The 60948-nt window shown below is 45.7% G+C and overlaps 2 protein-coding genes and 1 long non-coding RNA gene across 6 annotated transcripts in view; 1 reads left to right on the top strand and 2 right to left on the bottom strand.

Moving 5' to 3' along the window:
• Positions 1–6715: 6715 nt before the first annotated feature.
• MPV17 (mitochondrial inner membrane protein MPV17) lies at positions 6716–24616 on the bottom strand (the record flags this gene model as incomplete). Of its 4 annotated transcripts, XM_082249974.1 has the most annotated exons (9): positions 6716–7107; positions 9017–9108; positions 9285–9680; positions 10258–10310; positions 12165–12197; positions 20781–20876; positions 20959–21051; positions 22298–22413; positions 24544–24616. In XM_082249974.1, 7 exons carry the CDS (start codon positions 24614–24616, stop codon positions 9611–9613), a joined length of 534 nt encoding a protein of 177 aa, XP_082106100.1. In that variant the 3' UTR covers positions 6716–7107; positions 9017–9108; positions 9285–9610. The 4 variants fall into 4 exon arrangements, with proteins under 4 accessions (XP_082106100.1, XP_082106097.1, XP_082106098.1 ...); XM_082249971.1 differs by having other exon boundaries at positions 9017–9680; XM_082249972.1 differs by lacking the exon at positions 6716–7107 and adding an exon at positions 8179–8678 and having other exon boundaries at positions 9092–9680.
• Positions 7162–8259, top strand: LOC309549595. The gene is made up of 3 exons (XR_014225025.1): positions 7162–7320; positions 7856–8098; positions 8148–8259. It is a non-coding gene; the product is annotated as an uncharacterized lncRNA (long non-coding RNA).
• Positions 24617–59479: 34863 nt separating the features above from the next.
• Positions 59480–60948, bottom strand: part of CAD (carbamoyl-phosphate synthetase 2, aspartate transcarbamylase, and dihydroorotase) — a 68918-nt gene continuing 67449 nt past the window's right edge. The window contains exon 44 of the mRNA XM_082249389.1: positions 59480–59885. Within this exon, the coding sequence (XP_082105515.1) occupies positions 59783–59885 (103 nt within the window). The 3' untranslated portion in view covers positions 59480–59782. The remainder of the gene's footprint in view (positions 59886–60948) is intronic.

Raw genomic sequence — 60948 nt, 5'->3', positions numbered from 1 at the left:
GTCACACAAAAAGATTCCCTATCTCTCTGTCTGTATTATCCATCAATGCAGATCACCCAAAAATTCCAATCTTTCTCTTTAAACGCTCATGTGAAATAAGCACATATGCAGCTCAGTGTACAATTCTGGCAAAAGCACATGTAACATCATCCCGCACCCGCCAATAAAAAGACAACGAAGACCCCCGAAGCTGGAAGAAGATATTGGTGCCTGCAAAGAAACTCAGGTCTCAGAGCTGGAGCATTGGTGAGTGATGGCAAACTTTAGTTCTGCTTTAAAACCCATGTCAGCTTACATTTTGCTGTGTGCGTTGTATTAGGGGGACTTCCCTTCACTTTCTGTCCCAGAGATAAATAGGAAATTTCTACAAACTGAGGGGAAGTCACCAAAACTCAAAAATGTGGATAATTTATCACTTTCAGTCCTAATGATGATGGATATCATGACCAATGGAAAGGATGAATTTCCACTGGGGGGACTCCTTCGGTTACCCCTTAAACTGATCACTATCCTTTCCCAATCCCAGACATTATCCTAATCCTTGACACTCTCCCCCCGTGTCCCCGAAACTCTCCCTCCCCTGTCTCTGTTCCCGACACCTCCCCTTCCCCTGTCCCTGACACCCCTCTTCCCCTGTCCCTGACACTCTCCCTTCCCCGATGCTCCCCCTTCCCCTGTCCCCGACACTCTCCCTCCCCGGTCTCTGTCCCCGCCACTCCTCCATCCCCTGACACCCCCCCCCCCCCGCTGCCCCTGTCCTCGACACTCGCCCTCCCCCTGTCTCTGTCCTGGACACTCCCCCTTCCCCTGTCTACAACATGTCCCTCCCTTGTCCCTGACACACTCCCTCCCCTGTCTCAGTCCCCGACACTCCCCCTTCCCCTGTCCCCAACACTCTCCCTCCCCCGTCTCTGTCTGCAACACTCCCCTTCCCTCTACCCCCGCTGTCCCTGTCTTCGACATTCCTCCTGTCTCTGGCCCGGACCCTCTCCCCCGGTCCTCGACACTCCCCCTTCCCCTTTTGCTGTCCCTGACACTCCCCTTCCCCTGTCTACAATATCTCCCTCCCTTGTCCCTGACACACTCCCTCCCCTGTCTCTGACACTCCTCTTCCCCTGTCCCCAACAATCCCTTCCCCTGTCCCCATCAAAAACCTTCCTCTATTCCTGACAGTCTCCTTTCTCTGTCCTCATCAATCCCTCCCCCACCCCCTCCCGTACTCGTCCCTGATGCTCTTCATCCCCTGTCTCCGACACTCCCCTTCTCCTGTCCCCAATGCTCTTTGTCTCCTGTCTCTGACACTCCCCTTCTTCTGTCCCCGACGCTCTCCCTCCCGAGACAATAAATCTGGGTCAGGGTTACTAGAGGCCAGGGCTGAATAACTTATCCTGGAAGCTCTCTGATGCTTCCTCCTGTTTCTGGGATATTGGAGAATGTTCTAGAACTAGTGGGTGGAGGCTAGGAGGGGGCTGTCATGAATATTTATGGGCCCTCCGCAGGAGTAGGCTTGGCAATGGACTGGGAAACCCATAAATAGATATGGGCCATGCCAACAAAGAAAGTTGGGTGGAAGATGGAGATGCAGTGCTGAGGGAGGCTGTCCGTGGCCCTTGATGGACCCCTTAACTGGGCGGTTACCTCAGGCTGGAGCTCGGGAGGCTGGCCTGGAAGGATCCCACTACAAGACACAGTTGGAGGGATTCAAGTCAGAGAGTCCACAGAGAGAGAGAGAGACAGTGAATGATCAGCATGGTGCAGGGACAGTAAGGGGAGAGACTGCCAGCTGTAGCAGATTTCTCTTGAAAAACTTTTTTGCTATTGTCAATTGATATTAGGGATGGAGACGCACGGCAAATCCCACCGTGCGCCTCATTTAAAGTCCCGCCCTTCCCCCTCCTCTCTTACCGAATCAGGGATGGAGAGACATAACATTGACAGACAGGGTTATATAACATTGTGTCACTGTGCACTGACCGTATAGAGTGGCTTATATCCCTTAGCCCAATACGCTGTGTCAGTACAGATTCCCTCCGGACCAGTTGGGGGTTTCTTTGCACTCCTAACACATATATGAACCTGATACATTTTTCATACTCCATGTATATGCCACTTCTGTACATACATTGTAACAATTGGCGATTGGTTCACCAGCCTTTACTTTTTGCTTTGCTGCACAGCGTCTCTGGCGGTGCCTGCTGGTGGGCGGGGACGTTTCCTACTGTCCTCCTCGGGAGCTGCGATGTGCGGCGGCCTCCCCCCCGCTCTCCCTACGCCCGTTCGGGCGCGGGGGGGCGGGTGGGCGGTACCGCCGCACATCGGCGCCACGCCCTGCGCCGACGTGTGGCGTCACTTTGGCGCCAACACGCCGACGGCTGTTTTTCCACCTCAGTGCATTTAGAGGCAGTCCGGTGTATGGCTTGGCAATCTGCCTGCCGTTCCCGCGGGTCCTCATGTATGCACTGACGTGACGCTGGGAGCCCTAGTGTCGGTGGCCAACGGCGAAGTCAGAGCACACTCTCTGCTCTTTATGGTATCTCTTCATTCGGTAATTCACATTTTCACCTCTCTATTTATTTCTCACAGGCTCACGGCTTTTTACTTTATCCAACATTTCACAGTATCAGCACAATCACCACTCGGTTTCAATTCATTCAACCTGGTCACTGGTTTATTTCACCTTCTCACTGGTATACTATATCACCATCTCTTTACTTACTTGACTGTGTTTTTTTACCCACGCTTTCTTAGTCTGTACCCCTACTCAATAATTTCTATACAATAATATGCAAGTTAATATGAAGTCTTTATATACCCTACTCAACAATTTTTATATAATAATATGCAAGCTAGTATGAAGTCTTTCTATATAATCTATATAATATATACTCTCATATACTCTCCTTTACTCATTCCATATAGATACTTCTATACCATCATTTATTATATACTCAGTAATCACTTCCTTTTACTCATTCCATATAGATACGGTATTTACGTGATTACAAGCATCAATCTCATCACTTTCATCTATATTTCCCTTGTGTGCGGCGTCCTTCGCCCTGTCCATGGACCTTATGCTCCCTCAGCTCCCGTGGGAGGCGTTTGGGTCTCTGCCTCCGCCTCCAGTTTTGCTTCACCGCCAGTCTCACTGTGTAAGTTTGTGGGAATGTGGGGATCATTTCCCCTTTCCCCCCCCCCCCCTCCCAGTCTTTTTACCATCATATAACACAATGTTTCCTATACACATTTTTTATAGATATCGATCATATACCTACTCTTGAAGAAGTGGAAAATTCAGTCCACGAAACGCGTCAGTCATTAATGGTTATGATGTACTTTTATACTCTGTTACTCTTTTACATTGCCATGCTGGTTTAATTAAATCTGATTTGGGGGTGTTCAACCTTGCCATTGAATTTTATACTATGTATTTATGATGTTTGTATCTACATATCATGCTGTCACATGTAATATTGTGCACATCAATAAATGTAATTATTTTGTTCCATCAGTCTGGTCAAATTATGTCTCTCATCTAAAGTCCCAACTTTTTTGCTATTGTCAATTGATATTAGGGATGGAGACGCACGGCAAATCCCACCGTGCGCCTCATTTAAAGTCCCGCCCTTCCCCCTCCTCTCTTACAGATTTCTCTTGAAGACAGTGGTGTGCCAAGTCTTAATGCAACCTCGCCCTGGGGAATCTCCATGTGTGTGTGCCAATTAGGCAGGACTAGGGAAGAAAGTCAGTCAGTAGGACTAGGAAGAAGAGCAGCTAGGTGTGGCTGGTGGCAGCCAGATGGGTTAGCATTCAGCAAGCAAGTGGAGCTGGGATCAGTGGCAACAGGGAGGCAGAAGGAGATATGTCATGCTGTATCACTCCAATTGTGCTACTTTGGCAAAGGGACTGAAAGTTCCTGCCTGTAATGGGTCTAGGCAGAACTAGAAACGGTTAGTTCCCTCAAGAGCGAATCAGCAGGAGCTGTATATAGAGAAACCAAATGTGTGCAGTTGGAAGGAAGAAGAGGATCTTTGTAAATAGGGAGGAAGTTGTCCCTTGTTCTCATACCTGCCAACTGTCCCGTTTTTCCCAGGACAATCCCGGCAAATAGGAGCCTGTCCCGGGTATTTTACATTTTAATCAGGGACATTGTAAATAATTTTTTTTTAATTTTGTGCCACACAGTGTCGCTCTCACCCCAGCTAGGAGTTGTAGTTCTGGCAGCAGGTTGTCTCTCTCTCTCTGTGCCCACTCACTCTTCCCGCCTGTCGCAAATTTAACGTGTCACCGAAGGCAGGGTGTCAGCATGGTGCACTTTCCAAAATCCACCAGCAGGGGGAGGCAGAGCACCTTCCGACAAGCTGGAGGCCTCACACTCCATTAATTACTACTATCAATAATGTTTTTTTTATAGATATAATTTATACACCTGTTAATTGAGATATATATATATATATATATATATATAGTTTTCTAGCTCTAGATAAATGTGTGTACATATCCGTGTATGTGTGTGTATATATATATATATATATATATATTGCTAAAAAAAAATTAAACAGACCTCAATCCTCAATGGGAAAAATCTCATGCTGGATATCTATACTGGTATGGACTTGGTATGTGTTAGGATGGTATGAACTGAGTAATGTGTTAGGATCTATACTGGTATGGACTGGGTAATGTGTTAGGATCTATACTGGTATGGACTGGGTAATGTGTTAGAATCTATACTGGTAGGGACTGGGTAATGTGTTAGGATCTATACTGGTATGGACTGGGTAATGTGTTAGGATCTATACTGGTATGGACTGGGTAATGTGTTAGGATCTATACTGGTATGGACTGGGTAATGTGTTAGGATCTATACTGGTATGGACTGGGTAATGTGTTAGGATCTATACTGGTATGGACTGGGTAATGTGTTAGGATCTATACTGGTATGGACTGGGTAATGTGTTAGGAAGGAAAGGATGCCACATTGTTTTATGTAAATGAAAATTATCACCCTACAGAGGGCTGAATTCAAAGACAGGTGAATAAAGTATGAAAGGTGCTCAGGTCTGACCATATAAAAATGGAATATGTAAATCTAAATAAAGTGCAAGGTGTAAATAAGTACAATAAAACCTAATTATACCAGATAGTATAATCATACTTATTTACACCTTGCACTTTATTTATATTTCCATATTCCATTTTTTGTATGGTCATACCTGAGCACATTTCACACTTTAGAATTGCAGGGAATTGTGATGAGAATTTTAAACTTTAGGCAGAAGTAGTGCAGCTGAATGGGAGAATTATTCCAACTCTGCTACTTTGGCCTCAAGTTTTCAATTCCCTTTTCAATTTCCTGTAATTCTCTCTTTATGAAGTAGACCCTATAATCTGATAAGTAGGCGGAGATTAATTATGCAGAGTGGGCGGAGCTTCGGGGAAGTGGGTGTGGTAAGTAATTGATAGCTGTGCTGCAAAGTGTCCCTGGAAATTTTTTTCAAATGTTGGCAACTATGCTTCTGTGTTCTGGACATTGTCAAGTTGGGCATCCCATAATTCCCTACCACATCCAAGTTATCATCCCCTAATAAAACAAGAAAAACAAGCCAAGGAATTTTCTCTGTGTTGGAGAAAATAAAGAAATGCTTTGTGACTGACTCTGCAGCAATGGGGAACCCTAACTTCAGCAACTCCTGCGGGGGTAGTGCTACACCCTGTTTCTGATCCTCCCTAACACTGTCCTTGACACCCTCCATCTCCTTTCCCCCGACATTCCCTTGTCCCCGACATTCCCTTGTCCCTGACACTCTCCCTCCCCGGTGTCCGACACTCTCCTTTTCCTGTCCCCAACACTCCCCTTCCCCTGCCCCGACACTCTCCGTTCCCCTGTCCCTCGACACTTTCCTTACCCTCTCCCTCGACACTCTTCTTACACCCTCCTTTTTCAATTGCCATTAAATGCCCATCCTAAAAATAAGGTAGACAGACTGCTGTAAAATACCATAAGAAACTGGCTAAATCTATAGAAAGTACAGTAACAATGACGCCACCTGCTGGGGAATTTCTTCCCCAGCCTTCCTGGACAGAGAAATAAAACAGCATGAAAAGACAAGTTATCTTTGTCCAACAGAGACCCGTTTTATGGTTATTGCAGGTCTTACCCAGTTCTATCCTGTAGCAGGGGCGTAACTACAGGGGTTGCAGGGGTTGCAATTGCAACCGGGCCCCATGCTCCAGGGGGCCCACTGCAGAACTTAGATGGCAGGATGGGGGCCCACTGCAGAACTTGTGAAAGGGCCCCGCAACGAGAGTAAAGGGCCCCAGGATCAGTGGGAAGAGCCCCAGGCTTGAAGGGAAGGGCCCCGGCCAGGGGTCCGGGGGGCCCTTCATGGTTTCTTGCACCGGGGCCCTGAAGTATCTGTAGATACTGAGTCAGGCCAACCCAATGCACTTATGCTAGCTGTTTCTGTCCAGGCTACAATCACATTTTCAGGCCCCCAGACCTGCTCTTGCCAGGCAGAGCCCTTTGCAAGTTTCTTAGGTGAAACTCCTGGTGCATGACATAAAACATTACTTCCTGCAACAGGCTTGCTGTAATTTGATGTCAAGCTCTGTGCATTCTTCTGACAGAGCAGGGAAGCCAGGTACAGAAGCAGGGAGATCAGGATTCTGAGAAGTCTTGTCTTCATCAGTATTAAAATGATCATAGTAGCTGCAGACTCAAATGAACAATTTTAATAAAGTGAAACTATAAAACATCTTGTGCAGCAATTACATTGTGTCAGTTTGTAACAATATTGTAGCCTCAGTCAGCAGAGGTGGAAAGAAGATTCACAGTGCATGGAATATCCTGGATAATACTGATGGTGGACAGTCCTCACAGGTGTCCCCGTTCCTCCTTATTGCTAAATTGTGAAGACGGAGTTACTAATTGACCAAAATTATAGGGACACTCCCCCCCATAACTAATAATTTCATGTGCAATGGGTGCTGGAGAGTTGACCCACCATAATATATATTTGTACTAAATTCCCAGTCTGTTAATCTGCATACTTACCAACTTTTCAGTCCCAGTCTCCAAGACAGTTAACCCCAACCGCAGTCCACCTTAAGTGACTGGGTGGTGCCACCCAAACCCCACCCACTTGTTAAAGTGTCTAACCAAACCCCACCTCTAATTGTACAGGGACTACCCACTTGAAACCCCCAATCACGCCAATTAATACACTAAAAAAGTTACTGTGCATGCGCAGTAATTCAAATAAGGGTGACACTGTGGTCCTAGGACATTTCCCGGGACACAGCATCATCAGGACTATGGTCCAAGATCAAAGAAAAGGGCACACCAGCCTAGTGCATTATCCTCAGTGGGCTTTTACTGAAAAAGTTAAAAATAAACTACTCACAAACATGTGATAAAATCCAGCATATCAATTCCATAGAGGAACGTCCTTATTATAAGTCCAATGTCTCGTAAAGACAAAGGGCTATCGCGTTTTGAGGCCGTGCCTCTTCCTCAGAGCCTAGAAACGCGTTAGCCCTTCGTCTTTAGGAGACGTTGGACTTATAATAAGGACGTTGCTCTATGGAATTGATATGCTGGATTTTATCGCATGCTTGTGAGTAGTTTATTTTAAACTTTTTCAATAAAAGCCCACTGAGGATAATGCGCTAGGCTGGTGCGCCCTTTTCTTTGTTCTTATTTGCAGTGTTTTGTCGACCACCACGGTCGTAGAGGGCAGCAAAGCTTAGCCATAGTGGATGCCAAGTGTGAGTTTCGGGATAGAGGCAGCCTGAGAACCTGGTTCCGAGCGCAGGAGCAGGGTGCTCAGCATCGCAATTTTCTTTATCTAAGGTCCAAGATGCAGGACAGTCCTGGCAAATCTGGGACAGTTGGCACCTATGTATCTGCTGTGCCTGGCCCCACCATGCCATATGGAGGAGTGGGGACACCTAGAGATTGGACAGAGACAAGAACAGCAGCAAGGCACTCAGACACCACCTATGGCCACAATTTCATTTTTGGGTGGTCTGACTCTTCAGAAAATGGACAAAAAGGAGGTCATAAGTTGTATCCTTCATTCCAGAATTGACGGTAGTGAGATGAGAATTAGTGGAAGACCCAGAATATGCTACAGACCTATGAGAAGAGAGTAAGGACAAGAACGATGGCAAGGCACTCAGACTCCTTCTTTGGCCAGAACATCATTTATAGGTGGTCTGACTCTTCAGAAAATGAACCAAACCCACCCAATTGTTAAAGTAGTCTACCCAAACCCTACCTCTAATTGTACAGGGACTACTAACTTAAAGCCCCCAATCATGCCAATACATACCTTATACAACTTACTGTGCATGCTCAGTAATTCAAAACAGGGTGACACTGTGATCCCAGGAAACTGCCCAGGACACAGCATCATCAGGACTAAGGTCCAAGATGCAGGACAGTCCTGGCAAATCTAGGACAGTTGGCCCCTATGCATCTGCTGTGCCTGGCCCCACCATGCCATTTGGAGAAAATAAGAGGAGTGGGGACATCCCGAGATTGGACAGAGACAAGAACGATGGCAAGGCACTCAGACTCCTTCTTTGGCCAGAACATAATTTATAGGTGGTCTGAGTCTTCAGAAAATGAACCAAACCCACCCACTTGTTGGAGTAGTCTACCCAAACCCTACCTCTAATTGTACAGGGAGTACCCACTTGAAGCCCCCCAATCACGCCAATAAATACCCTACAAAAGTTACTGTGTATGCGCCGTAATTCAAAACAGGGTGACACTTTGATCCCAGGACATTGCCTAAGACAAAGCATCATCAGCACTAAGGTCCAAGATGCAGGACAGTCCTGGTAAATCTGGGACAGTTGGCACCTATGCATCTACTGTGCCTGGCCCCATCATGCCATATGGAGAACCCACCATAATATATCTTTGTACTAAATTTGCAGTCTGTTAATCTGCATACTTGCCAACTTTTCAGCCCCAGTAACCAAGTTAACCCCATCCATAGTCTACCTTAAGCCCGCCCAGTGACTGGGTGGTGCCACCCAAACCCCACCCACTTGTTGAAGTGGTCTACCCAAACCCTACCTCTAATTGTACAGGGACTACCCACTTGAAACCCCCAATCACGCCAATAAATACTCTATAAAAGTTACTGTGCATGTGCAGTAATTCAAATAAGGGTGACACTGTGATCCCAGGACATTTCCCGGGACACAGCATCATCAGGACTAAGGTCCAAGATGCGGGACAGTCCTAGCAAATCTGGGACAGTTGACACCTATGCCTCTGCTGTGCCTAGCCCCACCATGCCATATGGAGAAAATAAGAGGAGTGGGGACACCCCAAGATTGGACAGAAACAAGAACAACGGCAAGGCACTCAGACACCACCTATGGCCGCAATATCATTTTTGGGTGGACTGACTCTTCAGAAAATAGACAAAAAGGAGGTCACAAGTTGTATCCTTCATTCCAGAATTTACGATAGTGAGACGAGAATTTGTGGAAGACCCAGGCAAGTGGCAGGACGGATCATCGTGAATATGCCGCAGACCCCTGAGAAGAGAATCGGGCCCCAGACATGTCCAGAGCCAGACGGAAGCGATCAGGCCTTGTTGGCTTTCCAGGAGAGGTAGGAGTTCCAAACGATGGCAACGCATTGTACCACGGCCAGCCTGGGGAAGGAAAAAGGACAGGAATGGTACAATAAATAGAGATGTGTATAGAGCACCCCTCCATTGATCTATGGGCGCCTGGGAAAGGTTTAGAACTCTACACCTCTCATTCTCACATTTAAAAAAAAAAAGCATAGACATCATTGTCATAGTTCCCATTTATCAAATTGCACCTGGAAAGGCTCTGAGAAAACAGAAGTGATGGGGAGCTGTGATACATACAAGCAAATCACGTTGGACTTGCAGGGGATCCAGTCTGAAGTTCTCCTCAACCAGTTCTCAACCACTATATATTATTATTCCTCAACACAGTACCCCATGCTGAGCGGGTGTTACTCTACCTTCTATTGTAGAACCAGGAGCGCGCGGATGTGCGCAATCCTGATCCCAAGACTTAGCGGTCACTGATAGCCATTGGTTTACTCAAGCTCACACAGTGCCTCGTACAGCGCCTTATAACGCTCCTCACGCGGCTCACACAGTCCACATACACCTCATAATATGGTATTACAGAGGAATATGCACTTGTGTCACATAACCTCACCTCCCATTCAGGACTATGACACATTATACGTACCTGTGATATAGAGGGATGAAGTAGAAATTGGCGATTTGTACTGCAGGCCAAATCTGAGGGGGAACAGAAAAAAGGCAAAAATGAACTACCCAAATAATGGTAATATACATGGAGGACTGCGCCATAACAGGGACAAGAGGGAAGATTGGACTGTACCATACCAGGGACACACAGGTGGACTGGAATGTTACCATGCCAATAACACAGGGGGGAGGGGGGATTCAGAAACCAGGGTGAAGACTGGACTGGAGAATTTTAGGAGAGAAATGAGCTGAGAGACACCAGTAAAATTCAGGACTGTACCATATTAAGGAAGGACACACAAGTAAATTCACAGACATGGGGTAAAACTGGACTGTACCAAACTAGGGACCACTTTACAAACTCACAGACAAAGAATATATTAAAAAGTGGTACGGGGCGGACACACACAAAAGAAAACAGGCTGGACTGTACCATCTCGGAGACAAGGGAAAGGAGATGGCACTGTTCCATACAGGAAACAGTGTGAGCCAGGAATCAGACTGTGCTGTTCCATAGAAGGGATAGAGAAGAAATCAGAGGCAGGAGAGCAGGCTGGACTTCACCAAATAGGAAAGGACAGAAGTGGGGTCCCGTATAGGAAACGCAGGGGTGGGGTTAGAGGCAGACAAGGAGATCAGACCGTTCTGTATGGGAAATGCAGGGGTGGGGTAAGAGGCAGAAGGGGGGGGGATCAGGCTGTTCTATATGGGAAATGCAGGGATGGGGTTAGAGACAGAAGTGGGGAACAGACTGTTCTGTATGGGAAGTGAGGGGTAGGGTTAGGAGCAGAAGAGGGGATCAGACTGTTCTATATGGGAAATGCAGGGGTGGGGTTAGAGGCAGAAGAGGGGATTAGACTGTTCTGTACAGGAAACGCAAGCGTGGGGTTAGAGGCAGAAGAGGGGATCAGGCTGTTCTGCATGGGAAATGCAGGGATGGGGTTAGGAGCAGAAGAGGGGATCAAACTGTTCTATTTGGGAAATGCAGGGGTGGGGTAAGAGGCAGAAGGGGGCGGGGGGATCAGGCTGTTCTGTATGGGAAATGCAGATGTGGAGTAAAATTCAGAAGAGGGGATCAGACTGTTCTATATGGGAAATGCAGGGGTGGGGTAAGAGGCAGAAGGAGGCGGGAGGGGGGGGGGATCAGGCTCTTCTGCATGGGAAATGCAGGGGTAGGGTTAGGAGCAGAAGAGGGGATCAGACTGTTCTATATGGGAAATGCAGGGATGGGGTTAGAGGAAGAAGGGGGGGATCAGACTGTTCTGTATGGGACGGGAAACGCAGGGGTTTGGTTAGAGGCAGAACAGGGGATTAAACTGCTCTGTATGGTAAATGTTGGGGTGGGGTTAGTGGCATAAGAGGGAATTAGACTGTTCTGTATGGGAAATGCAGGGGCAGGGTAAGAGGCAGAAGAGGAGATCAGACTGTACCATATAAAAAACAGGTAGGGGGATTAGATGCAGAGGAGGGGATCAGATCATACTATTTAAGAGATGTAGACTTGGGGGCAGAAACAAAGTAGGGGATCAAACTGTTCTATATAGGAAATGCAGGGGTGGGGTTAGAGACAGAAGAGGGTATTGGACTGTAGTATATAGGAGATGTAGGGGTGGGGTTAGAGACAGAGAGGGGATTGGACTGTAGTATATAGGAGATGTAGGGGTGGGGTTAGAGACAGAAGAGGAGATTGGACTGTAGTATATAGGAGAAGTAGGGGTGGGGTTAGAACAGAAGAGGGGATTGGACTGTAGTATATAGGAGATGTAGGGGTGGGGTTAGAGACAGAAGAGGGGATTGGACTGTAGTATATAGGAGATGTAGGGGTGGGGTTAGAGAGACAGAGAATGGGGTGTGGTGGGTCACTCCTCCTATATATACACTTACATAGTAATTTGTGATAAGGGCGTCCTTATAATCCTGTAAGAACACAAAAAACAGAGAAAGAATAAACAACGAGGCATCAATCCGACATTGACCACCAAAGAGGTCATGCATTAAGATGAGAATAATCTTCACCCCCCATAACTATGGCGGAGGAAGATGTAAACCCAGGTGACCACGGTCTCCCATTTGTCTCCTGTGTTGTCACACATGCCCCTGGTGGAGGCTACAAGCTGCTCTACCGCCATTGTACAAGCATGTGACTGCAATGAGGCTGGAGGAGATCAGCAGCAACAACATACAAAAAAGGTTGAAAAAGAAGTACAAATAGTACAGTAATGGGGGAGGGGGGGTTGAATAGAGATTGTTTTTGATACACAATGCTTATGCAAAATACATGCGATCATATGTAACCCAACATTTCATATTCCTGATAAATGAAATCCATGGTGTTCCTACCAGTCCCTCTACTTTCCTATTAAAAATTTACTACACTAGGCGTGAGAGCATACTGTGGTCAGTTTTTAGGCTGTGCTGGGAACTCCGCCTGCTCTCCTCCAATGACCATTGTCCTCACACGCTGGGAAGATCAGTGTGCTGATGTTTCTCCTCCCCAGCTCTTATGCAGAGGAGAACACTGGTTATGTGATCACTTATTTAAAAAGGGTAAAAAAAAGGTATTTATAATGTTTTTAATATCTATACACAAATGCTTTGCCTTTCAGATCTATTTAACTGAAGAGGTTGTTTTAAAAGGTGAGGGTTTACATACATTTTAAGGTTTATATCTGATTTAATTTAGCCAGTTTATTTATTGGCAAGAATGTTGGGAAACCACCAGAGGAGGGGAGCTGGGGGCCCAGAGCACAAGGGCCTCACTCCACCAGAATACGCTTTACATGAACCGAGCACCTCCCCCTCTTTGACACTAGACGAACATCCCACTGGGCTTACTCTAACCCTAACCCTTCAACCCCAAACCTCTAACCCCCAAACCTCTATCCCTCTCACTTTAGAGCTGGGTACACACAATCTGAATATTGGCAGGTCCAGCAGGAACCAGGCAATATTCGGACAGTGTGTATAGCTGCCTTTCCGTCAGAAGCTAGACTCACGGCTGGCAGTAGCACAAAGGTTCAATGCTTAGTAAGTACGGCGACCCCACATAACTCTTACCATAACCCTCTAACCTCAACCCTCTAACCCCAGGGATCTCCAAACTACGGCCCTCCAGCTGTTGTGGAACTGCACGTCCCATGAGGGATTGTAAAAACTCTGACATTCACAGACATGACTAGGCATGATGGGAATTGTAGTTACTGAACAACTGGAGAGCCATAGTTTGGAGACCCCTGCTCTAACCCCAACCCTCTATCTCTTAGCTTAACCCTCTAACCCCAATGCTCTAATCCCAACCCTCTAACCTCAACCCTCTAACCTCAACCCTCTAACCTCAACCCTCTAACCTCAACCCTCTAACCTCAACCCTCTAACCTCAACCCTCTAACCTCAACCCTCTAACCTCAACCCTCTAACCTCAACCCTCTAACCTCAACCCTCTAACCCCAACCCTCTAACCCCAACCCTCTAACCCCAACCCTCTAACCCCAACCCTCTAACCCCAACCCTCTAACCCCAACCCTCCAGCCCCAACCCTCCAGCCCCAACCCTCCAGCCCCAACCCTCCAGCCCCAACCCTCCAGCCCCAAACCTCCAGCCCCAAACCTCCAGCCCCAAACCTCCAGCCCCAAACCTCCAGCCCCAAACCTCCAGCCCCAAACCTCCAGCCCCAAACCTCTAGCCCCAAACCTCTAACCCTCCAACTTTAAAGCTGGGTACACGCGATTTGAATATTTGCCGGTCCAGCATGAACCGGGCAACATTCAGATAGTGTGTACAGCTGCCTTTCCGACAGAAGCTAGACTCACGACTGGCTTCTGTCAAACGGGCATGCTGGAAACCAGCATCCGACCAGCAACCAATTAATGCTCGCTGATCAATGTGTTTTGGCGGTGGGAGGGAGGGGGCAGTGACACATAAAGGCTCAAAGCTTAGTTAGTACGGTGACCCCGCATAACTAGCCTCAACCCTCTAACCCAAACCCTCTAACCCCAACCATTGTTTAACCCTGTGTTTGACTTCAACCCTCTAACCCTTACCTTAACCCTCTAACCCCAACCTTTTAAATCTTGCCTTACCTTAACCTCAACCCGTTAACCCTTACCTTAACCCTCTAACCCCAACCCTCTAACTCTTACCTTAAACCTCTAACCCCAACCCTCCAACCTCAACCTTCTAAATCTTGCTTTACCCTCTAACCCCAATCCTTTAACCCTTACCTTATTATTATTATTAATAAGGATTTCTATAGTGCCAGCAATTTACGCAGCGCTTTACAATATTAGAGGGAGACAGTACATATACAATACAATAAAATACAAGAGGATTTAGACGGCCCTGCTCAGAAAAGCTTACAATCTAATGGGGGCCCTCTAACTCTTACTTTAACCCTCTAACTCTAAGCCCAACCCTATAACTCTTACCCTAACCATCTAACGTTAACCCTAACCCTCTGACGCCAACTCTTACCCTAACCCTCTAACTTTAGCCCTCTAACTGTAACCCTAACCCTGTAAACCTAATTCTCTAACCCCCACCCTCTAACTCTTACCTTAAACATCTAACCCTAGCCTCCAGCCTCTAGCCCCCAAACATCTAACTCTAACCCCAACCCTCTAACGCTATCTATTACCCTAACCCTCTAACTATAACCCTTTAACTGTAACCCTAACCCTTTAACCCTAGCCCCAACCCTCTAAACCCTAACCCCAACCCTCTAACACTTATCCTAACCCTCGAGCCCCAACAGTTCTTTTGCAAATATTCACAGGATTTAAATCATCTAAAGTTCATCCAGATAAATGTGGTTGGGATGCTGGAAATCCATCCAAGTATGGGATCTGGGGGGCCTGGGATACAATGACCTCACTCCATGTGAAATGCACCTTACATGCACTGAGCGCTTCCTGCCCTCTTTACGACTAATTGAAAACCCTGCTGACCTCACACCACCCCGATTCCTGTGTTAGCCCCCAACAATCAGCGCCTCTCATACCATATGGTACGGGACTCCGAACAGTAAGGCAATGGCTGACCTCGTCTATTTCTGGACCTGATATGAGGGAGGCATTTCACAACCATCTTCTCAGCATCGCACCTTGCCTGCGCTGCCCGCCCCACCTGTGCACTGCCAGCCCCACCTACCCTTGAAGGGCCCACCCAGAAGTAATTGAATTAGAGAGAGCAATCATTGAGAAGGACCAATAGAACGTGAAGGAACTTTTACCGTGTAGTCCTATAGGACAAGTGAAGTTACAGTGACTAGAGGACAGCCTCTAAAAGGGCCCTCCACACAGAACAGCCTCTATCATGGCATATTACACAAAATAGTCGCTATCCAGGCCTCTCAAAGGACAGCCTCCCTCGGAGAACAGTCACACAGGATGACTTCTATGAGGGTCTCTTACACAGAGGAGTCTCTTACAGAGGTCAGTCACACAGGATAATGTCCATCTCTAGGCCAGTCTCTATTAGAGATCGGTCACATAAAGGCCCTGATGAAGGCTGTCCTCACAATAAACAGTCTTCATCAGGGCCTCTCATACAGGATAGCCTCTTTCGGAGGTCAACCACACAGAACAATTCCTATGGGGGTCTTACACAGGAAAGCCTTGTTTGGAGGTCAGTCACATAAGATAATTTCTCTCTCTAGGACAGCCTCTATTGGAGGTCAGTTACATAGAATAGCCTCTAGCAGAGGACATTTACATAAGACAGCCTTTATCAGAGGTCAGTTACATAGGATAGCCTCCAACAGAGGAAAGTCCCATATGACAGCCTCTATCAGAGGTTGGCTACTTGGAATAGCCTCCAGGGTAGGACAGTTAAATAGGACAGCCTGTGCTGGAAGTCAGTCACATAGAATAATTTCCATCAGAGGTCATGTACATAGGATAGCCTCCAATAGAGGACAGTGCCATATGACAGCCTCTATCAGAGGTCGGTTACTTAGAATAGCCTCCAGAGGAGGACAGTCACATAGGACAGCCTCAATCAATGGTCAGTTACACAGGATTGCCTCCAGCCAAGGACAGTCCCATAGTATGACCTCCATCAGTGGTCATTTACATAGGATAGCCTCCAGAGAAAGTCATTCACATCGGACAGCCTATATTGGAGGTCAATCACACAGGACAACCTCAACGAGGATGCCTTATACAAGATAGCCTCTTTTTCGGAGTTCAGTCACATAGAATAATCTCCATCCGAGGTGAGGCACATAGGACAGCCTCTATTGGAGGTCAGATACATAGGACAGCCTTCATAGAAGGTCAGTCACATAGGACAATCTCTATTGGAGATCAATCACACAGGACAACCTCAACGAGGGTGCCTTACACAGGACAACCTCTTTTCCGAGTTCAGTCACATAGAATAATCTCCATCAGAGGTGAGGCACATAGGACAGCCTCTATTGGAGGTTGGTTACATAGCTCTCATGGAACACAGTCGCAAAGGGCAGCCTCTATTGGGGGGTCAGTTACATAGGATAGCCTCCAATGGAGGACAGTCCCATATGACAGCCTCTATCAGAGGTTGGCTACTTAGAATAGCCTCCAGGGTAGGACAGTTAAATAGGACAGCCTGTACTGGAAGTCAGTCCCATTGAATCATTTCCATCAGAGGTCATGTACATAGGACACCCTCTATTGGAGGTCAGTTCCATAGAATAGCCTCCAGCAGAGGACAGTGCCATATGACAGCCTCTATCAGAGGTCGGTTACACAGAATAGCCTCCAGGGGAGGACAGTCACATAGGACAGCCTCTATCAATGGTCAGTTACACAGGATAGCCTCCAGCGAAGGACAGTCCCATAGTATGACCTCCATCAGTGGTCATTTACATAGGAGAGCCTCCAGAGTAAGTCATTCACATCGGACAGCCTATATTGGAGGTCAATCACACAGGACAACCTCAACGAGGGTCTCTTACACAGGACAGCCTCTTTTTCGGAGTTCAGTCACATAGAATAATCTCCATCAGAGGTGAGGCACATAGGACAGCCTCTATTGGAGGTTGGTTTCATAGCTCTTATGAAACACAGTCGCAAAGGGCAATCTCTATTGGAGGTCAGGTACATAGGATAGCCTCCAGCAGAGCACAGTCACATAGGACAGCCTCTATCAGAGGTCAGTTTCACAGGATAGCCTCTAGAGGAGGACAGTCACATAGGACAACCTCTACTGGAGGTCAGACACATTGACTTTCAAACACCTGGGAACCAGGATGTTTCCGAGATCCCTAACGCCACTTCCCCCTGGGAGAGACAGCTATCCCCCATCTGTGTGTAGACCTGTCTAGAGTTATACCAGTTATACCAAACTTGAGAAGAAATTCTGCTCCCAGGGGGGGGCAATTTTTCTGCACACAGAGCGGTCTTCTTGCTTGGCCTCCTTTAGCCTACACTGGCCTATCCCATGGAATTTCAAGCCACATACAACGTGGAGTTCCTCCGGCAATTTGCAGCCCTGGCATGGGCCAAGGAGCTGACATTTTATATGTATTGTTCCTCCAGATCGGGATCTCCGTCAGAAGCCACAGATGAGGGGGAGGGGTGGGCGGCCTGGGAGCGAGCGACGTCTCCGTATTAATAGATACAAGGCTGGTTATTTGTACACGGGGGGACAATCTTTCTGTGTACACAGTCTATTCGTTACAGCAGGCAGTAACAAGGCGAAATAACCGGGACCCCCGGGGTCACCTAGACGCCCTACAGCGTTTACTTTACTAATAACTTCCTACAATGGAGCTGATGCCTGTTCTACTTCTGTCACTGTGACGTCATCGGGGGATCTCTGAACGGCCGGTGCTAGTCCCTCACCGCAAATGAGATCCCGGAGAGGGTGACCCTGACAGAGGCACCCAAGGTGGGAAGGTTAACCCATTCTCTACCAGACAATGGAAATAATGGAAAGGAGCAGAAAATGTTGGTGTTAACTTCCTAATTTCCAATTTGCTAATTTTGCCAGAATTGGTCTATTATTTTTACCTTGCGGCACTGGGAGATACGTTGGGTTAAAAAAAAAAAAAAAAACAAAGTGAAAAACAATAAGGATATAGAACTTTCAAAAAAAATCTTTGATGTGTGATATATATATATATATATATATATATCAGCACTTCAGTAAGGATGAGCGCTAAATTGAGCCAAATCTGATTTTGCTAAATTTCCAATTTTACAGAAACAGCTTTCTAACTTTGCCACATTGCAAGGCAAGTTTTGTAAAAGTAAAAAAAAAAAAATAAAAAAAATTGTAAAACAAAAAAAAAAAAAAAACACACGGGAAAAGAATGTAGTTTTTTTTCCGTAAGTGGTTTATCAATTTTTTTTATATAATTTTCAAGATCACTAAATAAAATAAAAGTAAACGAAAATATACAAATGTTCTTTGTTCTTGCACTTTTTTTTTGCTTTCTTTGTGAGTAGTATTTGATCTGTTCTAGGTAAAAAGGAACTATGGACATGACAGTAGAAATGTGAAAAATTAAAAGAGGTGGTATATAAGAAATTTTGTGTGTGTTTTTTCCCCCCTTTTTTATTGTTGTATGTTAAAAATATATCAAATACATGATTAAATAAAAAAGCATATCAATATTTAAAAAGAATACTAATAATAGTAATGATATCGAAAACATTATTACTATTATTCGTATTATTAGTATTACTATTTAAATTTTAAAAGATAAAGATTTAGAAAAACAATGAAAAATATTATTGAAAAATGAGAAAGATTTAAAAAACAACAATGAAAAATATTATTTAAAAAGAGAAAGATTTAAAAAATAATGAAAAACTATTATTAACAAAATACAAGTTTAAAAAAAACAATGAAAAATATTATTTAAAAAGACAAAGATTTTAAAAAAATAATGAAAAATTATGATTATTTAACAAAACACAAGTACACACATATGGGGGATAGCTGTCTCTCCCAGGGGGAAGTGGCATTAGGGATCTTGGAAACATCAATGAAAAACAATGAAAATTATTATTATTTAAAAAGATACAGATTTAAAAAAATGAAAAATATTATTATTTAAAACTATAAAGATTAAAAAAAATGAAAATGATTTAAAAAGGTAACAATGTAAGAAAAATGAAATATATTAGTTAAAAAGTTAAATATTTAATAAAAATAATATTACTATTTAAAAGGATAAAAATGTAAAAAATATTATTTTTATTTAAAAAGATAAAAATGTTAAAAAGTATATTAAAAAAACAACAAAAAATGTAAAAAAAACAAAAAAAAAACAAATGAAAAAGATTATTATTGAAAAAAGATAAAAAATAAATAAAAACACCCAATGAAAAATATTACTATTTCAAAAGATACAAATTCTAAAAAACAAATGGAAAAAATATATATTTAAAAAGATAAAAATGTAAAATATTATTAAAAAAATAAAAAATGTAAAAAACAATGACAACTATTATTTTTCTATTTAAAAAGATTAACATTTAAAAATAATGAAAACTATTGTTAGTTAAAACTATAAAAATGTAAATAAAAAAATAGTATTTAAAAAAAATACAAATTAAAAAAAACATGAAAAATCGTTTTTTTAAAGGATAAAAGTTCAAAAAGATAAAAATGTAAAAATTAACCAAAAAAGGGGATACAATTGTTGCTTAATTTTTTTTTTTATCAAGTTCCAAGCCTCAAATGGAAAAAATTTTAGGAAAAACAAAACACACCAAAATATGAAAAGCCCTTAGCCTGTAGCCTACTGCACAAACAAAAACCAAACAATGTTAAAAAAAAAAAAAAAAAAAAAAAAGCAGTAAATATTCTAATAAAATACAGACATGAAAGGAGAAAAGTAAAAAAATTTAAAGAGGTGGTACCGAATAATATTTTTTAGTGCTTTTTCTTTTATTTGCATGTTAAAATATATTAAACATATATATATAAAATTAAAATTAAAAAAAAAAAAAAAACAAAAAAAAAAAAAAAACTTGAGCTGGTTAACATGTTGATTTGCGGACTAATAAATCCCACCCACTTTCAGGAGCCATTGTAATGAAAATATCAATGTTATTCGCTTTACCGGTTAGTGGTCATAATGGTATGTTATATACCTGTGATGGCCAACCTTGGCACCCCAGTTGTTTTGAAACAACATTTCCCATGATGCTCAACTACACTGCAGAGTACATGAGCATCATGGGAAATGTAGTTCCAAAACATCTGGGTTGCCAAGGTTCACCATCACAGGTCTATACTGACCCAGGGAATCAATACAACTGCTTTGTGCTTCATGGAGGTAAAACCGGTCGAAAAATGCCCCAGGTGGTGGGGCTTGGTTTTACCTTCTGTGGACCAAAACTGGAGGTGAGAGGTCCCATTTTTGGAACTGGGTGGACTCACACAGCCAATAATAAATAGTTATGATTGGATTGGGTCTCCTGTGATCTCATATATGATTTCTCTAGCATTCATCCTAAGCTCCACAGACTATGCGGTTTGGTGGCTTCATGTAGTAATTTTCCTCACCCGTTTCAGCTTGGCCCAGATCTCCTCCTTGGACAGTCCGTTCAGGGTGCTGACGATGGTCAGGAAACATCCGAGGAAGCATGGGGCGAATCCCCCCTGAGAACATACAGAGAGGAGGATGAGTGGGCCGCTCTCCAATCTGCAGTCCATGGTCCCCATCCCGGATTATCCCCCTCACCTGGTCCAGAAGCATCTTCTTTAAGGCTACAGACTTGCTGCTCCCAGGAACCAGACCATCCAGAACATTATACCAACCACCGACGACGGGGCCCTGTGAGAAGAGACCGGAGAGATCATAGGGATGACCAGACTGCTCCACCTAGAATCTGATACTCCCAATACCAATAATGGACATCCCTTTCTGCAACCTCCCACCACAAATAATGACTGAGGATGTCCCTCCAATACCGGATCTGTCTCTTCCCCTGCTGTATACCATGTACCTCACTCCCTACATCAGGTCTGTCTCCTCTCCCCACTCCCTACATCAGGTCTGTCTCCTCCCCCCACTCCCTACATCAGGTCTGTCTCCTCCCCCCACTCCCTACATCAGGTCTGTCTCCTCCCCCCACTCCCTACATCAGATCTGTCTCCTCCCCCCACTCCCTACATAGTGTCTGTCTCCTCCTCCCCCCACTCCCTACATAGTGTCTGTCTCCTCCTCCCCCCACTCCCTACATAGTGTCTGTCTCCTCCTCCCCCCACTCCCTACATAGTGTCTGTCTCCTCCTCCCCCCACTCCCTACATAGTGTCTGTCTCCTCCTCCCCCCACTCCCTACATAGTGTCTGTCTCCTCCTCCCCCCACTCCCTACATAGTGTCTGTCTCCTCCTCCCCCCACTCCCTACATAGTGTCTGTCTCCTCCTCCCCCCACTCCCTACATAGTGTCTGTCTCCTCCTCCCCCCACTCCCTACATAGTGTCTGTCTCCTCCTCCCCCCACTCCCTACATAGTGTCTGTCTCCTCCTCCCCCCACTCCCTACATAGTGTCTGTCTCCTCCCCCCACTCCCTACATAGTGTCTGTCTCCTCCCCCCACTCCCTACATAGTGTCTGTCTCCTCCTCCCACTCCCTACATAGTGTCTGTCTCCTCCCCCCACTCCCTACATAGTGTCTGTCTCCTCCCCCCACTCCCTACATAGTGTCTGTCTCCTCCCCCCACTCCCTACATAGTGTCTGTCTCCTCCTCCCACTCCCTACAACAGGTCTGTTTCCTCCCCCCACTCTCTACAATTGGGTTTGTTTCCTGCCCCCACTCCCTACAATTGGGTCTGTTTCCTCCCCCCCACCCCTACAAACGGGTCTGTTTCCTCCCCCCACTTCCTACAAACAGGTCTGTTTCCTCCCCCTGCCCTATCTCGGTCACTTCCCCCATCTACCTGCACCATCTGTGTCCTTCCCACACTCCCTCCACCATCCTTTCCTCTTCCTACGTCTCTCCTGGGTACATCTCACCACAATGTCGGGTAATGACAGGTGAAGATGGAAATTATCAGCCATTACGTGTTGTTCTTACCACAAAGCAGAGTCCAACCCCCATCATCTTCAGCGTCCTCTCCACACTGTGACCCTGCACTCCTCTCCGCTCCACCAGCTGCTGGGAAATTACATCTCCCACCCCCATCAGGGACCCTGCAGACAAGACAGGATTGGTAAGAGTTCTGCAGGGGAGGGGCTAAAACAAGAGCATAAAGATGGGAGGGGGGAAGAGGTCCCTGGAGGGAGGGTCTCAGTGCCGCATTAGAGGGATGCCTAAAATTTTAAAAGGTGATCTTACCTAAAAGAGGAACTCTAAAAGGAAAGCTGAAAGCTGAGTGTTAATGTGCAAATCTTCTGAGATCTCTAAATACAACCCCCTGACCGTGCAGTGAAGACCCATCACCTGGTTATCTTTCGATCAGCCACTTTCCTGTAGTGATGCTCTGGTTGGCTACATCTGGACCTGGATGACCTGCTGATGGCACGGTGTCTCCCTGGGAGGATGGTTGAAGTTCCTGTGTCCATCAGCGGGTGTCTCACAGCAGCCAGCAGATCCCAGTAATCAGTTTCCTCCTGATGTTGGCTGCTGGGAGAGTATTTAGGTCCAACCCTATTAGTGTCTCCCACAAGAGCCATACCTAGAACCTTTAGGGCCCCCGATGCAAGAAACCATGAAGGTGCCCCCGTGACCCAAGCCTGTCACCCTTACCACTGATCCTGAGGCCCTTTGCAGAGTTTACCCTTACAGCGTCCACAGAGTTCCCACTTACATCAGAGTCCATAAAGTTTCCCCGTACATCAGAATTCCCAGCATTTCCAGAGCCCCCTTTACATCAGAGTTCCCATTCACAGTACATCAGAGTCTGCAGGGTTCCTCTTTAAAGTGCAAGGGGCAACTCTGCGGGCCCCGATCGCAAAAGGGCAACTCTGAGGACCCTGAACGTAAAGAGCCCCGATGTTATGGGGAATGCTGTGGACTCTTGTGTAAAGGGGAACTCTTATCTCTGAGCCACCCCCCACATCAGAGTTTGCAGAGTTTCTCTTTACATTTGCAAAGTTTTCCCTTGAGCAGTAGGGGTGAACTCTGCTGATTCTGATTTAAGGAGGAATGCGGAGAACTCTGATGAGGGGGAGCTCTGGAGTCTGCAGAGTGAATACACCGAAGTAAAAGGGGCTCACTGATGTAAGAGGGGAGTAAGGACACTGTTTTAGGGGGGAGCCCTTATATCGGTGCCCCCCTTACCTTAGGGTCTCCACACCCCCTTACATCAGCGACCCCCTCTGTCTTTCTCACCCCCCCCCCCCCAATCCACTGGACAGGTGTGTGGTGATGCTATGGTGCTTGGTGCCTTTCCGGTAAAGCGTCTGCAAGGAGGGAGGGGGAGAAAAAAGGTTTGGGCCCCCTCCTACAGTGGAGGAACACCAGAGCAAGTGTGACCTTTGCAACCCTGGTAGTTACACCACTGCCTCCCACTCCAGTGTTTTGCTGCCCTGAAGAAGGACCTTTGTAACTTCTAAAACTAGTTGGCTTCTGGACATTCATAAGTAGAGTGGCACTTCTTGAATGGAAAAGGGCAGACTACCTTCCCACTATTTTTAGATAACATAGGCATAGAGAGAAAAAAAAGCTATCAACTTTGCCCCTTTATTTTGGGGAACGGGGGGCATTGTTCTTTTTTTCATGGCCGGGTCACACCAGAATAACACAGAAACATGGTCCGCCATTCCTGTGTGTTCCACTGCAGTGCGATTTGGCAGTCTATTCATTTGAATGGGTTGCAAATCACAAGGGAACACGCAGAAGGTAGTGCATTCCTTTTGAAAAATGACCCACGCCAAATCACATAGTACTGCGGTAACCATTCAATCTGGTTTTCATCTGCGTCTGCGGTGCCATTAGCAATGTATTGGCTCCAGCCCTTAACCACTTCCCCCAAACTGATATACCTGTATGTCGGCTCGGAGAAGTGGTTGTAACAGGATGATCTGCAGCTGCAGGCGTCACCCCGGTACTGTTTTTTAGAGCAGGCGGGCAGCTTTTTGGTGATAACAACCGATGTGGCTCAGCCATTATCCCAGCCAGTGGGAGGGGACATGCCCCCCTCCCGCCGCGGCTCCGCCCGGGTCTCCCGTCTCACCAGGAGACCCGAGCTTGTTTCAATTCATTCTCAGCTCACCACCTCTGCTGGAAGTCTGTGCTAAGCATCAAATCCTTCGGTAAAATAATGCTTTCTGAGGTTAGTATTGAAGACATAAGGTGAGTACAGAAGAGAAGGGACTGACCTGCAGTGATGATCTGTACTTTCCAGGGGTGAGCGGCCAGTAACCTCTGGTACCCACGCCACAGCCCGGCCATACTGCCTGCATAGAGATAATGATGGGGGTTATATGAGAAAGGTCCGCACTACATCTCCAAACCACTAATGATGTCCTAGTTCACGCTGAGGACCCATTCACACTAAAGCATTTTCTTGCATTATTGCACCTTAAGGCAGTCCACTCATTATGAATGGGCTGTCAACGCACCACAACGGAATGAAAAAACACACCTGACGTTTTTAGTAATGCAGCGCAGAACAATGCACGGCATATGCGTTGCAGTGTGCTGTGGTGCATTGTGCTCTGCTGTTGTGGAACCATCCACAATCAATGGCAAAAGTAGCACTCTACTGTTGGGGTGCCATTCATAATCAATGGCATTGTACTGCCTTACTATTGGGGTGCCATTCAAAAATTAACGGCAACATAGCACTCTACTATTGGGGTGCCATTCCCAAGCAACAGAAAAGTAGCACTCTACTGTTGGGGTGCCATTCACAATCAATGACAACGTATCATTCTACTGTTGAGGTGCCATCCACAATCAACAGAAAAGTAGTGCTCTACTGTTGGGGTGCCATTCACAAGCAATGGCAATTTAGTGCCTTACTATTGGAGTGCCATTCAAAAATTAAAAACATAGCACTCTACTGTTGGGGTGCCATTAACAATCAATGGCAACATATCATTCGACTTTTGAGGTGTCATTTACAATCAATCAATGGCAATGTAGAGCTCTACTGTTGGGAAGCCACTCACAATCAATGGCAACGTATCACTCTACTTTTCAGATACCATTCACAATAAACAGCAATGTAAAGCTCTACTGTTGGGGTGATATTCAAAATCAATGACAACATAGCGCTCTACTTTTGAGGTGTCATTTACAATCAATGGCAATGTAGCGCTCTACTGTTGGGGTGCCATTCCCAATCAACAAAAAAGTAGTGCTCTACTGTTGGGGTGCCATTCACAATCAATGGCATTGTAGCACTCTACTGTTGGGGTGCCTTTCACAATCGATGCAATGTAGAGCTCTACTGTCGAGGTGCCGTTCACAATCAACAGAAAAGTAATGCTCTACTGTTGGGGTGCCATTCACAATCAATGCAATGTAGAGCTCTGTTAAGGTGCAATTCACAATCAATGTCAACATAGTGCTCTATTGTTGGGGTGCCATTCACAATCAATGCAATGTAGAGCTCTACTGTCGAGGTGCCATTCACAATCAACAGAAAAGTAGTTCTCTACTGTTGGGGTGCCATTCACAATCAATGCAATGTAGAGCTCTGTTAGGGTGCCATTCACAATCAATCAATGTCAACATAGTGCTCTACTGTTGGGGTGCCATTCACAATCAATGCAATGTAGAGCTCTGTTAGGGTGCCATTCACAATCAATGTCAACATAGTGCTCTACTGTTGGGGTGCCATTCACAATAAATGCAATGTAGAGCTCTGTTAGGGTGCCATTCACAATCAATCAATGTCAACATAGTGCTCTATTGTTAGGGTGCCATTCATAATCAGTGGCAATGTAACACTGTACTGCTGGAGTGCAATTCGCAATCAATGGCACGTTAGCACTTTACTGTTTGGGGTGCCATTCACAATCAATGGCAATGTAGCACTCTACTGTGGGAGTACCATTCACAATCAATGGCGATGTAGCCCTCTACTGTGGAGGTACCATTCACAATCAACGGCAATGTAGCGCTCTACTGTGGGGGTACCATTCACATTCAATAGCAATGTAGCGATCTACTGTGGGGGTACCATTCACAATCAATGGCAATGTAGCGCTCTACCGTGGGGGGTACCATTTACAATCAATGGCAATGTAGCGCTATACTGTGGAGGTACAATTTACAATCAATGGCAATGTAGCGCTCTACTGTGGGGGTACAATTCATAGTCAATGACAACATATAGCTTTACTGTGGGGGTACCAGTCACAATCAATGGCAATGTAGCGCTCTACTGTGGGGGTACCAGTCACAGTGAATGTGCCATTCACTGTGGGGGTACCATTTATAATAAATGGCAATTTAACACTCTACTGTTGGGGTGCCATTCACATTCAATGACAACATAGAGGTCTACTGTTGGGGTGCCACTCACAATCACACATAGAGCAGGTGGGTTACCATGCATATGGTTATACACACCCATTATTGTGACCACAACATAAATATGTGAAGGAGATGTGCTGTGGTGCCCTGATGCACATTAAAGCACGGTGCGTTAAGGTAGCTCATTCATCAAGATTGGGCTGCCAATGCACCACAATGGATGAAATATTGGTACTCGACCCTTTGTTATAATAATGCAATGAACCACAACGCACGGGTACATGCATTGTGCTGCATTGGACTTTACGGTAAAACCTGCTAGGATGCCTTTGCCAATAAAATGCTCACGCAATGCAGGTGCACTGCGATGCCTTATATTAATGTGTGTGTTGCCAAATGTGAATGCCCCCCCCCCCCGATGAACGCACGCCGCCTTTCCCTGCTGCCTGTCTCTGCTTCTCAGCATCCAGGCGGGGGGCGGGGCTGGCTCGCTATCATCGGCGCCATGCTCGGTATGTTATGCATGCGGCATCATTTGGCGTCGCGTTGCCATGACTACCGATTTCCATCAGCATCGGAGGGCGGTCCCTATGACCAACATCCGGTCTCCTGACCGGATGTGGGCGTTAGAGTTCCGTCCATATATATCCGACGCCAGTATGGCGTTGGCGTGGCTCCACATCTATACTATGGGAAATGCAGGCTGGTTACGCTATTATCTTCAATCTCTTCAATCCTCTTTGGTGAATCTTCATACACTCTTGTTGCGGTAATTTGGCTTTATTGTCACGTTCCATTTTCCCCATTCACTTTTTGCACTCCCCTTTCAGCATGATTCACTTCGGGGTGGACACATATGTGTCTCTACCGGTTTTTCACATCTCATTATGGCTCCCGACCCACTTCCTTCATCACTCTTTAATCTATCTCCCATAGTAATATGCTTTTCTTTTCTACATCACACTACACCCTTTCACTTTCATCTGCTCCCCCTTTTCTAGAGACGGGTATTTTCATTGCACTTTTACATGATATCTCATACTTGGTCAATTTCCCTGATATCCACACCCTTGATACTCCTTTCACATGGCTCACTGATCTATTTTCATTATATACATAATTTATTATCCTTTAAATCCGGATTAATCCTTTTATCCATGATAAAAACAATTTTCTCTTTTATCATATATTTTTTAAGAATGATTTATTTTTAATTGTATATTATACAATCTCAGGAAATATAATAATTATAAATTCCTAAAAACATTTTTCCTTTGCTTTTTGTTCCTTTTTTTTTTTTTCTTTTTTTTTTTTTTTTCCCGATTTCAGTGTACCCACCATATTACTCTTTAACGAGTTTTTTGGTCAATTCACCACTCTATCATCTTATACCGGATTCTCACCTCTTTCCTACCTCTTCCTATGTATCTGATGTGGTCCATGCCTCAGCCCCGGGTCAGGCATTTTTCGGCTCGGCCCGGCCCCTCCTCCCTAGGATTGGATCTCTTTAAACATATGACACTACTGAAGGTAGTGTACATTTTACGTATTATTCCCATATAGATATATGTATATAATCATTCTTTTCCCCCCCCCCCCCTTTTCCATACTAGTTCATAGGTCTAACATAGATTTGTATTTATAGATACACAATCTACTTCTAAAGCTCCTGATGAGTGGACGGAGGTCCACGAAACGCGTCGAGCCTACAATTACTCAGATACTTCTATTCAACCCTCTTATATTGAAAGATTGCATAATATAGAGAAGATTGTGTTATATTTCATAAATCATTATTTTGGATATGTCATCAGTATATCTATTTTTATGTCAATGAATTATATTATGGTATTTATTAAGTATATTTTTGTATATGACTGTATGTATTATCAATTGAAAATTATATATTTGTTTATGTCATCCCCTCATGGGTCCCCATGGTTTGGGTCTTAAATTGTGTAATGAAAAGATTGTGTACCCATGAGGATTCAGGTGTCATAATAAATTTGCTATTCATAAATTATTATTGGTTATATTATTAGTGTATTTATTTTTATTTATATAATTGATATATGAATTATATTTATTGTACTTTTATATACTTGATCATGAATTATTATTTATTTATACATTTGAATACATGCCAGCCATACACAGCCCCATTGTGAGTCTGATATGCGATCCATGTTATTCATCCCAAGATAAGTACATGTCTAGCTGCACTCATTTAAAGTCCCACACTCCTTTCCTCTTCTGCCATATTAACTAGGGATGGAGGCACTAGACATTTTAATGGACAATCTATGTGGCAGATCTATTCTCCCCTTGTTTGCTCTGCCCCCCCCCCCCCACAATCCATTTCCAATGACCATGCGTCACTCAGAATCACATGGCGTCCGTTAATATCCCAAATTGAAAACACGTGGGCTCATGACTTCTACCATCCCATCTCTTCCAGCTGTCCTTACTGAGACACATTCGCCCTTTGGAAGGTGAACCCATATGGGGGGGTCGGTAACATTGTCTATATTTCTAATTTGTCCGATGCTCTAATCGCCCACCCGATCACTTTCAGACATTCGTCAATTTCATTGATTTAATCAAGTAACTCTCTGTACAAATCTCATTCAATGAAGTCGTGGAGTGAACGAAGAGAAGGTGTGATCCCCCCTAATTGTCCAACCAAGAGAAAATCCTAAACCTTCCAGATCCCCCCCTGATTGGGCGTTCTGAGTTCACGCTCCTGCCTCAAATAAGTATCCAGATCTGCAGATACAATGTGACACTTTCCATGTTACTCACCCCAGCAGCTGCCAGCACAGGAAGTGATGTCATCACCTTACACAAAGCATTCTGGGAGGTGTAGTCCTTGGGGTCCATTGGCCATTAGCTGTGCTGGGGAGTCATGTGACATTGGAAGGGGCGGGGCACAGTCCATTCATGGTTGGGATGTAGGATAAGAGGAGACGATGATAAAAATGTAACTTTAGATTTTTTCCCATAAAAGAGAAGAATTAGAGCTGCTTGGTTTTCTGAAATATAACAAAGACAGATGACAGAACAAGGAGGATCCAGGAAGGAAATCTTCAATCCAAATGTTACAAACATAGACATACCCTTGAAATAAAACATTGTAACATAAAATGTAAATACATAAAGATGTTTGTAAATACAATTTATCCATTTGAAGATCTGCCCTTTTCTGACACTTCTTGGTTATTGTATCAGTTTTTTTTGCTAACAAATTACTTATAAACCCCAAAAAATATATACTGTGTATATAGATAGATATCTATCTATCTATCTATCTATACATATATATATATATATATATATATATACATACACACATATATATATATATATATACTGAGACCCTAGGGAATAAAATAGCAATCGTTGCAATTTTTTATATCACATGGTATTTGCGCAACGGTTTTTCAAATGCATTTTTATTTTATTCATTAACCACTTCAGCTCCATAAGGTTTTACCCCCTTAACCCCTTAAGCCCCGGAAGATTTTACCCCCTTCCTGACCAGGGCCTATTTTGCGATTCGGCACTGCGTGACTTTACCGGACAATTGCTCGGTCGTGCGACGCTGTACCCAAACTAATTTGACGTCCTTTTTTTCCCACAAACAGAGCTTTCTTTTGGTGGTATTTGATCACCTGTGCGATTTTTTGATCACGCGCTATAAACAAAAAAAGAGCGTCAATTTTGCAAAAATAACAATATTTTTCACATTTTTTTATATGAAATTCCCCCCAAAAAAATGTAAAAATCAAAATTTTTTAACATTTTTGGCCAATTTGTTTTCTGCTACCTATGTTTGGTAAAAAAAAAATTGCAAAAAGCGTATTTTGATTGGTTTGCGCAAAAGTTATTGCGTTTACTAACAAAGGGAAAGATTTTTGTCATTTTTGTTGTTTTTATTTAACGCGTAATGGCGGCGATCTGCGTTTTTTTGCGGTACTGCGACATTGCGGCGGACAGATCGGACCCTAGACTGACATTTTTGACACTTTTGGGGTTACCAGTGACATTACTACAGTAATCAGTGCTATACATATGCACTGTTACTGTAAAATTGCACTGGCAGTGAAGGGGTTAACTTTTTTTGAGAGGGAGGGGTTATGTGTGTCCCTAGGGGCGTGATTCTAACTGTGATTGGCTGTGGCTTGAGGTGTAGGAACAGTGATCAACGGTCCTACATAGTAGAACCGTATAATCACTATTCCTACCCAGGGGAGAATGACAGGCGGCTTGTTTACATTAGCCGCCTGTCTTTCTCCCTCTGCACCGACGCACGGTCACGGGGGGTCCGTGACCGTGCGGGAGCGGGAGCGCGCCTCCGGGGGCGCGCGCTCTCTCCCTAGACCCTCACAGGCTAGCGACGTAGTACTACGTCGCTCTGCCTGTGAGGGGCTGACCACCGCAGTAAATAGTCGTGCGGCGGTCGGCTAGTGGTTAAAGCAGAGTTGCGGCCACGAAAATGAATTTTCAATAAAAATACCCCCGGGACAGTCAGGGCTAGTGCATTCCACAATGGATAGCCTCTGAACTGTCCCAGGTCGCACTTACCTTTTAGAAGAAATACTTACCTTGAAAATTTCTTCTCCAGCGCTGCCATCTCAGGTGTGGGCAGCTGAAGCCAGCGCGTCCTGTTCTGAGTCCTCTTCCGTGTCCTCTTCGGTACCAGAATGTACTGCACCGGCCCGATCGTCACTTCCGGTGCGGGCACGTCATCCCTCCACAGCTTCTGGGCATGCCGGTGCAGGCGCATTGATTCCTGGGAGCGATGACGTTCAGCTCCCAGGAATCAATGCAAAGAGGAAGTGACGGCGCGGGCCGCGGCCTCAGAGGGAGGAAGTGGAAGAAAGGTGAGTATATTTTTCTTCAATAACAAGGTAAGTAAACAAAAAAAAAAAATCTTAACTATCCATTTGTTTTTCAGGTGACCAAAAGCAAGCGGATGGCCCAAAATCGATTATGTTGATTTTGTGGCCGGAACTCCGCTTTAATGACCAGGCCATTTTTTGCGATTCGGCACTGCGTTATTTTAACTAATAATTGTGCGGTCCTGCGACGCCGTACCCAAATACAACTGGTGTCCCTTTTTCCCCTACAAATAGAGCTTTCTTTAGCCTCCCACGCTGTCACTCTTTCAATGACAATTGCTCGGTCATGCAACCCAAACAAAATATCATTTTTTTCAGACAGATAGAGCTTTCTTTTGGTGGTATTCATTCACTACTGTTTTTTTTTTTTATCAGAGTTTCTTTTGGTGGTATTCAATCGCCAATTTATATTTATTTTTTTTCTTCCTATTCTATCTTTATTTTTATTTCTATTTTTATTTTCATTTTTATTTTATATATATATATATTTTAATCATACTGCTGCCCCCCTCCTTCCTATTGGCTACATAGGATTGTGTCTTGGGTAATGTAGTAAAAGGATTGTGACCCCACAACATCTTGGGTAATGTAGTTTCTAGCTCCCATGTGAGCACAAGTATAACCCCACGCCAGCATGGCATACTCACTGCCTGAAGAAGAAGCACGCATGCTCCGAACGCTCAAAAAAAATAAAAATAAATAAGGCCTGATGGCCCTTCGTACCTCCCCCCACTGACATCATAACTGATGAGGACGCGACTCTTGGATTCACTCAGAGCCCTGGAGACCACCAAGGCGGACGAGCCTCCTTCAGTACCCAAACCCGCCAGCTACCAGGATAAGGATCGTACAGACAGGTGGCCAGCCCATGTGATGTGCCTTTATACATTTTGCATTTCGTTTTTTTATTTTTTATTTGCATTTAATGATGAACTTTACCAATCATACTGCACTCAGTCAGATGCTTTCATGTGCGCTAATGGGGTCGCACCGATGTGCGCTGATGGGGTTGCACCGATGTGCGCTGAGGAGGCTGCACTGATGTGCGCTGATGAGGTGGCACTGATGGGCCCTGATGAGGCTGTGCACTGATGTGCGTTGATGAGGTGGAACTAATGTGCGCTGATGAGGTTGCACTGTTGTACGTTGATGAAGCGTCACTGATGTGTGCTGATGTGGCAGCACTGATGGGCACTGAATGGCTACACTGATGGGTGCTGATGAGGCGGCACTGACATGCACTAATGAGGCGGCACTGATGTTTGCTGATGAGGCTGCACTGATGTGCGCTGATGTAGCGGCACTGATGTGTGCTGATGTAGCGGTACTGATGTGCGCTGATGAGGCTGCACTGATGGGCACTGATGAGGCAGCACTGATGTGCGCTGATGAGGCTGCACTGATGAGGCGGTAATGTTGGGCACTGATGAGGCTGCACTGATGGGCACTGATGAGGTGGCAAAGATGGGCACTGATGAGGCTGCACTGATGGACACTGATGAGGTGACAATGATGAGGAAGCACTAATATGCAGCACTGATGGGCACTGATAGGCAGGACTGATATTGAGCACTAATGGGCACTGAAACGGTACAGCGTTGCATGAGTATTTGTCATTCAAAATGTGAGAGCACTGAAAGATGAAAATTGGTCTGGTCAGGAAGGGGGTTTAAGTGCCCAGTGGGTAAGTAGTTAATGGCATCCCAGTCTTAGTCCGTAGGGTTCAATATTGAGTTGGCCCACCCTTTGCAGCTATAACAACTTCAACTCTTCTGGGAAGGTTGTCCACAAGGTTTAGGAGTGTCTATTCTTCCGGAAGAGCATTTGTGAGGTCAGGCACTGATGTAGAAGAGAAGGCCTGGCTCGCAGTCTCCGCTCTAATTCATCCCAAAGGTGTTCTATCGGTTTGAGTTCAGGACTCTGTGCAAGCCAGTGAAGTTCCTCCACCCCCAAACTCGCTCATCCATGTCTTTATGGATCTTTCTTTGGGCCAACTCAATATTGAACCCTACGGACTAAGACTGGGATGCCATTAACCACTTGCTGACCAGCCGCAGCTATACGGCGGCAGGTTCCCGCGATTTGCCGTACCTGTATGGCGGTTCGCGGGAGGGATCCTGGGGGAGCGCGTGTGCCCATTTGCCAGCGGGGAAGCCAAACCACGGGGCCGCCAGCTGCAAATTGTCGCGGGGCACCCGCGATAGCTCCCCATGAAGAGAGAACGGCCATCTGCCATTGTAAACACAGCAGACCGTTGTTCTCTCTGGAATCAATACAGAGCTCCTGTGTTCCTATTTAGGATCACAGGTCTCTGTGTTGATTTCACAAGTTCCCCCCCCCCACAGTTAGAAAACACTCCCCTAGGCTCACACTTAACCCTTTGATCACCCCTTGTGTGAGACCCTTCCCTGCCAGTGTCATTAGTACAGTGTCAGTGCATATTTTTAGCACTGTAGTAATGTCACTGGTCCCCCACCCCCCCCAAAAGTGTCAAAAATGTCAGTTAGGGGTCCAATCTGTCCTCTGCAATGTCGCAGTCCTGCTAAGTGTGTGAACATAAATGTGTGATCGGGATTCTCAGAGGACACTGGGGTTGAATATTTTGTCTCATATTCATTTTCTTACTGAAATAATCATTTCACATGAATAGCGCCCAGAGGTGAAATCAATACTTCAACACCATCGCTCATGAATCGCTATTGAAAGTCTTACTCCTTGTCTTCACATGGAGAACTGAAGATTTAGAACTTCTGTTGGGTAGTTTCCGCTGTCCGTGTCCCCTCCAGGGAGATTTTCCTCACTTCCTTTTCCAGTGACAGCAAAACAACTGGACAGGAAGTGAGGGAAACTTGCAAAAGGAACAAAAACAGCAACAAGAGCTCTAGATTTCCCCTATTCTAAGGCTGCTTTCACACTGCTCTGTTGCAAAAAAAAATGCAGTAAAATGCATATGCATTTTTGCTGCGTTTCCAGTGAGTTTTGCACCTGTGAAAAAAAAGGACGTGACTAGAAAAAAAGACATCAAAAACGCAACTGTGGGTGCTTTCATGGTGCGTTTTCCATGTATTACAATAGGGAGGCGTGTTTTGGTGCATTTATTTTTTTTCAAACCAACCAAACATGCACCAAAAACGCAGCATGCGGGACTTTTAAAATCGCAAGTGATCTGCAACTGACTGGTGTGAAGAGCTCTATTAAATTTAATGGCCATGCATTTTTCTTCCACTTTTGGTAAGGCAAAAACAGGAGAAAAACTGATCGGTGTGAAAGGGCCCTAATGAAAAACAGTGTCTCCATTGATGCCTGTGTATCCTTTCTTGGTGCTAATACTGTCACCAGAACAGGAAGTGAGGTGACAACCAGTGACGGCTGGTGCTCAAAATTTTTTTGGGGGGGGGGGGGGTGCAAACAGAAAAAAGTAATAGGCAATGCTTTGCGGCAAAAAACGCTGTAAAAAATTGCGTGACTTTGAGGTCACAAAAGTGTGAAAGGGGCCTTCAGTAACAAGCAGGATAGGAGTTGGCGCATCACACATACCCAGGGGAGGACTGGCAATGGGGGCAGGGTGGCAATTGCCCCCCGGGCCACGCTGAAAAGTGGTAAAAACTAGTAAAAAGGTAGTAAACTCAGGGCTGGATTAATGTAGGGGCCAGACACTGTATACAGCTGTCAGTCCAAAACCAGGTGGGCACGGATGGTGAGCTGATTCCATGGTTCAATGGGCCACTTGACTGGATTTGCCCCCCAGGCCTAAGGCTGCCAGCCCTCCCCTGCACATACCTATATAGCATCAAGGGGTATGCAGTTCATGTATAGTCATTATTCTGGTGTAGTTGATGGCTGAAATAGATGACACTCAGGGCCAGCTCAGTTGCAGAGAGAAGTCAGCTCTGAAAGTGAAAATAAAAACAAAAAGCAGAGCGCCTCTAAGTGTTATCAGTTTAATTAAAAGGGTAATGCAGGTACAGGAAAACTGCTCACATTTAAAACAGTATAAAATAGCTCATCTGTTAGGTGGTCTGCAGGAACACAGGGGTCCACGGCTGGATGTTAGTAGCTCCAAGAGGTGGTGCAGGGGATGGTGAAGGAGGGAGATGTCTGGAGAGCCAAGAGACCAGATAGTAGGATGGTCAGCAGCTTCAGGAAGGTGTTCTGTTCCTCAGGGAGACACCTGGTGAGCCCAGAGACCGTTAGGTAGGATGGCTGTCGGCTTCAGAAGGGCGCCCTGCTCCTCAGTACATCCTGCGCCAACAGATAGGGGAGCCCAGCGTGACAGATCCAGCAGCCAAACGCACGTGTGAAAGGGGCCTTCAGTAATCAAGGTATAGTGTGCCCCCTTCAATGCAGAGTGACCAGTGTGCCCCCTTCAATGCAGAGTGACCAGTGTGCCCCCTTCAATGCACAGTGACCAGTGTGCCCCCATCAATGCAGAGTGACCAGTGATCAGCGTGCCCCCTTCAATGCAGAGTGACCAGCGTGCCCCCTTCAATGCAGAGTGACCAGCGTGCCCCCTTCAATGCAGAGAGACCATCGTGCCCCCTTCAAAGCAGAGAGACCATCGTGCCCCCTTCAAAGCAGAGAGACCATCATGCCCCCTTCAATGCAGAGTGACCAGCATGCCCCCTTCAATGCAGAGTGACCAGTGAGCCCCCTTCAATGCAGAGTGACCAGCGAGCCCCCTTCAATGCAGATTGACCAGCGTGCCCCCTTCAATGCAGAGTGACCATCGTGCCCCCTTCAATGCAGAGACCGTCGTGCCCCCTTCAATACAGAGCGACCAGCGTGCCCCCTTCAATGCAGAGAGACCATCGTGCCCCCTTCAAAGCAGAGAGACAATCATGCCCCCTTCAATGCAGAGTGACCAGCGTGCCTCCATCAATGCAGAGTGACCAGCGAGCCCCCTTCAATGCAGAGTGACCAGCGTGCCCCCTTCAATGCAGAGTGACCAGCGTGCCCCCTTCAATGCAGAGTGAACAGCGTGCCCCCTTCAATGCAGAGAGACCAGCGTGCCCCCTTCAATGCAGAGAGACCAGCGTGCCCCCTTCAATGCAGAGTGACCAGCATGTTTCCTTCAATGCAGAGAGTCCAGTGCACTTACCTGATTTGCAGCAGCGACTTCTCCTCAGTCCCCCGCGTTTCCTCGAGTCCTCCCGCCTCGTCCTCATGCCTCCTCCTCCTTGGCCAATGGCATGGGTTTCGCCTTTCGGCCAATCAGGAAACGGGTTTCGGACCCGCTTCCTGATTGGCCAGGAGGACGATCCGTGTGAATTTTCATTCGCTATTGTCACACAAATGGGTGGGCTAGGGCGCAGTGCTCTGCGCCCCGGACCCACCCTTTGCTGAAGCCAATTAGAGCCTCTGGCTCTAATCAGGTGCTTCAGAAAAAAAAAACCTCATTGAACTCCATGCATCTGGCACCCCGCATGTAGATTAGGGGGCCAGACGCATAGATAGGGGGGGTGGCACCCCTGCGCCCCCAACGCACCAGCTGCCACTGGTGACAACTCACCTAGGGAGTCACAGAAAGTATTAGTTGCCAGTATTGCCTGTGGTCCCCCTTCAGCTGATCTTTTCCCCAAGAAAGATTTAACAGGCCTTTCTCTGCTCTGTGGTGGCCATCTTGGTAGAGGCAGGGCTTTCCTTCCTCGTGTCAGAGTGGAGGTAGCCAACTTGGTAGAGGCAGGGCTTTCCTTCCTTGTGTCAGAGTGGAGGTAGCCATCTTGTAAGAGGCAGGGCTTTCCTTCCTCGTGTCAGAGTGGAGGTAGCCATCTTGGTAGAGACAGGGCTTTCCTTCCTCGTGTCAGAGTGGAGGTAGCCATCTTGGTAGAGAGACAGGGCTTTCCTTCCTCGTGTCAGAGTGGAGGTAGCCATCTTGGTAGAGGCAGGGCTTTCCTTCCTCGTGTCAGAGTGGAGGTAGCCATCTTGGTAGAGACAGGGCTTTCCTTCCTCTAGTCAGAGCTGCCCCCTGATAACTAGTAATATGATGACTGGTGGGGTAATGACGGAGCTGGATGCAACACAGATCAATAGAATGGATGAAGCAGAAGCAGGGAGATCCTTGCAGTGCAGCTCCTCAGGTACAGCTTCCTCACCAGCAAGGAGAACAGTGAATCGCAACCCACAATGTGCTTGTGTGCTTCTGTCAGAATACCGCTTCCTTCAGTCTGAACATAGATATCAGATATTAAAGTGCCTCCATAAAAAACTAGCCGGAACTTAGCTTGTGTAGATCTGGAACATTTATTGAACAAACTCACACACTATATATACCACACAGAAGGACATCCCCCTCCTGAGCAGATTATCCCACCAGGTCAGGTGCCTTATTGGCAATAGTCAGCTAGGCCTTTAACATGGATCCTAGGCCTAGAGTCCCAGAGTCTTCATATATTCCTTGAGATTTATTGTTGACAAATATTATCGTCCCATTTGAGTAATCCAAACCATATTCTCAGTGTCCATTAAGTCCATCATTTTCTTGGTCACCCCTAATAGACACAGGGTGACTTACACATAAGAGGAACCTAGGGGGCTGAGAGAGGGATTTCCCAACCTATCTAAGGTAAGCTGTGTTCCACGGGCCCCCCAACCAAAGTGACTCCCGTCACAGGGACATCACCAAATCTCACTCCAAACTCGGTGAGACTAGCAGTCAGAGCATGCGGTGCCGCAGATGATCTCACACTACAGAAATACCTTACAGCTATGTGTATAAGGAACAGGCGTGCATGTCTAGGCACAGGACATGCGCTGCAACTTGTCAGGAGAAATTTAAGACAAAAGGTAGATTTTTCAGGGTACTGCTTAGGCACAAGTAACATTTCTAAATATTCCCTCGAAAAATTGCTTAACTCCACTTCTTTTATTTAGGTCTTCTTAAATTACCCCTGGAATGGCTGTTTCTGGCTCTTCTTCTATACCAATGCCAGATTAGTATTCCTACAATAAACCCTTCTGTAAGCAGTCCCAAGAGTATGTGTGTTAACCACTTAGTGTCCCTCACTTGTGTCTCCTCTTTCCTGTCCGTTTGGTACCTCCTATACAATCCCTGGCAACAAAACCCTGTTCCAACTCCAAAATCCCTGCTGACACCTCCATGTCCCATTGCAGCTGGATGTACCGTAGTGAGAACCTCTGCCCAACCATTCACCCCCCATTCCTTCAAGTGAGAGGCTTTATAAACTAGTTTGATGTCTAACACTGGAAGAACCCTTGATAACGTCCTATTGGACAAAAAGCGTTGGGGAGGAGACACTAGTGCTGACGTCAGGCCACTGTCCAATACCAGGTCGGCAGTGGCACCCATTGTCATATGGTTTTATGATTCATTGTATTTTGGCTTTTAACTCCCAGGTGATTGAAGAGTTCTTCCCAACCATGAGGACTTCAACCTCCCATGGTGAATGAAAAGCTCTTCCTACCCCATAAGAGAGAGTCCCAGTCCTGAGGAATCAAACACATACAGTAGTTAATTGGGGAGTTCTCCTTCCCAAAGATGGATTCCAATCCCTGAGCAATTCAACTCCCAGGTGATTGAACAGTTCTTCCCACACGTGAGGAATTCAACTCCCAGGTGATTGAACAGTTCTTCCCACCCGTGAGGAATTCCACTCCCAGGTGATTGAAGAGTTCTTCCTACCTCTGAAGAGAGTCTCGGTCCTATAGAGTCAAACACATATAGTAGGTGATTGGAGAGTTCTCCCTCCAAAAGACAGATTCCAACCCCTGAGCAATTCAACTCCCAGGTGATTGAAGAGTTCTTCCCACCCCTGAAGAATTCAGCCCCCAGGTGATTGAAGAGTTCTTCCCAACCATGAGGACTTCAACTCCCAGGTGAATTAAGAGCTGTTCCTACCCCTTAAGAGAGTCCCAGTCCTAGGGAATCAAACACATACAGTAGGCAATTGGGAAGTTCTCTCTCCCAAAGATGGATTCCAACTCCAGAGGAATTTACCTCCCAGGTGATTGAAGAGTTCTTCCTACCCCTGAAGAGAGTCTCGGTCCTATAGAGTCAAACACATATAGTAGGTGATTGGAGACTTCTCCCTCCAAAAGACAGATTCCAACCCCTGAGCAATTCAACTCCCAGGTGGTTGAAGAGTTCTTCCCACCCCTGAAGAATTCAGCTCCCAGGTGATTGAAGAGTTCTTCCCAACCATGAGGACTTCAACTCCCAGGTGAATTAAGAGCTCTTCCTACCCCTTAAGAGAGTCCCAGTCCTAGGGATTCAAACGCATACAGTAGGCAATTGGGAAGTTCTCTCTCCCAAAGATGGATTCCAACTCCAGAGGAATTTACCTCCCAGGTGATTGAAGAGTTCTTCACACCCGTGAGGAATTCAACTCCCAGGTGATTGAAGAGTTCTTCCTACCCCTGAAGAATTAAACTCCCAAGTGATTGAATAGTTCTTCCTACCCCTGAAGAGTGAGTCCCAGTCCTGAGGAATCAAACATATACAGTAGATTATTGGAGAATTCTCCCTCCCAAAGAGACATTATAACCCCTGAGGAATTTCAACTCCCAGGTGAATAAAGAGTTCTTCCCACCCCTGAAAAGACAGTTTCAGACTTGAGGTGACTAACACTTTGGTGACAAGAGAGTTATCCCCAACACTGAAGAGAGAGTTTCAGACTTGATGTGTCTAACACATAGGTGACTTGAGAGTTCTCCCCACCCCTGAACAGTTCTTTCCACCTTTGAAGAGAGATTCCAACCCCTGAGGAATTCAACAACCATGTGAGTTCTTTCCATCCGTGAACAGAAATTCCTACCTCTGAAAAATCTAACACACAGGTGACCCATGAGTTTTTCCACCCCTGAAGAGAGAGTCCCATCCCTTGGAAATCCAACACACAGGTCCCTGAAGTTTTTCCTACCCCTGAAGAGTTATTCCTAATCCTTACTATCCTGGCATAAAATGTTTCTACAGCAACAGCCGTTCTGCACCTTGTTGTGCATGCAGGCATCCATGTAAGCCCTTAGATAACTCCATGGTGCCCTTTGGTGTCCCCCCTTGTATGCTGGGCCCGGGCTGTAAGTTAGAACTCAATGTTAAAATAAAACCCTACCCATTCTGCTCACAAGTTACTGTCCCTTACTGGATCTAAGCCTGTGACTGTACTCACCATCACTGGGAGTGAAAGACAGATACTTAATGGACACAGAATATGGCTTGAATTGCTTCAAATGGGGTCTGTTTACACTTATGCTAATGTATATTGTACTTCAATGGCAGAGACAGGCTCTCCCTGTTGTTTGTGTATTGAGATGTGTTGTGGATTCTGTAAAGCCTGTCTGTCCCATTGTTAAATGTTAATGAACTCACATATTGTTTCTGTCCAGATGGCTAGATAATTAGTTCATGTTAATTCTATTTCTGTATACAATTTAATCTGCAAATGATAATGTAATCAGGTAACCCCTGACATGTGTGTGTATGGGGGCATCTGGAAAATCTGATATCTATGTCCACAACTAGGAGGAAGCCATATACTGACGGAAGTCCACAATTACAGTGTGGGTTGCGGTTCTGTTACAAAGCCCAACCCCTATCATCACCAGCTTCCTCTGCCTCCACGGAATCTATTCTGCAGATCCACTAGAGAACAGTACAGCATGGGGGGACCCTCTGAGTAGATATGTCCGGGCATAGCACCATCAACAGGATGGCTGGTTACTATACAGATAGAAGCTGGTAAAGGGGCACCAGCCGACTGACTGTGGACAGCAGAGCATGCTGGGATAAAATAAAAGCAACTATTTTAAATGTGGTCAGTTTTCATTATTTTGCCCATAGGGCCCCTGGTCAATTGGATCCCAAAAAGAAGCACACAGCCTGATCGCTGCTGACCTGGAAATGCCAATTTCCTGGCTGTCATGGTGATGTCATGGTGATGGAACTGTCATGGTGATGTGATGGAACATAGATATCTTTTGACGTTTTTCTGACTTTTCCCATCTCAATCCTTCTTATTGGTCATTAATAGTAAGAGGGTTAGCCCAAGAGCTAGCCCATGAGATTTGATGATATCACTACTATACTCCTCGTTGTTCTCCTTGCTGGAGAGGAAGCTGTACCTGAGAACCTGCATTGCAAGGATCTTCCTGTTTCTGCTACATCTATTCTATGGATCTGTACTCCCTCCACCTATATCATTACCCCAGCAGTCATCAAGGTGTGAGCTCTGACATAAAGAAGCAAAGCCTTGCCTCTACCAAGATGGTCATCCAGCATTTCCGGAATCCAGCCAGCGAACAGCAGCCCTCTAACTCATTGTTTAACAAAAGCAAAATCGGAAATCAGGAACAGAGACGACCCGTCCTGTATCACAGGCGGTATGGACTCGGCTCACATGGGTGACACAATCTACATAAAAACCTCCACTCATGTCATTGGGCAATAAACCTCCACTGCTGTAAACAACAACAAACAGCTCCCAATCATGTTTAATCTATCCTGTGTGTCTGCTAATGGACGCAGAGTGATCATTTATTTATAATTTACTATTAATAATGATTATCGCACATGGTGTGCCGCTGTCACTGATGGAGCAGATTTATGGGTGATAACATGCAATTAGTAATTATTATAGATTTAATTCTTAATAAGAGAACATTTTGGCTGTAGAAGAGGACCTGTACTGTGGAAGACATGCCCAAAAAAAGGAAAGGGCAAAGTAATAGTCACCAGTATTACCTGTGATCTCCCTGAAGCTGAATTGTTTCCTATCACTGGCCTTGTTTTTCACCTTGTCTCTGTGTGAAGGCGGCCATCTTGGTAGAGGCAGGGCTTTGGTTCCTCATGTCAGAGCTCACCCCCTGATGACTGGTGATCTGATGACTAGTAGGGTAATGATATAGGTGGAGGGAGTACAGATCCATAGAATGGATGTAGCAGAAACAGGAAGATCCTTGCAATGCAGGTTCTCAGGTCCAGCTTTCTCTCCAGCAAGGAGAACATTGAGGAGCACAGTAGTGACACCATCAAATCCCACTCCAAATCTGGTGAGACTAGCAGTCAGAGGCAGCAGTGCTTTAGGACTGAGGTTGACAATCCATCAAATGCATTCTACCTGTCAACCACCGTCACGTAGATCATGTTCAAGTACCTGCCATGCCGACTTTCTAATGCCCCCTCCAATGTGGCAAAGCAGAGCACAGAAACACTGAGCTCAGACATCTTATTGCCTGCGTTCTCAAGTCGGGAAGCAGTAAAAGCGAGTCCTAGGTAGCAGAGTTATTTACCGCTCCAAAGGAAGCCCCTTGCACGCAGAGTTGTATAAAGTACTCAAAACCCATACTTGAGTAAAAGTACAAGTGCTCGATCAAAAAGTGACTTGAGTAGAAGTGGAAGTGCTCGATCAAAAAGTGACTTGAGTAGAAGTACTAAAGTATTCAACATTTTTGTACTTAAGTATTGCAAGTATTTTTTTAAAAAATTTTGCTACTCAAGTACTGAAAGTAAAAGTACCAGTAGTTTTGAAAAAAAAAATTGCTACTCAAGTACTGAAAGTAAAAGTACAAGTACTGTGTTATGTAGTTATTAAAGAAAGAAGTCAAAAGTTTGAACATCGTATTGTTTTTTATTATTTCCAATGCAGCTTTTATTTATACATACAGTAGCATTTATTTTCGTATGCGCTGATAATACACATGTTTTGAACTTCATGAAACCTGCCATCTACTGTTCTGGCAGTGGTAATTTTTATAATAGTAACGAGTAACTATGCAGCACAAAAAAAAAATATCGGAGTAGAAGTATTGAAATCATTTAAAAAATGTAGTGAAGTAAAAGTGGAAGTAGGAGAAAAAAATTCTACTCTAGGAAAGTACAGATACCGCCTTATGGTACTTAAAGCGGAGTTCCAGCCATTTCACTCATCTGTCCAACGGTCCAGCGATGCGGCCGCCCGAAGCCTCGATCCTCTCCCTCGGCGCCCGCATCACTGCTGTGGGCACCCGGCTGTGACAGTTTGCGGCTTCACAGCCGGGTACCCACTGCGCATGCGCGAGTCGCGCTGCGCGTCTTGATTGGCCGGCAATCTTCTGGGACCTCTGACATGTCCCAGAAGATTGCAGGGAGGGAGGGGGAGAGGAGAACTTCCGCTCAGGGCGCCGCGGCGCTCCGAGCGGAAGTGGGAGCGGGTACCTGTCAAAACTAGGTACCCGCTCCCCCCCCCCCCCCCAAAAAAAAAATGACATGCCAAATGTGGCATGTCAGGGGGTTAGAATGCCTAAAGCGGAAGTTCCACTTTTGGGTGGAACTCCGCTTTAAGTACAGTAGTGAAGTAGTTCTACTTAGTTACTATACATCTCTGCTTGCACATGTGGCTGTGGGGCAGGGAATGTCTCTGCCGCCTAGGATTCGCTGTGGGCTTTGATAGTGCTCAGGCAAGTTCGGGCTCTTGTCCCCGTGTGTGCAGTATGCTGATCTCCACTGGCCCTCCTCTTTAGTTCATTCAAGGCACTTATGGGGACATCATGTGATGAGAGAGGAGGGTTGGAGGGGATTAGAGCACCAGAACAGGTAGATCTCCCACAGCAGCTTCCCTGCGCTGCTCTGCATCAGGAAATCGCTTACGGATGCTCCTGACTCACAGTACCATGGCCTCCTGATCCCTTTGTAGTGTGTCCCCCTACCTCCAATACTATGTCCTCCTGACACCTCTGTAATGTGCCCTCCTGACCCCCCAGGACTGTGCCTTCTTAACCCCCAATACCATGCCTTCCTGACACACCACCCCCCCTTCCCACCCTCCCACTACCGTGTCCTCCTGACTCTTCTGTACCATGCCCTCCTGACCCCTCTGTGCTATACCCTCCAGATCCCCTGTTCCATGCCCTCCGGACCTGCCTGTAGCCAGGGTTTTTCTGCCCACCTCCTATACCAGGCCCTCCTCACCACTTTGTACTGTGCCTTCCTGATCCCCCCTTTACACTGCTTGCTGCCCTCTCTGCCCTTTGCCCTGCTGACTCTTTGTCCTTTATCCCTTTGATGCTTTTGTAGCAATATTTCCAGGCATTGGGCCTGATGTGGGTCTGCCATGGTCACCAGAAACACCAACAGCACGTTTAAGCTGACTGCCCAAGTGTGAGATCTAAAACAATGAACAGTCCGGCATCTTTGGTTTGTTTTGTTTATTTTATATGGGGATGGGAGAAGAGAATGAGTGGGATACTCCTCTGGCTCAACTAGGTGCAAATTGGGACACTTGAAGAAAAATGCCTATTGGCACTGCCTTGAGGCTGGCTGAATGCCGGTCAACGCCCGTTGGCGCTTGTGAATCTGACTTGCTATCTGTGAACTTGAATGTGACTTCTGACATTCTGGTTAGCTCAAAAGTCAAGCACTGCTCCCTCCAGTCCTTCCTGACTGAGGTAACTGAAGAGAAAAAGGGGATTAAAGAAGGTGTGTGTGTGTAGAAACCAGCCAGCACTTAGCTTGCTATACTTACCCACCAGTCTGCTGACAAACCAAATATACCTGTCTAACGTAATAGGTTAAAAACAGGGGTTTAGTTAACACACATTTGCAAACGCATGTATAAGCTGCAGGCCACTCCAAGGCACCCTGTGTATCCTGCAGTCCTAACACTACCTAACACTACTCAAACTGAGTGTCTACTGAGTGTCTGCAAACATGGGAGTACATGAATGCTAATGGATGGATGGGAAACAGGTGAGCTGGAGGTGGCCCAATCCTCCCCCAACCTGCTCCCAGCCTTGACTGGTATTGAAAAACGAATGGCTATGTGAAAGCCATGGGGTGCAAACTAAAAAATTACCAGCTGGGAAACACACACCTCCATCCCAGTAATAAAGATGGTAAAGGCAAATTGGGACTTTAGATAAAAAAACCAGCCTGTAAAGCAAGCGTTTCCATCCCTGACAGCATGGAAAATTTTGGGCAGTTTTGGGACTTTACATGAGACACCGGCGAGCACTGCACAGAGTCTCCATCCCTGTATATAACAGAACTGAAGAGAAAAAGGGGATTAAAGGAGGTGTGTGTGTGTGTAGAAACCAACCGGCCCTTAGTTTGCTATACTTACCCACCAGTCTGCTGACAAATCAAATAAACCGGTCTAACATAATAGGTTAAAAACAGGGCTTAAGTTAACACACATTTGCAAACGCATGTATAAGCTGCAGGCCACTCCAAGGCACCCTGTGTATCCTGCAGTCCTAACACTACCCAACACTACTCAAACTGAGTGTCTACTGAGTGTCTCCAACATGGGAGTATAGTTGCTTCTGCTGCAACTCTCAACACTGTACACTGCACGTTATACACTTAACACTTCAGGGCCCAACTCTTCAGGGTCAACACTGGCACCCCCTTTACTTTTGCTCTTCCTGCAGCGGCTAGCTAGCTCCCAGATCCCTCTGACCTTCTCCAGAGTGGTCCCCTCTCACTAGGCAGACCCCCAGGGGCAGTTTGCAGTACTCACGACTGGGAATGCTTTCCTGAAATTCGACCCCTCTCAGCCTTGCTGGTCCTTTTAATACCGGATCCTCCCTGCAGCTCAGCTCAGCCCCCTGTCCCCTCAGGCAAGCCGCCTGGGACACCCAATTCCTCTAACAGGAGGAGAGACAGCCGTACTCTCCCTCCTGGGACTCTGCTTCCCACCAAAGACCTGCGTCATGTGCTCCCCTCAAACTTATACCCACTCCCAGAATCCTGTGCGGCAGAATCTGCCTTTCTGGGGTAGATACAAGCCTGGGTGTGCCATTGGCCAGGTTTCCTCCACTGCCCAATGAGGGCCCTCATGGAGCACAGTGGGAAGAGTCCCCAGTCTCAACAGCCACACCTGGGAACCATGACAGCCCAGCTGAAAATCATGGCCCTGCTGATAAGCAGACAAGGCCTACTACACTTTACCTAGCACCTACCTTGAAGGGTGCTACACCTTGTTCTCAGGAATGCCTAGGAACAGAAAGTACACTGATATCTAAAGTGCCTAGGAACAGGAAGTACACTATCAGGAATGCCTAGGAACAGGAAGTGCTCTGATGTAAGCAGTGCCTAAGAACAGGAAGTGCACTGATATCAGGAGTGCCTAGGAACAGGAAGAACACTGATATAAGGAGTGCCTAGGAACAGGAAGTACACTGATATCAGGAGTGCCTAGGAACAGGAAGTACACTGATATCAGGAGTGCCTAGGAACAGGAAGTACACTGACATAAGGAGTGCCTGGGAACAGGAAGTACACTGATATCAGCAGTGCCTAGGAACAGAAAGTACACTATCAGGAATGCCTAGGAACAGGAAGTGCTCTGATGTCAGCAGTGCCTAAAACAGGAAATGCACTGATATCAGGAGTGCCTAGGAACATGAAGTACACTGATATCAGGAGTGTCTAGGCAAAGGAAGTACTCTGATATCAGCAGTGCCTAGGAACAGGAAGTACACTGATAGGAGTGCCTAGGCACAGGAAATGCTCTGATATCAGGAATGCCTAAGCACATGAAGTACGCTGATATCAGGAGTGCCTAGGAAAAGGAAGTTCAAGGATAGCAGTGCCTAGGAACAGGAAGTGCACTGATATCAGGAGTGCCTAGGCACAGGAAGTGCTCTGATATCAGCAGTGCCTAGAAACAGGAAGTACACTGATCTGAGAAGTGCCTAGGAACAGGAAGTACACTGATATCAGGAGTGCCTAGGAACAGGAAGTACACTGATATCAGGAGTGCCTAGGTACAGGAAGGACACTGATATCAGGAGTGCCTAGGAACAGGGAGCAGTAATATCAGTAGTGCCTAAGCACAGGAAGTATGCTGATATCAGGAACGTCTAGAAACAGGAAGTACACTGATATCAGGAGTGCCTAGGAACAGGAAGTACACTGATATCAGGAGTGCCTAGGAACAGGAAGTACACTGATATCAGAAGTACCTAGGACCTAGGAACAGGAAGTACACTGATATCAGGAGTGCCAAGGAACAGGAAGTACACTGATCTCAGGAGTGCCTAGGAACAGGAAGTACACTGATCTCAGAAGTACCTAGGAACAGGAAGTACACTGATATCAGGAATGCCTAAGCACAGGAAGTACACTGATATCAGGAGTGCCTAGGAACAGGAAGTACACTGATATCAGGAGTACCTAGGAACAGGAAGTACACTGATACCAGCAGTGCCTAAGAACAGGAAGTGCACTGATATCAGGAGTACCTAGGAATAGGAAGTGCACTGATATCACGAGTGCCTAGGAACAGGAAGTACGCTGATATCAGGAGTGCCTAGGAACAGGAAGTGCACTGATATCAGGAGTACCTAGGAACAGGAAGTACGCTGATATCAGGAGTGCCTAGGAACAGGAAGTGCACTGATATCAGGAGTACCTAGGAACAGGAATTCCAAATGTAAATGGACCTTAGACAAAGATTAACCCCCTGTAACTGTCACCTTTGCTGGCCAGCTTGGTCTGCATGTATGCATGAGGAAAATATAAAGGCCGGTGATATAAAATAATAAAAGGAATCTGTATAGTAAATAATATGATTGCTGGTATTAGCCTCATACAGGTACAATATTTCTGGCCTTCAATGCTCATCACTCAGGGATTCTTTTTACAAAGACAAATGATGAGAAGTCTCATTTCTCAGGTAGAAGAATGAAACCTTCAGGTATTCCTGGCATGTGCGCAAACTGAAGATATTACAGAGCGGGGGCTGAGTCACTGGTCGGATGAGTTTATTTAAGGCTGAAGTCATAATCCTCTTCTCTTTCATGTCCCGTGCTCCATTGATTGTTGTAGTTAAATATCTCCTGTAACATGTATGACGGGCCCCATAATTGTCACCCCTCCTCTCTTACCACACTAATTCTTCTATTAGTCCCTCATAACCGGGGGATATGTCACCCGGGACCATACAGCTCATCGCCTGTAAACGGGGTGAGTGTACAAGGGCTGGGGGTATATATACACTAAACAGAGGTCAGCCTGGATCACCAACCATCAACAACCTGACCAAGAAGAGCTGCAGCAGCTGGACCAGCCTCAACCATGGAGACCCAAAAAACCACATCTAGTGCTGGCCTGTGTCTGCTGGCTGTGTGTCTCCTCCTCAGCCTGCAGGGGGCAGGTGAGAGTACTAAGGCAGATTCCTGGGGTAAATGGGGGGGGGGGGGTGCTAGGACGGTTAGACGGATTCTTGGGGCAGGAGGGAGGGAGGGAGGCAAATTATAGCAATATATAAAAGTAAAAAAAATCAAGCTTTATTGGCACTACTGCATACTTTTTATTTTTTATTTTATAAACAATACTTGTTTTTTATTTTATTTATATTAGTTAATGCAAGCTCACATTATTGTATTACTTTTTTTTTTTTTTAAATAATACTGTTCTATATTAGTTTATATTTATTTTTATATAATATTTATATATATTTTTATTTTTCTATTAGTTTAAATTACATTTATTATTATACATTACTATACATACTATATTATATTATAATATACATATTATTATTATTATACAATATTTTATATAATATTATATTAGATTACCTTTTTACATGACATTCTTTTATTGTATATATTTTTTTGGATTCTTTTATATAGATAACGTATATTATATTTTATATTATATTCTTTTATATTACATTATTTTATATATTTTTTTTTTATTATTGTCTTTTATATTATTTTATATAATATTATAGCAGTTGAACTTTTTATATTACATTTTTTTTTTTTATCGTCTGATACCATATCAGATTTTTACATTAGATTATATCCTGTTTTATAATTTATATCAGGTTATCTTACACATTGTGTTAGTTTATTTTTTCTTATATTTCATTCTTTTATTGTGTGATGTTAGTTTGTATTCTTTTGATATTAGTTTATATTCTTTTAGATTAGTTTAGAATATTTAATGTTTTATTATTTTATATATTATTTTGGATTTTGCTTACAGTAGTTTAGACAATTTCAGATTAGTTTATATTAGTTGGGGTTTTACAATTTTTTATGATATATAGATTGATTTAAAATTAGTGTACATTCTTTGAGTTTGGTTTTTATTTCTTTTTGTTTTTATTATTTGTATTAGTTTATATTCTTTTGGATCAGTTTGGATTATCTTATGTTTCATTATTTCATATATAATTTTCCATTCCGTTTAAAGCAGTTTAGCTAATTTGAGGTTAGTTTATATTAGCTTATGATTTTTTTTTATAATATTTTCGATTCCTTAGCATTAGTTTATACTCTTTTAGGTTGGTTTATATTAATTTTTGTTTTTATTATTTTGAAAACATTTTAAATTTTTTTAATTAATTTTTATTCTTTGATATTAGTTTAAATTATTATTTTTTTAATATATATTATTTTATGTAATGTAGACATGAAATAATGTTTTAATTTGTCACAGCCCCTTGGCTTCTTATATTTTCTGATGATAAGAGGCGTAATATTCCCTCCATATAGAGGAGATCCAGAGACCGGGATGAACTGGAAGTTATTTTTATCAGTATTATAAATAAAATATATTATTGACGAGAGTTCAGCTTTAATAAATTCTGAGTAGGGATGGGCTCTGTGTTAGACTTGAACATCAGCTGTTCGTGTGTTTGCTGAACACACAAACAAATGGGGCGCTCGGCGGGAAGTTCACCCGCTGATGAGCGCCCCATAATGCACTGCGCTGTTGCAGTGCATTGATTGGTGATGATTCGCCAAAGCATGCACCTGACCTGTATGCTTTGGCTAATCACAACACAATGTCCTGTCAGAGCCATGATTGGCCACAGGCAGGATGCCTTTAGCCAATCATGGCTCAGGGGCTAAGTCCACACTATATAAGGCTGCTGCTTACACCAGTGTTTCCCAACTCCGGTCCTCAGGGCACACTAACAGGCCAGATTTTAGGTATTACCTTGGGGAGATGCAGACTAGTATACTGCAATCACTGAGCAGCAAATGATATCACCTGTGATGTATTTCAGTTTTCTTGCAAACCTGGCCTGTTAGTGTGCCCTGAGGACCGGAGTTGAAAAACACTGGCTTACACGGCAGCCGTGTATAGTGTGTGATAATAGAGATTAGGCAGGTAGATAGTGTGTTGAGTTAGTGCAGTCAGTGTAGTGTTCAGGTTATACCTCACTTTTATAATGTATAGATATGTTGTAGTCCTGGGTCCCCTCTCGGTGCTCCCCAAGTTTTGTGTCCCTGTCACTTATAGCGCGTGAGCAGTGCTACGCCAAGCTGACTGAGATTTCCCATAGACGCCAATGTTAATGACAGGGAGCAGTGCCATGCCAAGCTGACCAAGATTCCCCATAGATGCTAATGTTAAAGATGGGGATCAATGCCATGCAAAGCTGCCCAATATTTCCCAAAGACACCAATGTTAAAGACGGGGAACAGTGCCATGCCGAGCTGTCCAATATTTCCCATAGACGCCAATGAGCACTGAAAGCTGAAAATTGGTCTAGTCAGAAAGGAGATGAAAGTGCCCTGTATTTAGGTGGCTAAGGAGAACCCTATGACAAAATTTAAAAAAGAAAAACGGCGTGGGGTCCCCCCCCCAAATCCATACCGGGCCCTTTTTCGAGCATGCAGCCTTGCAGACCAGGAAGGGGGGGGGGGGCGAGCGAGCATCCCCCCCCCCCTCCTATACCATACCAGGCAGCTTGCCCTCAACATGGAAAGGGTGCTTTGGGCTTCCCCCCCCCCCATAGCACCTTGTCCCCATGTTGATGGGGACAAGGGCCTCTTACCAACAACCCTGGTCTGTGGTTGTGGGGGTATTGTGGGGGTATGCAGGGGGGGGGCTTATCAGAATCTGGAAGCCCCCATTTAACAAGGGAGTCACCAGATCCTGAATCCACCCCCCCCACGACATTTTTTTCATGTTTTTTTATCTGTATTGCCGGGAGCCGACAATACATTACAGCTGCAAGCAAGTTTAAATTACATTTTTTCCTTTAGAATTGTCAGTATTGCTGCAGCAGGCCACACACATCGTACAGATGCGCCACTTTACAGGCAAGAGGACCCCCTCAGGCACTAGTTTTAAAGGAATTTTTTATTTTTGTTTAACTTTAAGCATTATTAAAATAACTGCTCCTGAAAAAAAAAAAAAAACATGTCCCCCAGGGCAGTACCCAGGTCCCCATACACTTTCTATGGCAATAACTTGCATATAAGCCTTTAAAATGAAATGAGGACTTTTGATTTGTTTGCGTCCCATAGACCTCAATAGAGTTCGCTAGAACTTTTCCCTGTTCTGAGATGTACCATTGGATAATCAATTCTGGTTTATTAATTAATGTAAAGTTTGATTTATTTTGAGATATATAAAATTCCTGTGTCTAACCTTTTTATTTGTCTTATGTGAAATCATCTGGACCAATCAAATACAACCCTCCACTCCTCTCCTCCAACCACAGATGCCCAAACCAACACAACCACAGGTAAGCCCTGACCACCACAGGGTAATAAAGAAAAAAGGCATCTATGGACTCCTCCCACTCCAGGGTGACACAGACAGTAGGGAGTCTGACCCTCCCAATGCAGGGCAACACTCACAAAGGATTATGCCCCTCCCACTGTAGGGTGGACAGGCAGGAGAGAGTCTTCCCCTTTTACGGTAAAGTGCCACAGGCAGAATGAAGTCCCGCTGCAGGGTATCAGACAGAAGAGAATCTGCCCCTCCCACTGCAGGGCATCACAGGCAGAGTTTGCCCCTCCCACCGCAAGGAGACATACACAGAAGAGAGGTTTCCCCTCCCATTGAAAGGTGACCCAGGCAGAAGTGGGTCAGCTCCTCCCACTAGAGCTGGGTTCTCCAAACTATGGCGTGTGAGCCAAATCTGGCCCATGGCAAGATTTTATCCAGCCCGCAACTAGGGTGAGACACCTCTCACACAGCTCTTCACGTCAGCCTATGGTCTCTGTTTCTCTCCAACATCTACAACTCCCCCACCCCTGTGGGCTCTAGTGCAGGTTCCCCTGGCTGTGTGGCCGTTGTACTGAGGCTGGTTGCTAGGACCACTGGCACCCTAGCAACCAATCAGCCTTTTGCCCCCAGCATTTGTAGGACAATTGGTACTCCCTCAATCCAGACCTGCTACTACAGCCATGCTCCAAGGAACGTTGTAGGTTTGTGAGGTAAGGGTGGACTCTGATGGGAACTCAGGTTTAACAGGAGACTGATGTATGTGAAACTCTTATGGGGACTCTGATGGAGACACTGGTGTAAGTATGATGGGGCCAATGATGTAAGGAGGGCTTTGATTAGGACCCCTGATATAAGGTGGGTTTTGATTGGGGAACTGATGTAAGGGGGATCTGATGGGGACCCTGATGTAAGGGGGTACTCTGATGGGACCGCTGATGTAAGGAGGGCTTTGATCAGGACCCTGCTGGAGACTTGGATGTAAGGGGGGTTCTGATGAGGACCCTGATGTAAGGAGGGCTTTGATGGGGAACCTGATGTAAGGGGGGGGGGGACTCTGAAGGGGAATTTGATGTAAGAGGGAGGCGCTTATGGGGAATTTGATGTAAGGGGGGACTCTGATAGGACCGCTGATGTAAGGAGGGCTTTGATTGGGACTCTGATGTAAACAGGGCTCTGAAGGGGAATCTGACGTAAGGCAGGGCGCTTCTGGTGACCCTGCTGTAAGGTGGGACTCAGATGGGGCCACTGATGTAAGCAGGGCTTTGATAGGGGCCCTGATGTAAGGCAGGACTCTGAAAAATGTGTAAAATATATGATGTGGCCCTCATACTGTTTGATGACCCCTGCACTCCAGGATGACACAGATGGGACTCCTCAGGGTCATAACGAGAACTCACCTACTTCTCTGTTGCCGGCAGGTGTCCCTGGATGGGGCGTGGCTCTCCTGGTGATGACATCACTGATCCTGTCCTACCTGCTGCTCTGCATGATCTGTATGGTGAGATAGAAGGCCGTGTCAGGGGAACTCGGGATGAGGGGACTCCAGTACAGTTCCATGCAGGATGTACCAATGATCAGTATTATTAATTACCGATATAGGGCCAGCATATGATGCAGTGTTGTACAGGGTAGGGGGTAAAGCACAAGATGACTACTACAGGTAGAAAGTCTTCTCAAATCATTCAGCGGTTTTCATCCCCCAGATATGTGTTCTGTTGGCCCAGACCTCTCCCCTTCATTAGCGGTATACATTGTATTGTAGTGTAGTTCTGAAGGGGGAGACTTTGAACACCTGAAATGCATTTTCTCCTAGGAAAACAAACCAGTCGATGCATTTTGGGGGTTTAGATACTCCACCTCCGGGACAACAAGACAATCAATAGAGCTGATGAAGGGGGAAGGTCTAAAGCCCCAAAACATGTTGGCTCATACAAAGAAAGAAAAGAGCCAACGGGTTTCTGAGTGTTCAGAAACTCCCCCTTTATCAGCTCTATTGATTGTATTGTAGTCCCAAAGGTGAAGAGTCTAAACCCCCGAAACTCATTGGCTGTTTTCTAATGAGCCAGCGCATTTCAGGGGTTGAAAAACAGCCAATGAGTTTCAATTCTCCACCTTTGGGACTACAATAAAATCAATAGAGCTAATAAAGGGGGAATTTCTGAACACTCCAAAACACATTGGCTTTTCTATTCTTTTCTTATGAGCCAACGTGTTTCAGGGATTTAGACATTCCCCCTTCATCAGCTCTATCGATTGTATTTTAGTCCTCTGGTGGAGTGTCTAAACCCCCAAAATGCATTGACTGTTCTGTTTTCTTATGAGCCAATGGGGATTCAGACACTCCCCTTTCAGGACTACAGTACAATGCAAAGCTCTCATGTGTCTGAACCACCGAAACATGTATCAAAGGAAAACAGAGAACAGCCAATGAGTTTCAAGGGTTCAGACAACCCCCTTCCTCAGAGGTAGACTTTGCATTATATAGTGATGAAGGGCAAGTGTCTGAACCCATTGGCTGTTCGGTTTTCTCATTATAAGACAATGAATTTTGGGGGTTCAGACCCTTCCTCTTCAGGACTATAATGACGTATAGCCCTAAAGAAAGGGGAGTGGTCAGAGCTCCCCAAATCACATTGGATCATAGACAACAAAACAGAGAACAGCTAATGCATTTGAGAGATTCAAGGAACACACTTTTCCATACAGTTCCCTGTCCCTCAATGAGCAGGAGGCAATGGCAGCTACCTGGTACATGACTTTAAAGCTGTGTAGTAAACAGGTCCACACGTGGTCCTCAGACTGGTGGTCAAGTACTTGGGTGTATATAGGACACCAGAGGTCAAGTGCTTGGGTGCATAGGGGACATCGGAGGTCAAGTACTTGGGTACACAGAGGACACTGGAATTCAATTACTTAGGAGCACAGAGTAAACTATAGGTCAATTACTTGGGAGCACAGAGAACACAGGAGGTCAATTGGGTGTAAAGAGGATACTGGAGGTCAAGTACTTGGGTGTATAGAGGACATTGGATGTTAGGCATATAGGTGTAGAGTGGGGACAAGAAGCAATGATCCAGTACTCATGGCAACTCTGCATTCTCTTACAGCCACTCCTAAAGAAGCATCACGGAGGTCATGGAGGACACTAAGGGACCTCGTAGTATCGAATTCTCAAGTTTCTTCTCGTCCCCATTTTCTCAATTTCTGTACTAGTATTTATGACCTGTTAATAAAACACCTTTGTATCTGAAATGATTTCTGTAGACTGTCATAAATCAGGGGGAATTTTCCATAACGTGGGCAATGAATCCCCGAGATTGAGCATTTACCGCATTATAGGCCTTGTGGTAGTAGTGTAATTTATATCTACCTATAAAATTCTGTATGGACATAATGAAACTTCTAGTCGGAGCACAGAGACAACATGTCTTCGGCAGAGACAACATGTCTTCGGCAGAGACAACATGTCTTCGGCAGAGACAACATGTCTTCGGCAGAGACAACATGTCTTCGGCAGAGACAACATGTCTTCGGCAGAGACAACATGTCTTCGGCAGAGACAACATGTCTTCGGCAGAGACAACATGTCTTCGGCAGAGACAACATGTCTTCGGCAGAGACAACATGTCTTCGGCAGAGACAACATGTCTTCGGCAGAGACAACATGTCCGACAAAGGGTTTGTATGAACATATCCTCATTACAGAGAGGTTTTATATCCATCAGAGGGCTCAGGTCCTTATTACAGAGATGTTTTTATCCCCGTGCCCTCATTTACAAAGAGGTCACATCCCCATTTCCTCATTACCGAGGGATCGTACCCCCATGTCCTCTTTGCAGAGGAGTTGTAGCCACTTGGTCTCATTACAGAAGAGTCATACACCCATGTTCTTATCACAGAAGAGTCATACAGCCATTTCCCCATTACAGAGTCGTCCTATCCACATGTTCTCATTAGAGGGGATTGATATCCCCTTGTCCTCAATATGGAAAAGTTATATCCCCTATGTAACCATTACAGAGGGATCATAACCCCATGTCCTCATTACAGAGATGTTGCATCCTCATATCCCCAAAGTCTATAATACAGAGTCATCCTATCTCCAGGTCCTCAGAGGGGCGATCGCCCTATATCCTTATCACCGAGGAACCATATTCACATGTCTTCATTAGAGATGGGTCCTATCCCCCTCCATGTCCTCATTGGAGATGGGTCCTTTCCCCGATATCATTACACTTCAGGAAGTGTCTATTCCATCATAACCTAAACCAGGCATGTCCAACCTGCGGCCCGGGGGCCGCATGTGGCCCAGAGCCCCAGGCAATGCGGCCCACTGCCCCCTGACAATTTTTATTTTTTTGATGGGGAAGAAGCAAGTCAGGTCAGGGGCACGGCCACAGCGGCTTCCAACTGTAGGCAGAGGCTGCCTCGGAAGGGATCACCTCTAGTTGTGTTCAATTAGTGCCAGGGGGGCGGCAGCGCGGGAAGGGCATGGCGGCGTTTTATTACTTCTATACCTTAACTATAGTATATATTTTATATGCGGCCCGAGAAAATTTCTCTACACTCAATGTGGCCCAGAGAAGCCAAAAGGTTGGACACCCATGATCTAAACCAACATTTCTCAACCTTCTTTCGGTCACAGCACCTTTGAAAATTGTGTAAAACCTCAAGGCACCCTATGCTAAACTGTAAAAAATGCAGAAGATAGTTCAAAAGCAAACCTGGGACAATGCAGGCAACCACCTTAATGAAATTAATTTTACCTCCGAGACCTCATATACCACCCCCCCCCCCCCCCAGCAGTGTCCCAAAGGACGTGAAGTGGTCTGAAAATGGTGGACCTCCATCTGCTCCTGAATGCAACCTGCCATGGACCAGAGCCATGCATCCTGGTCATTGGTGGTTATGGTGCAGATGGCTGGCACACTGGCACCGTTACAACTCATGACGCTGATCCTGGGCAAACTGGGTCCCCATTCTCTCTAGTTGAGACACATTGACCTAAACCTGAGGCTCTAGTGCTGATGGGACGCCATTTAAAAAAAGTAACATGCATGGATTGGATTTCTTACATCTTACTACGCTATACTTGGGTAACAAAGTCTGTTGTGGAGACAGGGTTTTTAGAATTCTACGATCGCACAGTTCATATGCCCAGTGTAGTAAACTGCTAGGGTTGCCTTTTATTTCACCCAACGCTCTTGGAATCTCTCATCTCCTCCTCTTCGAGCTTTACAAATTAAAACCACAAATAAAGTCACAAGAGTCAGAAGCAATTGTGCGCATTTGACTTTATTTAGAAAAAAAGGATAACAAGCATTCCCTGTACCTTCACATTATAAAAAGTTTTCCCTCCAGAGCAGTCAACCATCTCCATCACAACTACTAAAGCAGCAGAGACCACTGAAGAGCAAAAGAGCCTCCTCTATTGCTTGATATGGAGGGGGCCCCTCCATGAACACCCCCCCCCCCCCCCTCAGTGATCAGAATAAAACAGAGAAGAGTGAAATATTAAAAGGATAACCAGCAATTGATTTCTACAAACATGCAGACACGGAGCCATCTACATCAAGAATCGCTAAATATCCCCATCTTCATTTAGAGCCGGTCGGCTGGTGGGAACTGGCTGCTTTCTGGTAACTGTACTCCTACCCTAACTCTGCTGCAACCAAGCAGCATACTGAGATGATTTACCCAAAATAGGGCGAGTTTAACGGAATGGTATAAAAACTATAAATACGTGACAAAGACTGGAAGTCAACCACCGTTTATGAGGTGTAAATATGCAGTAATCAAACTGCTACTGTAGGTCAAAAAGTATTTGGACTCAACATACGATCGTTACAGAGGGCCCTACGCTAGGACCGAAAAGATGCATGAAAAACACACTTAAAATAAATGGCTTGAAAATAGAATGGAAATCATTTTAGGCTTCTGCATGACCAGGGGAACGACAGGCTAGTGCTATAAAACTCATGATTGGGACAGACTTGGGAAGCTGATCAGAGATGGAGTCAGGGACCTCTATTGTCTTATACCCAGTGTTCTATCCCTGGGAACGATGGCAGGTTTGTGCCATGTCGATCGAGGATAGAGTAGGAGACACTTATACCTTCAATCTGGAGTGTTTTGTCCCTATGATTGGGGAACGAAGACAGGCTTGTGCTATACACCATGAAATTATCAGAGACAGAGCCAGGGGAGCTGATCAGAGATGGCGTTAGGGGACCTCTAGGTCTTATTCCCAGTGTTCTGTCCATGTGATCAAGGAACGATGGCAGGTTTATGCTATTTGGAGTTAGGATGTTGATCTGGAATAGAGTTGGAAATATTTTACCTTAAATCTGGAGTGTTTTGACCCTATAAAATTGGGGAACGAAGACAGGCTAGTGCTAAACACTTCATGAAATTAATCGAGGGACCGAGCCGGGGGGGGGCGGGTCAGGAGAAAGGCCGGGGGGGGGGGGGGGGAAGCGGGTCAGGAGACAGGGCCAGGGGGGGAAGCGGGTCAGGAGACAGGGCCGGGGGGAGGGGGAAGCGGGTCAGGAGAGATCGGAAGTTGAGGAGAGTCAGAAAGCTGATTGGGGACATAGTCCAGGACCTCCATCTGGACAGTGTTAGGGACTTATATCTCCTTATTCCATTGTGTCCTATCCCCACAACTGGGGAATGACTGGTTTGTGCTATATGCTTTATGAAATGATCAGGGGACAGAATAAGGGACCTTTACCTCTTATTTCCAGTGTTCTGTTCCTATGATCAGAGAAGTCCATCTAGGATTATACGCTTCATGAAATGATCAGGGTAAGAGTTGGGAAGCCGATCATGGACACAGTTGGGGACCTCGAACTCTTATGTCCAGGCTGTTCCGTTCCTATGATTGAGGAACGATAACAGATGTTCTATACGCTTCATGAAATGATCGGGGACAGTTAGGAAACTGATCATGGACAGGGTTAGGAGACCTCCATCTCTCATTTGCAGAATGTTCTGCCATTCTGATTGGAGAATGATGACAGCCCAATGCTACGCGCTTCACGAAACGATCAGGGACAGAATTGGGGAACACAATCTCATATTTCTCAAGTCTTCGGTCCTTAAGCTTGGGGAAAGATGACAGGCTAGTGCTACACGAGACAAGACCTACAAGAGACCTTTATTTCTTATTTTAGAAATGTTCTGTCCCTAGGATTAGACAGAGTCTCCCTTTTATTCCCAGTGTTCTTTGAACAGGGACTGAAGCTCATATTTCTGGAGTATTCTCTCTCTAAATCCATCCTTGTTCTCAATATGTGGGTTTTGTATTTCTGAGATTCTGCTTCCATGACTGTATATTGTATTTTTATGCATTTTTTGCAAGTTTTGAAAGATTTCTGCCCCCTTGTGCTACTGGAATCTTTCCTTTTAACCTCAACACCCTTCTTTGTAAGCCTCGATATTGCAGTCGTAATTTGTCAAAAGGTCAATGCCATTTATGAGGGTCAGGTAAGTGTCACATAATTAGGCCAGAGTAGGTCACTCACAGCACAGCTAATATACCATATGGAAAATGAACAATGGGGGAGCAGCAAAGCCCTTCCACTAGCCAGACTATAAGCCCCATAATCCATGTAGACAGCAGCAGCATTAAGCGTTGGATGTGTTATGGGGTGGATGGAGTGGGGAGGCCGGGTAGTGCATCTAGTTTAGGAATTCTACAGAGTCCAAAAGTTGGTTCATAGTTGGTGGCTTCTCTTTGGTTCTTTTCCCTGGAGTGCAGCCTCAAAGATCCACATTGGGGGGGTTTGGTCGGTGTAACCATGTCGGGAGGGGTCAGTACTTTCCCAGGACCGTGGCCAGCAGCGCCATGCGTACGAACATACCGTTCTCAGCCTGGCGGAAGTAGGCAGCGCGGGGGTCCGAATCTACTTCAAAGCTGGAGGGGGGGAAAAAAAAAACAGGATAATGAAATGAGACAATCAGTAATGCAGGGAGTCCTTGAAACCGGAGACCCAATTCACTACAGATATTTAATCCTATGATAATTCCCCTAACAAGTTCATATAATTTCCCCTGCACACTGAAACCCACCCTCCCCATCCCCCCAGAGCTCCTACAACCCCCTCCACACTCAACCCCACCCCCCAAGAGCAGCTCTTACAACCCCTTCACACTAACCCCCCCTCCGAGAGCTCCCACAACCCCTCTTCACTCAACCCCCACCCCCCTAAGAGCTCCCGCAACCCCTCCACACTCAACCCCCACCCCCCTAAGAGCTCCTGCAACCCCTCCACACAACCCCCACCCCCCTAAGAGCTCCCACAACTCCTCCACAATCAACCCCCACCCTCCTAAAAGCTCCTACAACCCCTCAACAATCAACCCCTACAACCTCTCAACACTCAACCCCCACCCCCCTAAGAGCTCCCACAACCCCTCCACACTCAGCCCCCAACCCGAGAGCTCCTACAACCCTTCCACAATCAACCCCTACACCCCCCCCCCCCCCCCCGAGAGCTCACACAATCCCTCCACGCTCAACCCCCACCCCCTGAGAGTTCTTACAATCCCTCCACACTCAACCCCCACCCCCCTGAGAGTTACCACAACCCCTCCACACTCAGCAACCACCCCTGAGAGCTCCTACATCCCCTCCACACTCAGCAACCACCCCTGAGAGCTCCTACATCCCCTCCACACTCCACCCCCCTTAGAAATCCTATAACCCCTCCACACTCAGCCACTACCCCTGAGAGCTCCTACATCCCCTCCACAATCAACCCCCCGGCCCCTGAGAGCCCCTACAACCCCTACTGCTGCTGAGTTCCTATAACCCTCCACACCCAACCCCCACCCCTGAGAGTTTTTATAACCCCTCTACACACAATCTCTCTCCCCACTTCTGCACCAAAGCCTACCCCCTAGCTCTCACTACCCCTCTTCAGGCCCTAAAGCTCCTCAGATCCTATTTCACCCTCCATCGTTCACCACCTCTCCAC

Source organism: Pelophylax lessonae (assembly GCF_965119305.1).
Source record: "Pelophylax lessonae genome assembly, chromosome: 3".
Taxonomy (NCBI): domain Eukaryota; kingdom Metazoa; phylum Chordata; class Amphibia; order Anura; family Ranidae; genus Pelophylax; species Pelophylax lessonae.
The sequence above is the reverse complement of the archived record's forward strand: the minus strand, read 5'-3'. Positions and strand labels throughout refer to the sequence as shown.